We start from the raw sequence: 72089 nt of genomic DNA, 5'->3' as shown, positions 1-72089 counted from the left end.
TTCTTGAAATTCACAATCACATACTTACAGATACAATAACACAAGTCAAGAGTACATAACACCCGATACAAAAAAATAACTAACTTACGAGAACTGTCAAAGAAAAAACTAAATAAAAAAATTTCGGCGAAGGATTCCAAAGTCAAAGTAAAAAGCTACAAGGGTAAAAACCCATTGAAGCCCAATAATGGCTCCATACGTGTAATTATCTGATCGTAATAACGTCATCGCAAACGCTGTATGACATTGATGCACCATGATCTAGTAGCAATGTACAATTTGATTTGTTCCTAAATAGTTGGGCAGTCACAAAGACCTTGCAGAAAGTCAGTTTTAAATAGGACTCTGACTGAATTGCGCAAGGGTTGTTGGTGGATTATATACTATAGTATGAACTCCATACTTTGAAGCAGTATTAAAAAGAAGAAGAACAGTTGTCGTTTGAAACCAGTTTCAATGCATTCATATTATTAAGAGGATGATATCTACGTAAGCTTTCCGTTAAGCTCGAATTACATAATAACATAAATATAAATAACATCTGCATAGAGGTCATGTGATTTGACGAAGAAGCTGGGTAAATCAATCATTGACTCGCAATTTTAAATTGGTCATTTGAAACTTGACAAAAAACAGACAAAGCGACTTTCTTCGCTCTGCTGGTATAAAAGTTTAATTTGCTTGTGTTTTCTTCTCCAGTTTTTTTTTCTCTGTTTTGTCCTCTTTGTGTTACCAAGCTGCTCCTGGCCATCCGGAAGACCAAGTCCCACAACAAGTTGGTACCAACACCACAAGGCACCGAATACGCCAGCAAGATGCGATTCACCCCCGGATGAGCAGCAGTGAAACCTTTGGCCCAATCCTTACCCTGTCCATCCCTCAAAATGTGACCTTCTAACCTCGAGCTGCCACGAGTACCCTGGCTTCCACCCATTACTAACAGATATCATTAAAAAGTTATTACTCTGTATAATGTATACTATTAAGTACAAAGAAAGATCCTCGGCTCCGTAAAGCGTTATACGCGATTGAGCCCCAAATAAACGAACTAGATAAAAAAAAAGACAACAGGAAAAAAATCCCGGGAAATTCGGGAAACCTGGGATACAAAGTTTTGGTTCCCGGGATTCGGGATTCCCGGGAAATTTCATTTCCCGGGAAATCCATTCCGGGATTGGAAGCTCTAACAAAGACGAATAGCAGAGAATTTTGAAATTAGTCCAAGTCCATCATCATCATCCGAAAAAGGGGGACGGAATTTCTGCGGAACACGATCAAAACTCGATTCATCAAACTCAAAACGAAACCAACAACGGATCCACGTCCATCATCCATGCATGATAAACTGATTCAGTTTCATCACATAAAGGAGTTCTCCGGCGGCAGGTGAGTTTATTCCCTTCGCCACCCTCCATCGACCATCACACAACACAAAACGGATCGAAAAAAAAACTAAAACTGAACTCATTTCAGACAGTCTCCAATGAATGGTGCTGGGTATCATAAGCCATGATTCATATAACCATGATCAATCATCATCAGCTGCTGGTCGCCAAATTTCCATTGACCTGCTTTCGGACGAATGTGGTCCCGACTAGAAGATTCTAACAAAAATATAACATAATTATAACAAACCATGATAAGTATAACTCATTGTGATCAGTGTTGGTAAAATCACACTCAAAGCACACTCATGAACCGCTCCTGCGTGAGCAAACTCGCGCGCGATTCTGAATCATTTTCTCACGCGCGAGATTTTCATGCAAAATCTCGCTCTCACGAGTCAAGCGCCGAAATCTCGTTCGCTTGTAAAACGAATCCAAATCAGTTTGAATGACATGCAATGTTGTTGTACGATAGGTTTGCTTTTGTTCTATCATATAATCCTAAAAACATCGATGTAAGTAATAAGAATACCAAGAAATAAAGCAATGAGTGAAATCGCGAGTCAACTCATGCATGATTTTTTCGGCGGTGAGTTTGGCGAGTCTAAAATCGCGCGTGAAACAACTCAAGCATGAGATTTGAGAATTTGAGTTTTTACCAACACTGATTGTGATACAATCATGTTTAACATCATTGGTGTTCAAAAATATTATAACTCAATTGTATCATATTATGTTATAAATGTTGTTCAATAACTCATTGTGAAATAATTTAGTTCTGATTCTTTGACATTCAGAACATCATTTTACACAATTGTATCAAAATATGATAGAAACTAGTTTTCTTGAAGCTAAAATTTATATCATATTATGTTATAATTTTGTTCTGATTATAACAAAATAGGTTATTATTTTGATAAGACTGGTGTACTTTTTGTTACTGTTTTAGTTATTTTAACATCATCCTGCATCTAGTTTATAACAAAATAAGTTATAATAAAAATTCATATCATCATAACACAATGTGTTAGAAACTTGATATATTTTTCTGGTCGGGGTGCGAATAAAACACAAAAGAAGATAGGCAAACCCTGTGCGAATTGTTGGTGTTTTTTGTTTTTTGTTTCTTCCACCTCACTTCAAAGGTGCTGGAGTTTTGCGAGCCAGCCATATTTGTAATGACCACGCAGACAAGCCTCTCCAAAACGTGACCCGATTCTTGGGCAACGTTATTGTGATTCTGCATAACAAGATTATAACAAAATTATAACTGAAGTATGGTGTGATTTTGTTCTAAGGGCTATTTTAAAAGAAAATTTATTACAAAATTTCGATTAAATTTGTTGTGATTTTAATTAAAACATAACAAAATTATAACAAAAATGGTTTTGTTTATGCAAACATACGTATAACGAAAATGTTTAAAATTATATAAATAATTATTATAATATTAAAGTTTCGTTAAAATTATGCTGTGGTGCATCAAAATAACACAACTTGTTATAATTTTGATGTTTTCATCTCATCGGGAACGTATTCCATTTCGTAGAGAGCTACGCATAACGCCAGCCGATCACCGCCGGTCTGTTTTACGTGCGTACGCAACACAGTCGTAAATTAGCGCACCCAAGTATAGTAATCAATGTAATGTATCTGCTGTGCATATCTAGAGTTCCCTTTGAACCGGATCGGTTGGTATAGGCAGTGAAAGGTTTTCAACGTTTTTGGGAACGTTCCATTACAATTTAGCGTTTGTAATGACCCAGTTTTTGAATTGGAGCAGCTTTGGAACAGATTTACATTATTTTTTATTCAGTTTTTATTCTACGTCTGCTTTAACAAATAGTTAAAAAAAAAACAATTTTGATATGATTATGCCAAATTCTAATGAGAACCGATAAGAATAATAAAATTATAACAGGTTGTATTCCCGACTAAAAAGTTGTAACAAAAATATAACATAATTATAACCAATTATGATGTTTATAACTCATTGTGATACAATCATGTTCAACATCCATGGTGTTTTAAAAATTCTATAACTCAATTTTATCACATTTTTTGTTAATCGTTGTTTGATAATTCATTGTAATATAACTGAATTTGATTCTTCGACATTTGAGCAATAGTGTTACAAAATTGAATCAAATAAAATTGATATCACATTTTGTTGTAATTTTGATCTGATTATTACAAAATAAGTTATTATCTTGATTATACCAGTGTACTTTTTGTTACAATTTTAGTTCTTTCAACATTATCCTGCATCTACTTTATAACATAATGAGTTATAGAAAGTATTATACATCATAACACAATATGATATAAACTTGATGATATTTTCTTATCGGGTTGTTTTGTGTTTAAAACTTTTGCACCAAAAGATGCTATATAACAATTTTGTTTGACTTGCAAGAAGTTTTGTTAAATTGATTGTTTTTTAACCATCAAATCGTATATTTGAATTGCTACGCAACAGCTGTCAGATTGTTTGGAAAATATTCAGAAAAAAATCCTGTTAGAAATCTTTCAGGTAGTTAAGTTCATTTAACATTTATCACTACCAGTCTGAATTTGTTGTCATCCAGTACTCCAGTACATAGGTTTTCCGTCCAGTGCTTTTTAGACAATGCTGTCTGAAGCACCGTTCAAAAGTTTTGAAACCAAATAAATAGCGGCAATATCGACAGTAGCGACGGATAGATGCAAACTGCGAAAAAAAATGAAATCGAGAGTTGCCATCGACCCGACTAGAAAATTGTAACAAAAATATAACATTATTATAACAAACCATGATATTTATAACTCATTGTGATATAATCATGTTCGACATCCTTGGTGTTTTCAAAATACTATAACTAAATTATATCACATTCTGTTATAAATGTTATTTGCTAACTCATTGTATTATAATTTAGTTTAGAGTCTTCGACAAATGTTACAAAATTATATCAAATTTAGATAAAAACTAGTAATCCAGAGACTTAAATTCATATCACATTCTGTTATAACTTTGGTCTGATTATAACAGAATAGGTTATTATCTTGATTTTACCGGTGTACTTTTTGTTACAATTTTATTCCTACATATAGTTTATAACATAATAAGTTTTCAAAAAATATTATAACATCATAACACAATATGATATAAACTTGGTATAATGTTCTAGTCGGGGATTCTATATACCAACTAACCAATCAGCCGACGCGGAGAGGCTTGTTGAAATATGTCTCTATGCCACTTAATGTATGTGCTGTTGTGTCTGCACAAAAGAGCAAAAACGCACGGTTGATCACAATTTGTAGAGCAGCATAACATATAACACTCGTCGTGTGAAACCTTTCACTCTGTAGTCTGCACACTGTGTTCACCGATGCGCGAAAATTAGACGTGAAATATAAGTTGGAGATTGGTTTGCGAAGAGTCCTTTCAAAGCATATTTTTTCGGTTACCTACTTCACTTTCAGGTGTTGAGATAATAACAACTTTGGAAAACATTAAGATACATTCAATTATAAAGCAGACTCTCACACAGCATACGGAATCTTAAAATGCAGCGATAACCAAGTGGTAATTGAAAGATGGTGAACCGAATCCCTGAAGGAATTACTGCATAAATCTCGTTTAAAATTCTCAGTGGAATCCCTAAAGGATTCCTCAGGGGAATCCCTGGAGGAATAGCCAGGAGAATCCAGGAGGAATTCCCCGAGGAATCAGTGGAGAAATTCCTAGAGGAATCCGTAGAGGAATTCCTAGAGGAATCCATGAAGGAATTCCTGGAGGATTTCCCAGAGGAATTCCCAGAGGAATGCCTGGAGGAAACCCCAGAGGAATCAGTGGAGGAATTCCCAGAGGAATCCCTGGAGGAATTCCCAAAAGAATTGCCAGGGGAATCCCAGAGGAACTGCCAGGGGAAACCCTGGAGGAATTCCCAGAAAAATCCCTGGAGGAATTCTCAAAGGAATTCCTGGAGGAATTCCCGGAGGAGTTCCCAGAAGAATCCCCGGAGGAATTCTCAGAGGAATCCCCGAGAGAATTCCCAGAGGAATCCCCGAGGGAATTCCCAGAGGAATCCCCGAGGGAATTCCCAGAGGAATCCCCGAGGGAATTCCCAGAGGAATCCCCGAGGGAATTCCCAGAGGAATCCCCGAGGGAATTCCCAGAGGAATCCCCGAGGGAATTCCCAGAGGAATCCCCGAGGGAATTCCCAGAGGAATCCCCGAGGGAATTCCCAGAGGAATCCCCGAGGGAATTCCCAGAGGAATCCCCGAGGGAATTCCCAGAGGAATCCCCGAGGGAATTCCCAGAGTAATCCCCGGGGGAATTCCCGAGGGAATTCCCAGAGTAATCCCCGGGGGAATTCTCAGAGGAATCCCCGGAGGAATTTCCAGAGGAATCTCCGGAGGAATTCCCAGAGGAATCTCCGGAGGAATTCCCAGAGGAATCTCCGGAGGAATACCCAGAGGAATCCGTGGAGGAATTCCTAGGGGAATCCGTGGAGAAATTCCCAGATGAATCCCCGGAGAAATTCCCACAGGAATCCCCGGAGGAATTCCCAGAGGAATCCGTGGAGGAATTCCCAGGGGAATCTCTGGAAGAATTCCCAGGGGAATCTTTAGAGGAATTCCCAGAGGAATCTCTGGAGGAATTCAGAGGGGAATCCCTGGATGAATTCTCAGGGGAATCTCTGGAGGAATTCCCAGAGGAATTCATGGAAGAATTTCTAGAGGAAATCCTAGAGAAATTTCCAGAGGGATCCATGGAGGAATTATAAGAGGAATTCTGGGAGAATTTCCGAGAGGAATTGTCGGAGAAATTCCCATAGGAATGCCTGGAGGAATTCTCTAAGGAATTTCCAGAGGAATACCTGGAGAAATTTCAAGTGGAGACCCTGGAGAAATTTAAAGAGGAGTTCCTGGAGGAATTGCCAGAGGAATCCCTATAGAAATTTCAGAGGGATCCCTGGAGGAATTCCCAGAGGAATCCCTGAATGAATTCCCTGGAGGAATCCCCAGACGAATCACTGAATGAATTATCAGGGGAATTCCCAGACGAATCCCTGGAGGAATCCCCAGAGCAACATCTGGAAGGATTTCAGCAATCTCTGGAGGAATTCCCAGAGGATTCTCTGGAAGAACTGCCACAGGAATCCGCGGAGACAGCCCCAGAGAAATCCCTTGATGAATTGTCAGAGGAATCCCTGGAGGAATTCTCAGAGGATTCTCTGGAGGAATTTCCAGAGGAATCCATGGAAGAATTCCCAGAGGAATCCCTGGGAAAATTCTCAGAGGAATCCGTGGAGGAATACCCAGAGAAATCCGTGAAGGAATTTTCTGAATTAATTGAAACGCAACGAGCTTCTCCGAATAGGTACGTCTACTATATTTGGCGACTCGAGGTTGAATAACCTCACATTACATCGAATGGCCCTATTCTACAAATCATAGCATACTTCTATAATCTCTTACAACTGAACTCAGAGCAATCTCTGGAAGAATTTTCATTGCGGTCCCTGGAGGAATTTTCAGAGGATTCTCTGGAGGAGTTCCCAGAGGAAACTGTTTAAATTTTCCTATAGGATTCTCTGGAGAAATTGCCAGAGAAATCCGTAGAGACAGCCCCAGATAAATCCCTTGATAAATTCCCAGAGAAATCCCTGGAAGAATTCCAATAGGAATCCCCGGAGGAATTCCCTGAGGAATCCGCGGAGGAATTCCCGGAGGAATCCCTGCAAAAAATATCAGAGGAATCCATGAAGGAATTCTCAGAGCAATCTCTGGAAGAATTCCCATAGCAATCCCTGGAGGAACCCGACTAGAAGATTCTAACAAAAATATAACATAATTATAACATTAGAATAATTAGCCACAGAAGTTCAATGTCGCGACTGTTCGTGTGACTAACATCTAGTTTGCCACGCCCTTACAGCGTCAGTAGCGGTACTAGAAGTGTCAAATAAACTTAGTTTACCAAAACAAAAGGTCCACTACAAGATGAACACTTTAAAATAGTAAATTTTCACAATTAAAGATAATAAAATAATGAAGTGGGAAAAGTGACTACAGCGCCATTAGAGTTCTAGTGTATTTCTATTATTATAACAAACCGTGATATGTATAACTCATTGTGATATAATCATGTTCAACATCTTTGGCGTTTAAAAATATTATAACTCAATTGTATCATATTATGTTATTAAGTTCTACAAAAACTCATTGTGAAATAATTTAGTTTTGATTCTTTGATATTCAGAACATCATTTTACACAATTGTATCAAAATATGATAGAAACTAGTTTTCTTGAAGCTAAAATTTATAACATATTGTGTTATAATTTTGATCTGATTATAATAAAATAGGTTATGATTTTGATTATACCGGTGTACTTTTTGTTACAATTTTAATTATTTTAACATCATCCTGTATCTAGCTTATAACATAATAAGTTATAGAAAAAATTCATAACATCATAACATAATGTGTTATAAAGTTGATATATTTTTCTAGTCGGGAATTCTCAGAGGCGTCTCTGGAGGAATTCCCTGGAAAAAATCTCAGAGGAATTCGTGAAGGAATTCTCAAAGCAATCCCCGGAAGGATTCCCACAGCAGTCTCTGGAGGGCAGAGGAATCCCTGCAGGAACTGCCAGAAGAATGCGTGGAGAAATTCCCAGAGAAATCCGTAGATGAATTCCCAGAGCAATCCCTGAAAGAATTTCCATAGCAATCCCTGGAGGCACTATCAGAGGATTCTCTGGAGGAATTCCCAGAGGAATCCGAGGAAGAATTTCTAGAGGAATCCGTGAAGAAAATCGCACAAGAATCCCCGAGTAAATTCTCTCGAGGAATATCTAGACGAATCACTGAATGAATTCTCAGAGGAATGCCCAGACAAATCCCTGGAGGAGTCCTCAGAGCTATTCCTGGAAGGATTCCCACAGCAATCTCTGGAGGAATTCCCAGAGGATTCCCTGGAGGGATTGCCAGAGGAATCCGTGGAGAAATTCCCAGAGAAATTTGTAGATGAATTCCCAGAGGAATTCCTGGCGAAATTTCTGAAGGAATTTCCAGAGGAATTCCTGAAGACTTCCTCTGGGAACTCCTTTTGGGATTCCCCTAGGAATTCCTCCAGGTATTTTTCTGGGAATTTCTCCAGGGATTCTTCAGGAAAATCTTCCAGGGATTCCTCTGGGAATTCCTCCAGGTTTTCCTTTGGGAATTTCTCCAGGGATTTCTCTGGGAACTCCTCCAGGGATTCTTCTGGGAATGCCTCCAAAGGTTCCTCTTGGAATTCTTCCAGGGATTCCTCTGGGAATTCCTCCAGGAATTCTTGTGGGAATTCCTCCAGGGATTCCTCTGGGAATTCCTCCAATGATTCCTCTGGGAATTCCTCCAGGGATTTCCCTGGGAATTCCTCCAGAGATTCCCCTGGGAATTTCTCCTGGGATTCTTCATGGAATTCCTCCAGAGATTCTTCTGGGAATTTCTTCAAGGGTTCCTTTGAGAATTCCTCCAGGGATTCCTCTGGAAATTCCTCTAGAGGTTCTTCTGGAATTCCTCCAAGGATTCCTCTGGAAATTCCTCCAGGGATTTCTCTGGGCATTCCGCCAGGTATTCATCTGGGAATTCTACTAGGGATTCTTTTGGAAATTTTACCAGGGGTCCTCTGGTAATTCCTGTAATGATTCCGTCAGGGAAGCTTCTGGGATTATCTGAAGAGATTCTTGGGACAGTTTACATACAATATAACATACAATCAAGTTTATCGGATGCAGTAATGACCGCTATCATTTAGGAAGATTCATATATGCATTTCGAGAAATGCATAAACTTGCAATGAACCATGGCACGATTTTAATCAACAACCAATGTAATGATGTCTTCGGCACAAATCGAACATCAAAAAGTCAAACTTTCAACATTATTCATCGACCAAACCAGTCATCAATTCTACGTGCCACTTCTTGTATGGGGAGCAACCGAGCTCTTGAACCCAATTGAAGGTGCTACAACGTTTACTAGCGGCCACCGACGATCGCCCGATGCGACGATCCACAACAAAACGTGTCGACACTAGAGCTCGGCAGAACAACTCTTGGACTGGCTGGCACTCAATATATGTCAAAGTTGATCATCATGATGTTATTAAACGTTTCTCTCGTTCGAAGTGCGAGCATTCGATGAACGCGTCATTCGATGAAATGTGTATGATTATGTTCCGTTCGCAGTAATTTCATAAGTAGGTAGGTAGGCAGGTGGCTGCTGCTGCCTGGCATCAGTGCAATAATCATCAGCGAATCAGTGAACAACATCGTTCATTGCAAACGTTAACCAAAATTACCAAGGTGGGCTGTTGGAATGGGATTGGGAGTCTGATTGGTGATTGCACGAGCGTAGCCTGGTAAAACATAATAAAGTGGGTTGAAACAGTCATGATTTTTGTTTCTGTTTCGAGAATTCCATAATTCGGTTAATATCCGACAAAGTTATGACTTACTTACGTGATTATGTAGTTTGAATTGTTTCGAAAATGTACCTGAAACGAGAAAGAAACACAATTAAACAATTATACTTTGGTAAAGCATGTCAACTGATACTGTATCGTCACATTACAAAACACACCGCTGGCGCTGGTAGCCATATCTGCTGTTTTGTTTTGGTTCTGCGTCCCCAATCCATGAGCAGTATGACGTGTGTGGCATTTCTGCCTTGCACAACATCAACAAGTGTTCTGATTAGAAGCGGACAAACCAACCGGGGTAGACGGTATCGCCAGACCAGCAACACTCACACAAAACCTATGATTGGGATTTACAGGTATCTTCAGTGTGTGAGTGTTGGGGATCTTCTGATTGTAGACAAGAATGACGCCTGGTACGTCAGGTTGCAGGTAAATGTATGGAGAACGGGAGAAATTGAGCCAATTTGATGATTTTTTTTTTATTTTTAATAACAATACAAGGCCCACCTACGTAAAAAAGAAATAGCCCTTAACTTTCTATCCTCACGGTTCAATTCACATTACAAATGAACTGCAACTGACAGGTGGGTGAAATATCTCATTTGCTCTGCAAGTGTCAGCTCAGTCATTACAAGTGTATAGTTCGATAAACAGTTTTTTTTTTTCACTCCATCAAACGCGCAATTCCAACAAACGAAACGAAGCTGACACCAACTAATCCAACTTCCAGGAATATTGTCGTCGCTGGCCGTCATTCGATTGTTACCCGTTGTTTGTCAATATAAAATATTACCATACCGTACCCCTTGCAGCAGCAAACCAGCTCGTGAGGGACGATTCAATGCATCCGCTCGTGGTGGCCCATCAAATCTGGAACAAATAGTTGTCGTTGCCGTGTTCATACTACTCTCTATAGGTATACAAGACTAACGCCCAACGCGCCCCGTGTGGTAATGACCTTGCTCTAGCACTAGTGAGCGATGCATCGCCGTCGCTCCGGGATGTGGCGACGACGGCGATAGTGTTCGATAACAATCGCCTGCCGCGGCCGCCGCGTGACTATGTATAAGGTATCCAGTGGAAAATCGCACTCAGTCAGAGAAAGACCGTTATTTGCCCAAGCTCAACTAACAAAGCTGAAGCAAACACAACGGCAACGTGTAGGTTGGCACTGTGCGAATAAGTTGCGGTCGAGAAAGTTGATTCCAAAACTGAAATAGATCAATTTTCGCTCTGTTCTGTCCATGCCACGAGCTATCGTCTCGCGAGGCCACACTCTACGCGGGTTAGGGTGGCACTTCGGTATGCGAAAATATCGGAGGTCTAACAAATCTTGCCTAAAAATACCCTACCACTTGTGGTGCTACAATTCGCCGAAGTCCTTGCAGGTAACATTATTATCGCACATCACTAGAGTTCCACGGCATTCTAATTCTTACATTATTCACCACCCAACACCACTTGGTAACGAAGTGGTATCGGGTGGTTGAATAAAGAAAAAATTCAGGCTGTGAATCTCCAAGTCGTAGTCCCGGAAATTATTCAGGATTGGTCGTAGTAGTCATTGATTGGGATCACGAAAACCAGCTTGGCAGTCGTCAACAAAGGCATCAATTTGTTGAACAGATCCCATCCTGTCCACGAATAACGGTCTTGATCCGGCCTCCAATTTATCCGCTTCGTTTCCCATCTTCAGTGATTAGAACCAAATCGCCATCTTTGATATCCCTAGCAGCTTCACCGAACTGCTTCGGTTGCCATCGAATGACTGGTAGCTATTCGCGCAACCAGTGCGTCCAGAAGGTGTTCAGTTGTTCCAGAATATCGACAAATGTGCTCTTTTATTCCACTATAAAGCCTGTATCCGCAATAATCGGGACACAGAAGTACGACTGTAGCTCTGTAATGAATCGGTAAAATTGGCCAAATAATTTACTGAGAACTCTTTGGTGTATGTTTATTTTTTTTTTATCTGTATTACCGAGATTTTTAGCCCTTGGCTAGTTCATCTCGGGACCCACGCTTTACTTCCCTTCCGAAGGAAGAACTCACACTTTGTGAGTTTGTCGGGAGTGGGATTCGCTCCCAGGTCCTCGGCGTGATAGTCAAGTGTTTTAACCATCACACCAGGTCCGCTCCACATGTATGTTTTTAAATAATAAACATCGATGTATGTATGAGTATGATTGTATGTTTATATGTTTGTATGTTTGAGTATTTGTATGTTTATATGTATGTACGTATGTATATACTTATACCGGAACATAGGTATAACTCTGAAATGCGCCAAGAAATTTGAATCAAATTAGTTGAACAGATGGCGGTCAAAAATCCAGAATATATGCTTTTTAACGGCAATGCTGCTTCAGATACTATGCAATATGGGTATCTATCGATCGGGCTTCACAAGTAGAACTCAAAAATGAATATCCGACGCCATTTTGAAATCCAAGATGGCGGACCATATTCAAGATGGCGGCCATAGAATGGTAGTTTGATCTACAATACCAAGCAATATGGGTATCTATCAATCGAGCTTGATGAGTAGAAGTCAAAAATCGATATTTAACGCCATTTTGAATTGCACCCTATGTCGAATTCCAAGATGGGTATCTATCAATCGGGCTTCATTAGTAAAAGTCAAAAATCGATATTCAATTCAAATTTTGACCTTATTTCGAAATCAAAGATGGCGGATCATATCCAAGATGGCGGACCATATCCAAGATGGCGGACCATATCCAAGATGGCGGACCATATCCAAGATGGCGGACCATATCCAAGATGGCGGACCATATCCAAGATGGCGGACCATATCCAAGATGGCGGCTATGGGATGGTAGTTTGAGCTATGATACCATGCAATATGGGTATCTTTCGGTCGGGCATGATGAGTAGAAGTCAAAAATCGATATTTAACGCCATTATGAAATCCAAGATGGCGGCCACGGAATGGTAATTTGAGCTATGATACCATGCAATATGGGTATCTATCGATCGGGCTTCATGAGTAGAAGTCAAAAATAGATATTTGACTCTATTTAGAAATCCAAGATGGCGGACCACATCCAAGATGATGGCCACATAATGAGAGTTTGAGCTTAGATACCATGAAATATGGGTACCTATCGATCGGGCTTCATGTGTAGAACTCAAAAATGAATATCCAACGCAACTTTGAAACCCAAGATGGCGGACCATATCCAAGATGGGGGCCACGGAATGGCAGCTATAATACCATGCAATATGGGTATCTACCGATCGGGCTTTATGAGAAAAAGGGTAGAGGGTCATGATAGATGGTAGGGTAGCGGGTAGGATAAACGGTGAGCAGACGGTCGAGTAGAGGGTTTGGGTGAAGGATAGAGTAGAGAGAAGGCTTTTTTAATGTACACCAGGGCAAGTTGGAACGGGTGGGGTAAGATAAAACAGCGGGTTAACATGATGTTATCTAATGATGGTAAACAGTTTGAATGCATTAACATATAGTTTTTGATTCAAATAATCTTTTGGCGAAGGATAAATTTCCAAATTGTTTTGTAATCTATTTAAAAACTTTGCGTTTCATCTTGCGCCACCCGTTTCAACTTGCCCCGGTGTACCTTACGATTAATATTTGAAATTTTGAACTGAAGGTGTTAAAATTAAAAAAAATCTTTATAAAAATTTGTTGCTGCGCCGCGAAGATTTTGAAAATTTCAAAAGGTGCCGCGATAGCAAAAAGTTTGGGAACCTCTGATGTAGCCGAAAGACACATTACCTTTTCGATGTTACTTTGATAGTGCCCAGAATAACACCATAAAACCCACAAACATAAATGGATGTAGAGTATATCTGGTTGTAATTTTATATCCAAACATGGAATGATGATCGACCTGGGCGTGTTAATGGAATACCTGTAAGTACGAGACACCGGAGACGACCTTATAGTTGAAGTCGAAATACGTATCTGTCAAAGGATACAAACTAAAAGAAACAGTACTTAACACGATTTTCTTTTTAAAACATGCAAAATTTCTGAAAAGTTTACGTATGGTTGGTACGTAAAGAGAGTTTGTGAGGTGCTGAAGGAAAAACTCAATTACTCTATTAGAAATCATTATCTGTGTAAAATCTAACTTCTACAGTATTTTAACGTTCGGTTATACTACACATAGTGAGCTCTCTTTATTTGATTTGTTAAATAAATGAGAAATGTTGAACACTGCAGTCAAAATTACATGAAATTACAATAACCACACATTACATACTTTTAGGCGTTTATCGGGTTATATTTCAGCCCCAATTTATAAGTCTTTCTTCTATTCTTTTTGAGTTGTTATCATCTCCCTTACTTTTTGTATTGTATCTATACGGATCTGAATATAACGATAGCGTAAATTTTGTGCAGAAATTGAACTCGAGAAAATTATCAGATATTGAGGACCCACAATGAAGATTTTTTTTGGAGCTACACCATAGACTTTAATTTTTTTCGTCAAATCATGCTTATTTTATTGGAACTTGACCTTTGATAACTAATTTATTTGAAGATTTAAATTGTGAGACACCTTGGGCGTTAACGGGTTAACTGTGGATGAAAAACAAACAGACGTGGTTTTAAGCATTTTGTACAATCAAGACCAATTTTCATTCGCATAACGTAGAAGAGCCATCTATCTTCTACGCTACAGTTTAAAGTTTTGTGATGATAAATAAGGAAATTGCGTTAGCAGTTATGATACTTATAGAGACACTTGCTTGCAAAATTTCATCTACTATGATCAATTTGTTTGAAAGCTACTGGTGTTGATGTGGGTGAGTGTTAGTGAAAATTTTTCGTGTTTTTCATATGCGATGTTTGCCTATTCATAACTTTTGAATTTCTCTGCCAATTTTCATGAAATTTTTACAAAGGTTGTTGATTGTGTGTATATTATGCCTGGAAAATTTGATGATTATTGGTATAGTACTTTCAATAGTTTAATCGAAACAATAAAGGGTGCTGACTAACTGCTGTCTGAGGGGCTAAAATCACGTTCAGTCCCAATACATATTTCGACTATAAAATTGTTGATAGTGCACTGTTTTTTTTTTTTTAATTTTGCCTATGCAACAAATAATCGGCGTTAAGTCAGACCGGACCGTCTGTTTTTCAATGTTTTTGAGAAAATGTCCTACAAGCGCTTGAAATTTCAAATCTCTGGCATTATCTTCAGAAATAACATTATTCATTTATGTAATGACACATCTGCATCAAAACAACGTCGAAAATTTCAGGTTTAATGAATTCCTCAGCTTATCTTTACCTGCCCAAAAAATCGCGTAGTCCACTTTGACTGAACGTCGACCAAATGTGGATTGAGAAGTTTGAGTTAAAAATTTTAGCCATTTCCTTTGCCAAATTCAAAAGTTACAGCGCTGACAAGCAGGGTCTCCAGTTAGTCTAATGGTCAAGGCTTTGGATCGTCAATCCGGAGACGGTGGGATCGATTCCCGTTCCGGTCGGGAAAATTTTCTCGACTCCCTAGGCATAGTGTATCATTGTACTTGCCTCACAGTATACAAATTCATGCATGGTAGGCAAAGAAAACCCTTCAATTAATAACTGTGGAAGTGCTCAAAAGAACACAAAGTTGAAGTAAGGCAGACCATGTCCCAGTGGGAACGTAGAGCCATGAAGAAGAAGAAGAAGAAGAAGAAGAAGAAGAAAGCGCTGACAAGCAAAACTAGGGGCTGTACAAAATTAGATGGCGCACATTTTACTCTTTCATTGTTACAACAAAAAGTATGGCACTGATTCACTTGAAATTTTGTAGGTAAAGTGAACACCCCTTAAGATGATGCCGAATTTGAGCAGTTTTAATGCATCTGTTGCAGAGTTACAGCTGTATTTATGTGTCCTGATTATTGCGGATACAGGCTTTATGTTACCTTACCGAGGTCACGCTGGATGCCGCTATTTGGATCATACGTCTATAGTGAGCAGATGCTTAAAGTCAACAAGTCCATTGATGTACACTGAATTATCCAACCTATCCCTCAAAATTTGATTGTTTTGAGTGAAATGAAAGCCTGTCAATAGAACTAGGTATTGTTCTACGCGGAGGGCAAAAACATAAAAACTATTACTTTTAACCGTTGAGTGGACCACCCTATGCGACGATAAAATATTTGCCTCGAGCTGTTGCGGGAGACGATACAACTGAATGACGCGATGTACAGGCCGATCAGCCAGTAGTGGATTTTATCTCAGTATACTGGGCAAATAAATGCAAACCATTTAGTGGACTGACGTCAAAGCAACGACGAATCGTTTGCGATTAGAATGTTTTTCGTTTTTAAACAATTAGGTCGGAATTCCTCCGGGCGTGGATTCCAGGCAATTATGTTATTATGGGAAGCTGACTCAAATTGGAATCGGCTCTCTTAGAAGCGGTTCTCTCGAGTGCGAGGCAAAGTTTCCGACCGGAGAATCGTTCCCACAATGTGCTAGATACGCATCTTGCAAAATTACCCCTTCGGCAGAAACTTTACGCCATCGGAGCGAGCAAAATCAATCATCTCCAACCTACATTGAAAGGTGAGTCTCGTGAATAAACGTGATCATTTTTCTCGAATTCAATTTTCTTACCATACGACTATAACGCACATTTTCTGTTCAACGGTCGTACTAGTATCGATCGATGTTCACCAGATTGCTGTGGCACGTACGATTTCGATTAGTCTGTCCGTATACTTGTGGCTCCTCTAAGTGGACAATCATATTCGATCAAACACAACGAAACATACTCGATCACCATGTGAAGTTGCGCTCCAATATAATAATTGCGGATCTGTATGAAGAGGTTGCAAAACTTTGAGCGGACCTCATGCCTCACATAGATGGCAAAGCATGCAAAGTATTATTCGTCTGATCTATTTACATTTTTCAGAGATTCCGTACATCAACGTTGCTTCTTAGTCCCTAACTACTTGCTAAGCATTCGCTCTTCAGCTTTGACCACGCTACATAAAATGAGGCCAAACTGCTTAATCCTAGATCAATTAGTCAACGGTCCGAATTAAGGTAAATCGGCAATCAACAGCCAAATGTGGCAATGTGTGACACAACTAGCAATGCATGCTTACGTTCGTTCAGTAGAACCTAGTGTATGCACAGACCCTGATCCAGTCGCCACCAATCATTTATGATGCAAATTGTGCTCCAGCTTTGCCTCAGACCGACGACGACTGACAATGAATCGGATCGAAGTCAAACGACACATGACCTGAAAGATGTCCACCCACCACCTCTTGTTCTCCACAAGATGTGGCGCGACAACAAACGTACCTAGGAAAACATCGATTCGATTCTGGTGGGTACGACAAGTACGATCAAATTGGTTTCAGGTACAAGTAGGAACATACGACATATACCAAGTGACTACTGAAATTAATGCGCCAGAGGCGCTACTTTTCCTTGTTCTCCTGTTATGCACCCACAGTATGATATTGTGTCTATAAGTGAACAAAATCTTTGTTAGTTCGGAAAAAGGACACACGTTGTTACAGTACCCTTTTTTTAGTTGTTCTCTACATTATTATATTGTATCGGCTTCGTCATGCTTCACGACATTTGAGCCACTTGATTATTTTTTTTAAGTTATAGTGTTTAGGTTTAGTTTAAGTGCTCAAAACGCCACATTTAACCCACCATCAGTCGCTTGCGTGTACTGAGTACACGCATCTCAGAAAAATGCAAAAAAATAATCGAAATTCGCACCAAATTGAACCGGGTGTTGGTCCTATTCCAAGATCCACTCTTCTTCTTGTTAGTAAGGCAGAAAAAAATAAAAAAAATGCACGGAAAGTACTCGAAAAATACGTAATTCTAACCTCACATTTTAAATGTGTACTCAGTACACCGGCGCGACCGCTGGTGTAACTTTTTTATGAACCAGACCGTTACACGAGCGGTCGCGTCGTGTACTCAGTACACGGCAAACGCTTTCAATTATGGTTTATATGCTTTACTAGATACAATGTTGATGTCTTCGGCAAAAATGTCCAACTGGGTAATGCACGTCTGATAGTGGACATGTGGAACCGGTCAATACGATCTGGTCCTGCCCCGGGTGTCGGAATGGCCCTCGCGGGAACCTGTTTCGTGGACATTTCAGTTATGGCATCAAAACTAGGCATGCGACGGCTCTATCTTCATGATTTTTCATGTACATCATCTTAGTAACCATGAAAAGGACCAGTGACCTCCTTGGCCAACCCGTGGCCACCGGAATGTGCCCTGGAGGAACCTGTTTCGAGGACATGTTGACCATGACACCAAAACTAGGCTTGCAACGGCTCTATCTTCATGATTTTCCAAATCAATTATTTTAGTAACCATGAAAAGGACCAGTGACTTCCCTGGCCAACCCGTGGCCACCGGAATGTGCCCTGGAGGAACCTGTTTCGAGGACATTTTGACCATGACACCAAAACAAGGCATGCGACGGCTCTATCTTCATGATTTTCCATATCCATTATTTTAGTAACCATGAAAATGACCAGTGACCTCCCTGGCCAACCCGTGGCCACCGGAATGTGCCCTGGAGGAACCTGTTACGAGGACATTTTGACCATGACACCAAAACTAGGCTTGCGACGGCTCTATCTTCATGATTTTTCAAATCAATTATTTTAGTAACCATGAAAATGACCAGTGACCTCGCTAGCCAACCCGTGGCCACCGGAATGTGCCCTGGAGGAACCTGTTTCGAGGACATCTTGACCATGACACCAAAACAAGGCATGCGACGGCTCTATCTTCATGATTTTCCATATCCATTAGTTTAGTAACCATGAAAATGACCAGTGACCTCCCTGGCCAACCCGTGGCCACCGGAATGTGCCCTGGAGGAACCTGTTTCGAGGACATTTTAACCATGACACCAAAACAAGGCATGCGACTGCTCTATCTTCATGTTTTTTCATATCCATTATTTTAGTAACCATGAAAATTACCAGTGACTTCCCTGGCCAACTCGTGGCCATCGGAATGTGCCCTGGAGGAACCTGTTTCGAGGACGTTTTGACCATGACACCAAAACTAGGCATGCGACGGCTCTGTTTTCATGATTTTCCATATCCATCATCTTTGTTACCAAAAAAACTGCGAGTGACCTCTCTAGCCAACCTGTGGCCACCGGAATGTGCCCTGGAGGAACCTGTTTCGAGGACATTTTGACCATGACACCAAAACAAGGCATGCGACGGCTCTATCTTCATGATTTTTCATATCCATTATTTTAGTAACCATGAAAATTACCAGTGACTTCCCTGGCCAACCCGTGGCCACCGGAATGTGCCCTGGAGGAAAATGTTTCGAGGACATTTTGACCATGACACCAAAACTAGGCATGCGACGGCTCTGTTTTCATGATTTTCCATATCCATCATCTTTGTAACCGAAAAAAACTGCGAGTGACCTCTCTGGCCAACCCGTGGCCACCGGAATGTGCCCTGGAGGAACCTGTTTCGAAAACATTTTGACCATGACACCAAAACTAGGCTTGCGACGGCTCTATCTTCATGATTTTCCATATCAATTATTTTAGTAACCATGAAAATAACCAGTGACCTCCCTGGCCAACCCGTGGCCACCGGAATGTGCCCTGGAGGAACCTGTTTCGAGGATATTTTGACCATGACACCAAAACTAGGCATGCGACGGCTCTATCTTCATAATTTTTCATATCCATCATCTTAGTAATCATGAAAATGATCAGTGACCTCCCTGGCCAAACCGTGGCCACCGGAATGTGCCCTGGAGGAACCAATTTCGTGGACATTTTGACCAAGGCGCCAAAAATAGGCATGCAACTGCTCTATCTTTTTGATGTTATATATCCATCATCTAGGGTAAATCGCGAATTTTTACACACCTTAAAAACTCGCCAATTGTTGCACATCTCATAAGCAAAGCATGGAGTGTGCAACAATTAGAAAGTTTTCAAGGTGTGCAATAATTGACGAATCACCATAAATAATCGTGAAAAAGACCAGCGCTCACGGTTCCTACTCAATATGAGGGCGGTCATGCATATAATTTTCGCTTATAGCATGGTGAATCCGTTAATTTGATACCTATTTGCCACCCAAAAGCGTTTATTGTATTGTATAAAAATATGTTCAATCTTGTTTTGTTATTTTCGAATAGAAAGAAATAAAAAATATTTTTTTTGCTTCACGGAGCCGAAGTTTTTTTGTATTGTGGTTTTGGTTACCAACTGATTTGTATACAATCATACCTCGCTATAACGTAGCCTCGATATAACGTAACTTTTACCTCGATATAACGTAACTTTTTTATGGTTCCAATGTTTTGCTATTTGAATAATAAGCGTGATTCACGGAATAGTCTTTATGATATTACGCTCCTCCTGGAACCAAGTCTTCTAGCCAGTTTAGCGTTATACGAACAATTTCGCAGTTATATGATAGTTTTCGGTGTCATCAATTTTGTTTAGCTGCTAACTGCAACATGTTTACGTTTCACTTAACGAATGAAGTTGAGTAACTGCAACGCCTGACAGATGTCATCAAGCCATCAATGAACGTAAAATGAATGTGAACTTCATGTGACTGTTCATAGACCAGAGGAACTTATTCATCTAGCGTGAATGAGGATAAAGCATCAGTTACTTCTGCATTTTGTTATATGAAGATTCTGCTTTTTCTCTTCGTTTAATTCATCCACATTCATTCAATTCCTCCATTCTATTAGGGCAAACATGGCACATCATTTTGACGTTTGGCGGTGCGATAACTTCAAATTTGTTGAACTTACCGGACTTACAGGTAAAAGCATTACACGGAGACAAAACAGTACAGTTTGAAAAAACAAACGCGTTTGTTGAATCTCAATCTAATAAAATAGTAGTTTTAAATCGCAAATTTGTTAATTCAAAACCACGAGATCGGTTTGATACAACCGGCAAATTTGTTGTTTCTACTACCAGCAATGTTGTCATAATAATAACCGACGTCAGTTACTTCAAACCAATGTTTTGTCATTTTTACCGAAATGCAGTCGGCTGTTTTTACTAAATCTTAGGTTGATTAAACTGCCTTAAACAAACCAAAATATGAGTTTGATTTTACCATTCCGGTGGTTAAATCAAACCAATATTCCGATCAACGCAAAAATAACAAACAAATTAGTTTGAATCAAACCAAATTACTGGATCATATTTTCCAATATCATATTTGTTTTTTTTTTTTATTTTTCCTATGTCATAACCGCATTTTGCAAAGTCTGAGCAGTTCAGTTAAACAAAAACTCAGCGATATTTCGTTATTTAGGAACTTACGAGAGTTGCAGGTAAGTTTATTTTCTTAATTATTAGATGTGTGAAACGATAATCTTGATTATGATTGAATTCACAGAAGAAAAAAAAAAAAACATTACGAGAACTAACGTGCCGATTAGATGGATATCTTGCCTGCGAATTTGTTGGACCTCGTTTTATCACCATGTTAGACGATTGCCGAGGTTGAGGTGGAACAACTCCGAGAAGATCGCACAGCTATAGCAAAGAGGACGACAAAACCGTACTGCCAGAGATGGTTGCCGTCGGGTACATCCACTCGAAAAAGAGGCGCGACAGCATTCGAGAGCTGCCCAAGATTGTACAAACGATTGGATTCAATTTTGAGGATGCGTTGGATCTGGACAAGGATGCATTGGATCTGGAATGGCGACGAGCCTGATTCCCTGTGAAGCTCTTGAGACCGGGACAGGTTCAGCTAGCTTTCGTTGCGATTGTGAAGCAGTTTGTGAAACAAATTTATAAAACTTTTAAGTACCACGAACTAGAGATGCTGTCGAGGATTCTCCACATAAACAACAGAGAAGAACAGAAGAAAAAATATTTCTAGCGAATTTATATATTACATTTAGGTAAATAAATATGTGTAGTTTATAATTTATTTTAAATGATTTTCCTTGTCATAAAAGCAATAATGAGAAGAAGAGCAATCCAATAAAAACAACAAATTTGTTGGTAAATTCAACCGATCACGATGTTTGAAATAAATCATATCACGGTTGTTCTAAACTGTTGCATTTGGTTTGAAACAACTAATTTTGTTTGTTGATTTTGCAGCCGTCATATGAAACAACCATCCGGGTAGTAATTTCAAACTGACTTTGGTTAAATTTATCGACAAATCAAAAAAAAAATAACAACTACATATTTAAGTTTGGTTTAACTAACGTCGTTTGTTGAATTTAACCAAAATGTCGTTTGTGCCAAATTCAACATTGAAATCCGGTTGAAATAAACCAAAATGCATTTGAATTTACGAACGTTTTTTCTCCGTGTTGCAGTTTAACCTTTTCACCGACCGAACGTCTACTGTACTTATTCTTGACATATCATTCCTACTGAAACATAGCCTTCAAACTCCAAAAGACATGACAGTAGACAGCAGTGGAAGCAAATTCGGATTCATGCGATACTGCGAGTTATAACGCCGGGGCAAGTCCGCCTTGTCTTAGAAGAACCCTGCAGAAAATCGCTTAAGAAATTCTTTGATAAATCTCTAGAGAAATTTCTTGATAAATTTCTGGCAAAATTTCGTGGTATATCCCCCGGATGATTTTCCACCGAAATATGCAAAGGTATTCTTGGTATAATTCCTAAAGGAATTCATGGAGTAATCACATGAAGAATTTATGTAGAAATGCCACGTGAAGTACCAGCGGGAATTTCTGGAGGGATTCAAAGCAAACTTCTAGAGGAATCACAGCGAGAATTTATGGAAAATGCAAAATTCCTAAAGGAATCATTAAAAGAAGTGCTTTGAAAGAAAATGAGGCATCGCTGGAGTAATTCAGCAGGGTTTCCTGGAACCAACAATCTTTGATTGAATCTCTGAAGAAATTCCTGGTGGTTTTTGCCGAAATCCTAGAAACAGGTTCCTCCAGGGCACATTCTGGTGGCCACGGGTTGGCCAGGGAAGTCACTGGTAATTTTCATGGTTACTAAAATAATGGATATGAAAAATCATGAAGAAAGAGCCGTCGCATGCCTTGTTTTAGTGTCATGGTCAAAATGTCCTCGAAACAGGTTCTTCCAGGGCACATTCCGGTGGCCACGGGTTGGCCAGGGAGGTCACTGGTCATTTTCATGGTTACTAAACTAATTGATTTGAAAAATCATGAAGATAGAGCCGTCGCATGCCTAGTTTTGGTGTCATAGTCAAAATGTCCTCGGAACAGGTTCCTCCAGGGCACATTCCGGTGGCCACGGGTTGGCCAGGGAGGTCACTGGTCATTTTCATGGTTACTAAAATAATAGTTTTGGAAAATCATGAAGATAGAGCCGTCGCAAGCCTAGTTTTGGTGTCATGGTCAAAATGTCCTCGAAACAGGTTCCTCCAGGGCACATTCCGGTGGCCACGGGTTGGCCAGGGAGGTCACTGGTCCTTTTCATGGTTACTAAAATAATTGATTTGGAAAATCATGAAGATAGAGCCGTCGCAAGCCTAGTTTTGGTGTCATGGTCAAAATGTCCTCGAAACAGGTTCCTCCAGGGCACATTCCGGTGGCCACGGGTTGGCCAAGGAGGTCACTGGTCCTTTTCATGGTTACTAAGATGATGTACACGAAAAATCATGAAGATAGAGCCGTCGCATGCCTAGTTTTGATGCCATAACTGAAATGTCCACGAAACAGGTTCCCGCGAGGGCCATTCCGACACCCGGGGCAGGACCAGATCGTATTGACCGGTTCCACATGTCCACTATCAGACGTGCATTACCCAGTTGGACATTTTTGCCGAAGACACCAACATTGTATCTATTAAAGCATATAAACCATAATTGAAAGCGTTTGCCGTGTACTGAGTACACGACGCGACCGCTCGTGTAACTTTTTTTGATGCGACTGATGGAGGGTTAACATAGTAACATGTACTTTTATTATATTGAAACTGCTAGTTGTAAAGAACATTAAACTGTTTTTTTTTTAATTTCTTTGTATTTGTGAATTTTAACATTAAACTGGTGTTAATTCACCAAAAAATGCAGAATGCATCGATTTTGAATAGAAATTTAAAAGTGGGACTGTTATCCATAGAAATTCAACAGTATGACAATTTGACTTGACCTGCTTACCATTGATCAGTCTTTGAACAAAGCATGTTATTGTTTTTTATTACGTGTCATGAAAATACAGCTACAAACTCTATTTGTTTTACTGAACGTTGATGAACCAGTTGTATATCAATGGTCAAAATTTGGGAAAGATCGGTTACTCTACATGAAGTTAAAAAGATTCTAGTAAAAAGCATAATTATCCGATACCCAACTTTGAACTGTTTTATCGTCGGATTCAATGAACCGAATACAATGAAATTTTGACCATTTATGACTCAATAAACTTTGAAAAACTTTTGACAGCTACAAACGTTCGTCCCATTTCTAAACGGTCCAAGCTTCTCATGTCGGATAGATGCTGGTTGCATCACACACACATGAGACTGAAAGCAACGAATGACATTAATCCAGATTTCGAAACAATTGAGCAATTAATCAAAATGGGCCTGTAATTTATGAACGATGATGGCGTGTGATTTGTATCTTTGCTGTTGCACACTTTGTTCGAACTAGTTATATGAAGTGTGTCACCAGAAACACTGTCGTAGGAAGAAATTCTAATATGAAACGGAATTTGAAGAACGACATTACATCAAAAGTGAGTCCCACGAGTTCTTCATTTCAGATTGACCATACATTTTAAGAACCATTTGTCATTACAAATCATATTGATTTATTTTAAATAGCATAAACATATCGTCACATTCCAAATTTGTTACACTTCTCATGCAATCAACAATATCAAAGATAATCTTCATATCGAGCTACGCTTCTGCTCCTCAATTTCGTGCGCTCCATTATATTCCCAAAAAACCTTGACATTAATGTCAAAGCAACGGAGTGTAGTCACCCATCATTTTTCCGATCCCTCACCCCAAGTTTTCCTTGAACCGAATGCCAGGCCAATATGCTCAACAGTTTCAAATTAGGATTTACTCCTTCCATTCATTGGTATGCAACATAGCATATAGCTACTGCTGGTGCTGACGACGACTACGATGAGAAGAGGTGGTGTTTTTCATTGAGGTACGGTTCCAAAAACAGAGAATCCTTCTTTTCACCTAGACAGGTACATACAGCTCCAACAACCATCCGTGGCGTAATCGTGAAGTTCTTGTGCTACCAGCAGAAGAGTTCAGCAATCCGAACAGAGGGGGGATCCAACCAAAGCCATCCGTATAGCTTCGAGTCATATTACGACGATACGAACGACGTCGTCGCCGTACCCAAGCGCATAACCACGGGTTTAGATGGCATTTTCGCTACTACTGTTACAAGTACATAACTATGGGGTGCTGCAGTGCAAATTCATCGGAGGAAGTTTACTCGCACCACCGAACCAAGTATTTGCAGAATGTTGAATTTTCCCATTTTTTTTTCCTGTTGTGAAAAAGGAAAACAACGCAAAACGAGGATGCCCCTTGTTCGTTCAGTCTGGAATGGGTTGAGAAACCACTCCTTGCAGTTGTTTGCAGTTCACTGTTTTCTGCAATAGTGTGACCAATCGATTTTCAATACTGGCGAGTTACACAACAAGAATCAGATTATCAAAAATTGTTCCCGTCGAGTATTTTTCTAAGGAGCCCTCCATGAATTTCTCCCTGGATTCATTCGAGGGTTCCTCCTGGTACTGCTAAAGGAATTCCTCTCGCGATTCTTTCAGGGATTCCTTCAGAATTCTTTTAACCTTCGTTGTGCATTAGCTGACGCTCGATGTTGTGAACGCTTACACGCTAAAACCGCTTAGCACTAAAGTGCATAATTTCCAGACCACACCAAAAATGTGTAACACTTACACATCCACAAAATCAGCTCCTGCGTTCGCAAAATCGTGAAATTCGCAAAAAAAATTGTACGGCAATCTAGCTAGGTTTACTAGTGGCCTAGAAAAACAAAAAATAAATCGACTTTTCGCATCTAGAAGAGTGTACGAGCTGTTTTTGTGAATGTGTAACACATTTTTGGTGTGGTCTGAAAATTATGCACTTAGGGCTTACACATTTTAGGTGCTGAGCGGTTTTAGCGTGTAGTAGGGTATCGGGATGCTTCGTTGGCATAGCCCCCTCGTTCGGCCTTTCTCAATGTAAACCAAAAACTCAAACAAACACGCATAACTGGATATCGGAAAAGCTATGCGCTAAACAACTGTAACATTTCGTTTCAATTTTAGCACTTTGGAGCATTAAAATTGAATGAAAATGTCACTTTGTTTAACTTTTGTAGATGCCATGATTCTTCGGCTTAGTGGGTAGTCTATACACATGACCTTAAATGGCATGATTCTGGAACATTTCGAATTGACTTTTTAATAACTGAACATTTGATGCGACGTTTAAAGACGCTATTTTGAACTTGTGTATTTGTTTTCAACGAATAATAAGGTACACCGGGGCAAGTTGAAACGGGTGGGGCAAGATGAAACAGCGGGTTAACATGATGTTATCCAATGATTATGAACAGTTTGAATGCCATAACACATAGTTTTTGATTCAAACAATCTTTTGACGAAAGAAAAATTTCAAAAATATATTGAAAACTATTTCAAAATTTCGCGTTTCATCTTGCCCCACCCGTTTCAACTTGCCCCGGGGTACCTTAACTATTTTACAAATTGAATGTGGGCCGAATATTGAGGACATTTTTTTTCACTATGTACCCAAATCTTGGCCCATCAGTAAAGTGACGTCAAAACAACGATAAAAAGGCGTCAACAACATTTCATGCGTAAGAACCAGAAAGAACGAACAGGAAGAAAGATTTTGTGAACGGTGACTGTAAAAATATAACACAATAATAGGGTTGCGTTGTTTTCGTTACTAGATTAAGAAAGAACTTTAGTTAAAGTGATTTATTTATAGTTTTTTGAAAATTAGGCTCCGAAAGTGTAATTTAAAAGTAAGATTGGTGAACAAACAGAGATAATACTTCAGCAGAAATATTGAAAAAATAAAATAATAAATGGTTCTAGTGCATAGAAAGCAATAGGCCAACGTTGTATCCATTAATAGGCCAATTTTTGTACCATAGACCAACGTTGCATACCATCGCATCGAATCTTTTCAGCTTAATTAAGTAAATTCTTCAATATTTACGTAAGTTTACTTCCAATTGGCGAAACATGCATTGCCTAGAGTGTGTAATAGGGTCAACATATTATTTCTAGTGCTATTAATTCATGAGTTATGGTCAAAATTGTCAAGGTGGCTTGCAAATTAGGCCAAGGAATGGTACACATACCCTATGTCTGTCTGGGTCATAACCCAAGTAACAATTCCATTGCTGATTGGTTTTGTTTGATTTTTATTAGGGTTTTATTGCAACAATAAGTAAAACTCACAGTTGTATAACTACTTTTATGAAAACCATTGATGATTTTTTTTTATAGTATACTTGAAGATATCCATAAAACGAGATTTTAAGAGTAAACAAAACTCTCCGATATGTAAACCTTCTGGCATTCATTATTACCACAATAACACTGTTCAAAATCTCAACAGATGGCGATCCGTTCGATTAGAAACGACATCTGTTGGTGAAAAAGCAAAAACACTACGACACTGCTAGGTTTCTTGTGGTCATCATGAAAGTAAACTTGCTTTCGTTTTTTTTCGCTAATTATAGTGGACGCCATATTGAAGAATTAGCTGACGTGAATGGAAAATAGTTAATTTTGCTCAAAAAATCTGATAACATAACATGCTCACATAAATAAACTCTCTCAGCTGAGTTTTCTTGTGATTCGAGATTTATTTCATTCCAGAAGATTCATTTCATTTATTTAGTTAACATCAAATTCATGATAATACTTAGGGACAATGGAAATTTCTTAAATTTCGCGGACTACTACTGTGAATTTCGCGGCAATTTCGCGGTCTCATATTTTGGACCGTTTTGTTGAAAAAAAAACTCCAATTTTGCATGTCATATGAATGATTTACTTTGTTTTGTGAGGCGTAATCATGTATTCCCCCAAATAAGCAACAAATTTGATAAAAAGTATAACCAAGCATAAGTACTGTCTAATATGTCATAAATTCGTAACTAACTTTACACTGTCCACAGTTATCAGTTAATTTATGCTAAAATATTTATAATTGATCGAAATTTTCAGGGTATTTTTACAATTTTACCAAATTTCGCGGCAATTCGCGCAATTTCTCAAATTTCGTGGCCATAGTCCAATTTCGCGTATTTCGCGGCATCCGCGAAATCGTGGATTTCCATTGTCCCTAAAATACTGAATTAACAATTTGCCGCCATAAAACTCGATTTGCAGCTGCAGCTCTCCAACGTCGGTCACGCCCAACGCTCGCTAGTTCACGCTCCACCTGGTCCGCCCATCGTGCTCTTTGCACTCCACGCCTTCTTGTACCAACCGGATGGTTAGCAACCATCAACTTTGCAGGGTTGTTGTCCGACATTCTTGCAACATGCCGTGCCCAACGTATCCGTTAAACTTTAGCCACTTTCAGGATGTTGGGTTCACCGTAGAGTGCAGTGAGCTCGTGGTTCATCCTTCTCCGCCACACACCGTTCTCCTGCACGCCGCCGAAGATCGTCATTAGCACGCGTCGCTCAAAAACTCCTAGTGTTTGCAGGTCCATCTCGAGCATGGTCCATGTCTCGTGCCCGTAGAGGACCACCGGTCTTATTAGCGTTTTGCACATGGTGCATTTGGTGCGTGAATGAATCTTTTTAGACCGCAGCTACTTCTGGAGCTCGCAGTAGGCCTAACTTTCGCTGATGATGCGCCTTCGATTTTCACGACTTACGTTGTTGTCAGCCGTCAGTAAGGGTCCAAGGTAGACGAATTCCTCCACCACCTCGAAGGTATCCCCGTCTGTCGTAACATTACTATTCAGACTGATCCGGTCGTGTTCGGTTCCCCCTACCAGCATGTACTTTGTTTTTGAGGCATTCACCATCAGTCCGACCTTTGCTGCTTCGCGTTTCAGACGGGTGTACAGCTCTGCCACCGTTCCAAATGTTCGGGCGGTAATGTCTATGTCGTCCGCAAAGCACACAAATTGACTGGATTTGATGAAAATCGTTAAGCCAGGCTCGTCGCATCACACCTTTCAGAGCGATGTTGAAGAGTAGGCATGAGAGGCCGTCACCTTGTCGCAGTCCCCGACGAGATTCGAATGACCTGGAAAGTTCACCCGAAACCCTTACGCAGTTTTGCACACCGTCCATCGTTACTTTAATCAGTCTAGTCAGCTTCCCAGGAAAGCCGTTTTCGTCCATGATTTTCCATAGCTCTACGCGGTCGATACTGTCGTATGCCGCTTTGAAGTCGACGAACAGGTGATGCGTTGGGACCTGGTATTCACGGCATTTCTGGAGGATTTACCGTATGGTGAAGATCTGGTTCGTTGTCGACCGGCCGTCGATGAAGCCAGCTTGATAACTTCCCACGAACTCATTTGTTTTGGGTGGCAGATGACGGAAGATGATCTGGGATAGCACTTTGTAGGCAGCATTCAAAATGGTGATAGCTCTGAAAATCTCACATTCCAAATGATCGCCTTTCTTGTGAAAGGGGCAGATTACCCCTTCCTTCCACTCCTCTGGTAGCTGTTCGGTTCCCCATATCCTGACTATCAGCCGGTGCAGACAGGTGACCAACTTTTCTGGGCCCATCTTGATGAGTTCAGCTGCGATATCATCCTTACCAGCTGCTTTGTTAATTTTGAGCTGATGAATGGCATCCTTAACTTCCCTCAGCGTGGGAGTTGGTTCATTTCCGTCCTCCGCTGCACTGCACAGTGGCCGGAAGCCGGACAAAACCTCAAAAATCGACTTCAATATTTTATTTTTCTAATATTTTTCTTCCATTGTAGATACTTTAACTAAGAAATCCCCAAATTTTCAAGTCATTTGGTAGAAAATTGAGTCTTGTAGATTTTTTCGAAGTTGAAGTTTTGTGTGCTATAATACTAGTATTTATTGTCTTTATTTTATGAGCTTCCTTCATGAGTTCGTTGTAAAAGTTAGGAGGACTTGAATAATGTGACAATATTTTTTGTATTTTTGGGTATGAATAACCATTACATTTCAGGGATTGTTTGGAATTCAATCACAAAATTATTATGTTTTTACAATATGCAAACATATTGACTTTTATGAAATATTGAAGAAAAACTTCATATTAAAGAGATCCAGTACTTGTTTAGGAAACATCAGAAAACGACGTCGTATCCCGGATCTGACGTGTAATTTTGTCTAGTTTTTGGCTATATAGGTCACTGTTTGCGCATTTTTGCGCTAAGCGCCAAAAAAACTTTTTTTCTTCTATCAGGTCACAATGGAGCCGCATGGTTGTGGAGGAAGTGATATTGATTGAAGTTTAAATTTTATCTTAACATTGAACTATGACTTCAGAATACTAACATTTTAGTGTAATTATCATTCTGTAAGAGACTTTCACCAAGTCAGATGGTCATTGTGGGAAGGAGGGGGGGGGGTCTGATAATGTAATGGCCACAGCTTTAACAATTTTTATTATTTTTTTTTTTAAATATTAGGGTAAAAATACTAGACTTCGCCCCCCTAAAATTTTGCTCTAATCTCTAATGGGATTTGTATGAAGGGGGCGAAGACTTGAGCAGTGGCGAAAACTAGTGCTTTTACCCTATATTATTTTTAGACATAAAAACGCAAGAAGATGGATACTCCAGTTAAAAACAGTAAGCTGGAGAGGAAAGGAGTGATGACTAAGTATGAATAAGCCTTTATTTACTTAGACACTACCTACATGTTGCTTCACCAGATACAACTAACTCTTTTAACCTTCAAAATAAAAGAAAGACAAAACCAACTTTGAAAAACATGTAAAAATAACTACAAATCATTGCTCATTGATTTTCTTAAACTGGTCGTTCCTTCGATTCATCTTAATCGTTAGAATTGCTCAACAACCATGGAAGCAATCTTCTCACGAACTTCTATCGAAGTTTCAATATATAGTGATACAAATTCGTCGACATCTACGCGTTTCTTTTTTACATGCACATCGCTACAGTTCAAAGCAGCAATTATCTATAAAATATAAAAGGAATTCACTAAACGGCGTGAAACGCTACGTTAAATATTTTTTCTGCGTAAACGTCGCGATCACCAAGGCAATCTTTGAATATTTTAATCGCAATTTTATGAATCGAACATTTTACGCTCTTTAGTGAAACCCCTTATATTGGTTTTGTAAACTTGAAGTTTTATTGTATGTTATTCATGCGGTTTCGTTAGACACATTTCTACTGAACGAGACACAGAGTGATAAAGATTTTGAAAATATTTGCTGGAACTCTACTGTTCATCAATATGATTACTGATCTCTGATGATCGTTTATCAAAAACTCCCTTCAATATTGCGAATATAAATTGCCAATAGGAAGCAATCAGTGAAGTACTAGATTGAAAGTAGTGAGCTGGATTTTTGTATGGTGAGATGATCAATTCTCCGTTTCTGCAATGAAATGGTGTAAACAGCGTGGGTTATATGATTTCTTGCCTAATTTGATGCTGTTTGAGCAAAACTTTGGGTAACTGTGTTGTTGAAGTTGCATGAAATAAATAATACAATAACACAGCTACCCAAAGTTTTGCTCAAACAGCATCAAATTAAGCAAGAAATCATGTAACTCACGCTGTTTACACCATTTCATTGCAGAAACGGAGAACTGATCATCTCACCATACAAAAATCCAGCTCACTACTTTCAATCTAGTACTTCACTGATTGCTTCCTATTCTTTATAGATAGGGTTGTTTCGGTTGCTTCGACAAGTGATAGCAGAGATCGATGTACCTTACAACCCAAACTCGGAGAGCATATATGAAATTGTTGAAACGATATTGATAAAAAGCTGTTCAAATTTTACGCAGTTCACTATATTAGACTATCTGACTCCTCCGTGTACCGTAAAATGGCACGTGGTCTATGGGCAGTCCCTGAGAATAGACCACGTCTTGTCAGCCAACATTGGTGTGTATATGAATTGATCCATTGAAAGAAAACGTAGGTAAACGATTTTTTCTAATGATTTATGTACTTTTGAAGATTTTGGACCACCCTAACAGCAACAAATACACAATTACAGTTTATTTCAATACCAATACACGATTCAAGAACCCCCAAATTAATAGGTTAATCAAAATCTACGTTCAGAAAGCACATCGTGATAGCTTATTATCGATTATTTTTACATGCTTTCCATAATCAGCAGATTTCAAAATTTTGAACCACCCCAATAAAGTAAAATCAAAATATATGAAAAGTTCCATATCAGAAATAGATTTAGGGAACTAAAATCATCATAACCTGTGAATTTGAGAAATTTCGGTTAACATTTGAGGTTTTGTCCGACTTTTGTATGGAGGCCCGCCACTGTGCACTGGTGTCGTCGTTTCCTCCGTTGCCGTGGTCTCCCGTGCCTACGTTCTCCACGCCATTCAGGTGCTGATCGAAGTGCTGCTTCCAACTTTCGATCACCTCACGTCCATCCGTCAAGAGGCCTCCGTCCTTATCCCTGCACATTTCGGCTCGCGGCACGAAGCCATTGCGGGATGCGTTGAGCTTCTGGTAGAACTTCCGTGTTTCTTCAGAACGACACAGCAGTTCCATTTCTTCGCACTCCGCTTCTTCCAGGCAGCGCTTTTTCTCCCGAAAGAGGCGGGTCTATTGTTTCCACGTTCTGTCAGGTCCCTTGCTGCAGCATTACCGCCCGCGCTGCGTTCTTCTCCCCCAAAACCGTTCTGCACTCTTTGTCGAACCATTCGTTCCGTTCATTCTGTTCCACGTACCCGATGATGCTCTCGGCTGCGTCGTTTATGGCTGCTTTCATTGTACTCCAGCAGTCCTCTAGAGGGGCCTCATCGAGCTCGCCTTCGTCTGGCAACGCGGCCACGAGATTCTGCGCGTATGCTGAGGCGACATCCGGTTGCTTAAGTCGCTCTAGGTTGTACCGTGGCGGTCGCCGGTATCGTACATTGTTGATGACGGAGAGTTTTGGGTGCAGTTTGACCATCACCAGATAGTGGTCGGAGTCGATGTTGGCGCCACGATAGGTCCTGACGTCGATAATGTCGGAGAAGTGCCGTCCGTCAATCAGAACGTGGTCGATTTGAGATTCCGTCTGCTGTGGTGATCTCCTGGTGTAACGATAAGGGAGGCTGTGTTGGAAAATGTGCTACGTATGGCCATGTTTTTGGAGGCGCGATCGTACTCGCGTTCGAGCTGCGCATAAAATGCGTCCTTGTCATCATTAGTGGGAGTGTGGGCTGTGCACCTTTATTATGCTGAAGTTGAAGAATCGCACCCCTGATCCTCAACCAGCACATTCTTTCGTCGATCGACCACCAACCGATTACGCGCCTCTGCATATCACCCATTACGCACCATGGATACTGGCCAACACACCTCCTGCAGCGCTATGCCGAACCCGCGGTCCTTCAGTAGATCGGCGAGTATGCGGGTGCTGCCAATGAAGTTAAGAGATCGGCAGTTCCACGTACCGAGTTTCCAATCGCAAGTTCTTTTTTGTTCGCTGGGGTCGTTGCCGTTGGTTTCGGTTCGTATTATTCAGTTACTGATTTTTCGTTACAATGGTTTTTACGGCTGGCTCGTAGGGCCTGACACCAACCCCCATACTTTCCGGAGGACCATATCGGACGTTGATCAGCCGCCCCTAACATGGGGATCAGACGCTGTTGTGAGCTGCTCCTCCTGGAGAACAGACTCTCAAGTTTGCAGAAGCAAACCCCATCTTCCCTGTCAGCCTACCACCAAAGTTCCCACCGGGGTTGGTTATCCGATCTTCCCTAAGGTTGCTCGTAGTTTCCGGCCAGTACCACGAGGAGGTATGGGATCTGTATTTCGCAGCATACCCAGCCTTTACCGTGCCACTTGTAGTATGAACCTTTACTATTATACTAAAAAAGTACTTCCAGTATGTGACTTGATTTCAATTAGTTGGTAATGCATCCAACCACCACAAGACATTTCTGGTAATTCTGGATCCTGGCGCTACCCACTGTGCTCTACCTTTTTATCAGGATTAGAGAAAATTGGATAAAGTTTCCTCTCAAATTTGGGTAAATTTGAGTGATATTACCGAAACTAGATTTTCTAAAAAAGTTCGATTTTCTTTTTTTTTAAGTGATTACGGCGGTAGCAACACTGTGCTTATGTTCTACACCGCACCCTTTCCCTACAATTAGAGTATCTGTACGCACAAATCTCAATACGAGATTGAGAAAAGTTGGCCGTGAGCACATGAAAATTCCCTGAGCTTGAGACTCGCGATGTTAGTGCACATCACATTAGCATTGCGAGTCTCAATGAGACGTCTCAATGAGACAAGCTCCAGGTACAGCTTGTGATAGCGCAACACCGCCCGCCCGGTTCGATTTACTCCCGAATCGTTCAATAGGATGACATTTCTAGATGATTTTCTGCTGGGACTGTGTTGACGTAATCCGGGAGCGGAGGACGTTCTGGTCATAGGTGTGTTGGGGCAGATGGAATACAGCCGGAGATAGTTTAACTAGGGGAAAGGTGGTAAAAGAATCAATTGTGGCGTATCATCAAATGACGTATGTCCACAATTGATTGGAAGACCTTCTGATTGATGATTTTCTAGGCGTGTTCTATTTGATGGAGAGAGATGCAGGATCATTTGAGTGGAAGAAAAATGGCACAACCGATTATGTTCGGATTGATTATAATCGCAAAAACTAAAGTTTCAACAAAGGTTATTTTTCCACCTTACAAATAGTGAAGCGACTAGGAACGAAAATTATTTTTAGGTTATCATGTTGAAAAATAAGATTTTTTTATGAAAAGGAGTTCTAAATAATTATTGGGGTCACTATGACCCAGACAGGCACGTTAAACGTGTAGTTGGAAGCATAAGAGATATGATGTGGGCAACATCTTTGGCTAGGGATATTGCATTCTCAATCGATAAAAACAAACCCAATATTTATTTGACCCCCAATTTGCCCCATTTTATCCACTTATCCGCGAGCCGTTAGGACCGCGCTGGGTACAAGCAAGCGGTCGGTTACGGTTTTGACGTTTTGTGCGGATATCAACTGGTTGATTTCACCGAATAGTTGACGATGGCAGATAACCAAACCGCTACGATTTCCGCCTAAAAAAACGTCAAAATCCGAATCGCTTGTACCCATCGCCACCATTATCGCTTGCGGACAAACTGATTCAATCCCTGGATAACTATCGATCTCGGTATTTCTGCATTAATGAGATGGGATGGAATCAGGTTCACAAGGTCTAATCTGGGCCGTCGCTGCAATTCTTTTTCACTGACGAACATCTCAATGTGACGAGTCTCACGAGACGTCTCATTGAGGCACGTACACTAGATTTTTCATGAGCATGCTATGATCTCAAATCTCACAAATTTTCCTGAAACGCATTTCAAACCAGCGCATGGCACACTGTCTCATTCATGTATACATGAGCTTTCAGATACTCCTACATTTGCTTCTAGGAGCCTCTATTTTTGTTTCAACACACAGAAGTACGTAGGCGTGTTGTTACCAGTTTTATTTTTCTGTTACATGTTCGATTTTAGCTTGTGGATAATCTACTAATTTTAATGTGCATTTGTAGGGTTCTTCCATCACTCAGGAGAAATATAGCCCTAGCAACCGGAGTGGTTGCATACATTAAGGTCATTTCTGGCGACAAATTACTGCAAGACAGGCAAACTGCTCCCTAGCAGGGACATCAACATGCAGCCGTCTTGCATTAAAACCCGATTCGGGATGGCCAATTAGGATTAGTTTTCCTAGACACAAATAAGCTATGAAGACAGAATAAATACTGTTAACAAAAATGGAATCAGCCAAACAAAACACTGTTCCAGGATTGACTGATGGACCAAAACCAATAAAGGAAACCTCGTCATCCTGTGATCATAAATTGTTATTCCTTTGAGGATAACTGGCCACTTTTGGGTTTTGTGTTGTAAATGTTAATTCGTGTAGGTCTGATTTAATGTGCATTTGATATGCTCTTTTTTTTTCGTAATGAAAAATAAAATAGAGCATTTATAGGGTTCCATCATTGTTTGTCCGAAATTTGACACCCAACGCGGGCTATTATTATATTTTTTTTTATTTGTAACAATGGCGCCCAACGTGGGGCTTTTATTACATTTTATTTGTAATAATGGCGCCCAACGTGGGGCCCGAACCCACGACCCTGAGATTAAGAGTCTCATGCTCTACCGACTGAGCTAGCCGGGCGACCAACCCAACGCGGGCTATTATTATATTTTTTTTTATTTGTAACAGTGTGTGGCCCAAGTCGACACTGTTTTGGCCTGCGTTGAACAAAAATAGTTTTAATAAAAGTTTCCCTTTTTTTCTTTTTGTCAATTGGTTTTTTGTAGTATGGTCCATGTATTTAGTTAGGTTCTTGTCTTTTTTGTCAGTTATTCGAAGTAGATCTCCAAGGCAGCTTTAGTCTTTGCTTTATTGAAGTGTAGTTTTATTGGAAATATGCTGAATGTCGTTATTAAAAAGAGACGTCTGGAACTGTGTCCTGCTAGTTGTTCTGTCATGCACATACATCATGTCTTAGGATCTTGCCTAGGAGATTTACAAAAACACGTGTGTTTGGTCAGATGTTCATTGCGTAGAAAGTCGAGGAAAATAGGTTTCGTTATTGTCAGTTGTTATGTAAGCCTCGCTTGAAGCACTTCCCGTGAGAACCCTGTCATCTGTACACCAACTAATCCGTACCTTCGTACACAGCTAAATACTGTACTGTCAACCGGCGAAAAGCCTACGGGTGAATATTAAAAATGAATAATAATTCTGTCTAGCGCAATGTTTCCTATCGGCCACTATTTTAGTCTAGTCCCAACTGCAAGCTTCTTTCCAATCTTAGCGTCAATTGTCGATTCTGTGTCGAATAGTTTTCTACTTCTCTGTGTTCATCTCTTGTGTCCTTAAATTATCATCGATCCAAAACCCACAGAAACATGTAACTGAACTTCTGATATTTTTCTGTTGGTGTCATAACACCATCTAAGAGATAAACAAAAATACGCCAGGTTGGTCGGTTGATTTGCTTGTCAACTATTATGTATTCATCCCCCTACAAAATTTTATGAAAAATATTCAAATTCGTTCAATTGTCCTATTGGTCCTACCTCGGTAAACCATGTCATTTTCTCATGCGTGGCCTAGAAATGTTAACCTAGTCATACAAACGTAACGTTGTTCAGTTAATAAAAAGCAGTCAGTTTTTCGTCCAAAATGTCACGTCAAACGCATTGACATCAACAATGCGTTTAAGTGTTCGACTGAAATGTTAGAGATTGAGGAGGAGGTTGGCCGGTTGAAAAACAACAAAGCCGCTGGAGCAAATCAACTATCAAGCGAGCTTCTAAAATACGGTGGAGAAGCACTGGTGAGAGCACTACACTGGGTCATTACCAAGATTTGGGAGGAGGAAGTATTACCGGAGGAATGGATGGAAGGTATCGTGTGTCCCATCTAAAAAAAGGGCGACAAGTTGGATTGCGGGAACTACTGCGCGATCACACTACTGAGCGCTGCCTACAAGATACTCTCTCCAATTTCATGCCACCGACTATCACCGATTGCAAGAGAGTTTGTTGGGCAATATCAGGCTGGATTTATGGGTGAACGCGCTACAACGGACCAGATGGTCGCCATCCGCCAGGTGTTGCAGAAATTCCGCGAATACAACGTGCCCACACATCACTTGTTCATCGATTTCAAATCGGCGTATGATACAATCGATCGAGAACAGCTATGGCAGATTATGTACGAATACGAATTCCCGGATAAACTGACACGGTTGATCAAGGCGACGATGGATCGAGTGATGTGCGAAGTTCGAGTATCAGGGACACTCTCGAGTCCCTTCGAATCTCGCAGAGGGTTACGGCAAGATGATGGTCTTTCGTTCTTGCTGTTCAACATTGCTTTAGAGGGTGTAATAAGGAGAGCGGGGATAAACACGAGTGACGATTTTCACGAAGTCCGTTCAGCTGCTTGGTTTCGCCGATGATATTGATATTATTGCTCGTAAATTTGAGACGATGGCGGAAACGTACATCCGACTAAAGAGTGAAGCCAAGCGAATCGGAATAGTCATTAATGTGTCGAAGACAAAGTACATGATGGCAAAGGGCTCCAGGGAGGAATCACCGCGCCCGCCACCCCGAATTCATATCGACGGTGATGAAATCGAGGCGGTTGAAGAATTCGTGTACGCAGAACTTCACGATCAAATAAAGTTCGCCGTAACACGAAGTTAACTATCTAAAAAACGCTGATTAGACCGGTCGTCCTCTATGGGCACGAAACATGGACCCTACGTGCAGAGGACCAACTCGCTCTTGAGTTTTCGAACGGAAGGTGTTGCGTACCATCTACGGCGGAGTGCAGATGGAAGACGGGACTTGGAGAAGGCGAATGAACCACGAGCTGCATCAGCTGCTGAGAGAACCAACCATCGTCCATACCGCGAAAATCAGGAGGCTACGGTGGGCGGGTCACGTCATCAGGATTTCGGATAGCAACCCAACTAAAATGGTTCTCCAGAGCCATCCGACCGGTACAAGAAGACGTGGAGCGCAGCGAGCTAGGTGGGTCGACCAAGTGGAGGACGATCTACGGACTCTACGCAGAGTGCGGAACTGGAGACAAACAGCCACGGCTACTATGTACAGCAGAGGACACCCCGGCCTTAGCCTGATCGGTAAGGTAACTAAGACCTTTTTGTGTATAACATTTGCAAGAGAAGTGCATAAAACCGTACTTTTTGTCTATAGATTTGTTCGCTCTTCACCACGTTATTACAATTTGGAATATCATAAAATTGTGAAATTTTCACAGGAGATTCTAGGATACATACTTAAAGAATAATTGCACATGAGAAAAGTGTGATATTCAATCTCATATTCGAGAAATTACGCAGAATACGCCAAAAAGATATGAAATGAGCAATGCTACTCAGAGTATTATATAAGCTGTTCTACGTAACCAGCGGAACGTAACAAGAGTTTGGAATTCAGAACTTGCAATGGTTCATTCAACACAATTGATTGACTGATAAAACTTTGAAAGCAACCATATCATTTTGAAAACTCGTAACAAGGAGGAACTGGTTCTACAAGCGTTTGAGGGATCTCTATTGTGCTGGAACAAAGAAAGTCCGTACCCCCGCGCAACCATATTTGGCAGTGTTTCCAGCACTACACGTCGGGGTTGATTTTCCAGCCCCGAAGAGAAAAAAAAGCGACCAGTAAAAATCCACGCCAAACAAAGGAAAGAAAGTTTCCGGCTCCTGTGGCTTTCGCAATCCTTATGTATTCTGGGGTAAGCAGGGGGAAAACTGAGTTTTCCACTCCACAAATGTCTGTGGACGACTGGTATACGTAATGATACTCTGCTCCAGCAGGATGATGATGATTCTAGTACTCAATGACGATGATGATGACTATGACTACGATGATAGAGAGAAGGACTGTATCCGCCATGCTCTTTTTTCGACCAAGAGAAAAGGACCGGCTGTTCGAGTCCGTATGAAGTTGATCATCAATATTAACTTCTTTTCTCGATCAGCCTAGATAGCTGTGTAGTGTCGGTAGCGATTGTCTCAATTGGCTAAGAATAACACTACGGACCGCCTGTTCCGGTGGTAAGAATCCACCAACAGGTGACCCCTAATTCATGGTGTGATGCGGCTTTATGCTTACCGTGCCTAGGAATGAATGGCTAGGGGGGTCTAATAAAAACCTAACCGCTAACGGAGCCTGTGGAGTACCAGGGCGCCCTCCACAGCATGTAGCCCTTACTGCGCTAACCGGAGCAATGGTGCAGTGGACCTTGTGTTTCTCCGAGACAATCAGCTGCCCTTCTTTAGTCTCACTTGAGGCTAAATAAGGGCGGGATTATGAAGATGTTGTTAATTAGTTTAAATTTTCACCTATATGGTTTCGCATTATGCGATTTACACAGTGTATTCTGTGTATCCTCGCCTTTGGCGTTTTCCAATCGATACCGATTTGGTTTTATTGTTGCTGTTCTTTGTTGTGCTGTTGTTGCGAAAAGTTTAATCTTACCTAGTTTGGGTAGTGGCTACGGTTAAGATAGCTCAGATCAATCTTCAGCATAAAAGAACAGCAACGATCAATCTTTGCAGACTTATGCAAAATGGTACAGCCCAAGTGGCCTTGGTACAAGAACCTTACTTTCGTAAGGGAAATTTCTATCTTGGAAACCTTGTGAATCCGGTGTTTGCCACTTTCAGTAAACATGAAATGGCAAACTCGCGTGTCATGCCTCGAGCCTGTGTGCTTGTCAACAACGCAATAGTTGCTACACTCATCTCTGAACTAACCACCAGAGATGTATGTGCTATCACAATTGATGTATCTGTTGGAAACCTCAACAGGAAATACGTCTATTGTTCTGTGTATTTACCGCATGATGAACCATCCCCTACGGATGCTTTCAAACAAGTCATCGCATACTGCACTTCAAAAGGCCTTCCGCTAATTGTTGGCAGTGATGCTAATGCTCACCATATCATCTGGGGCAGCTCAGACATTAACTTGAGAGGCTCCAGTTTGATGGAGTACTTAAGTAGTACAGATCTTGCATTACTTAACATAGGCAACCGCCCAACCTTCATGGTATCTGCTAGAGAGGAAGTGTTAGATATAACGCTTTGCTCTAGCAGAATTAGTCACGAGCTGACCAATTGGCATGTGTCAGATGAAGAATCTTTATCTGACCATCGCTACATCTTTTTTGAACATTTAAATGTTACTTCGCAAACATTGCGTTTCAGGAATCCTCGGTCAACAAACTGGGATCTTATACTCTTTATACTAATTTGGTTGCAGCCAAATTTCATGGATATTCACCATCCATTGACACTCCAAGTGATTTAGATGATGCCGTTGATACTACAACGACCTTCATCATGGAAGCTTTTGAAGAAGCATGCCCTCTACGGTCTGTGAAGATCATAAGAGGAACCCCTTGGTGGAACTCTGATCTGGCGAAACTCAGGAAACAATGTAGAAAGTGTTGGAACAGACGACGTTCGGCTGGTTCGGAGGCTTTTAGGTCGGCTCGCAAGGCCTACAGGAAAGCTCTCCGGTCTGCTGAACGATCCGGCTGGAAAAACCTTTGTACAAATGTTTCCAGCTTGAATGAAGTCAGTAGGTTAAACAAAATCCTTGCGAAATCTAAGGATTTCCGGGTGAACGAACTTCGTTTGCCAAATGGCGATCTGACTTCCTCTGATGAGGAAGTTCTGGAATGCTTATTCAGCACACACTTCCCTGGATGTGTGGATATTACATCTTCGGATGATCCTGATGTCTTTTCTTGTAGTTATGATTCTTTAGCTTCGGCTCGGAGTATTGTAACTATAGAATCGATTGAGTGGGCTCTTTATAGCTTTGCTCCTTTCAAATCTCCTGGGGCAGATGGGATTTATCCTATTTTGCTTCAGAAGGGATTTGATTATTTCAAACATGTTTTGAAAAAACTACTTGTTTGCAGTTTTGCTACAGGGTATATTCCCAAATCCTGGAGGGATATTACTGTAAAGTTTATTCCGAAAGTGGGTCGTGCGTCGTATGAAGAAGCAAAGAGTTTCAGACCTATCAGTTTGACCTCTTTTCTTCTGAAATGCTTAGAACGCATTGTGGATCATCACATCCGTGATGTTCATCTGGCCAACGTGCCTCTTCATGTGAACCAACATGCCTACCAATCTGGTAAGTCCACTGTGACTCTTTTACACAAGGTTGTTTACGATATCGAGAAAGCATTCGCTCAAAAGCAATCTTGTTTGGGTGTTTTCTTAGATATCGAGGGTGCCTTTGACAACGTGCCTTTCGATGCTATATTGGAAGCCGCACGGAGTCATGGTATATCTCCAATGATTTCCAATTGGATTCACCAAATGCTCAAAAACCGATATCTCTTCTCGACATTGCGTCTAGCAGGGATTAGGAAATTGAGTGTTTGTGGATGCCCTCAAGGGGGAGTCTTATCACCGCTTTTGTGGAATCTCGTAGCAGATACGCTATTGAGGCAACTCAATAATAGCGGTTTTCCTACTTATGGTTTTGCCGACGACTACCTAACATTGTTAGTTGGTATGTGCATCAGCACCCTTTTCGACCTGATGCAAAACGCCCTTCAGGTAGTTGAGGGTTGGTGTCGCCAATATGGCCTTTCGGTTAATCCGAGTAAAACATCTATTGTTCTTTTCACGGAAAGGCGAAACCGTAATGGCGTTCGACCTTTGCGTCTCTTTGATTCTGAAATCGATGTGACTGAACAGGTAAAGTACGTTGGAGTCATTCTTGATTCCAAGCTTTCCTGGACACCTCACATTGAGTTCAGAATCAAGAAAGCTTGTATGGCCTTCGGGCAATGCCGGCGTACTTTTGGTACAACTTGGGGTCTAAAACCCAAGTATATCAAATGGATTTACACAACTGTGGTTCGGCCAATATTGGCTTATGGATGTCTTGTGTGGTGGCAAAAGGGTGAAGTGAGAACGGTCCAATCAAAATTAGGCCATCTCCAAAGGATGTGCTTAATGGCGATGTCTGGAGCGTTCTCTTCAACTCCTACGGCAGCGCTAGAAGTTCTCTTTGACGTTGCCCCACTACACATTCATCTCAAACAAGAAGCCCTTTCTTGCACTTACCGGTTACGGGTACTCGGTCTACTAGAGGAAACTCCTGTGAACCGCAGTTCAACACACACCTCGTTGTTTCCACTTTTAGTGAATTGGGACAAAATTGTCCTTGCTCCAAGTGATCTTACAATTGCTTGTAATTTTCCATATAGGACATTTTTCACGAAATTCCCTTCCCGGGAAGAGTGGACATCTGGTTATCTGGAAAGAAGTATTTCAGACGGCATCGTATGTTACACTGATGGCTCCCTTCTCGAAGGTCGAGCAGGTGCTGGTGTTTATTCTCGTGAGCTAAGGCTGTATCAGTCTTACTCACTTGGTGGACACTGCACCGTTTTTCAGGCCGAAATCTTTGCTCTTATGTGCGGAGTGCAATCAGCACTTCAGCAGCACGTAATGGGCAAAGTAATATACTTCTGTTCAGATAGCCAGGCTGCTATTAAAGCACTTGCTTCGGCCAACTCCAGGTCGAAGATAGTTATCGCTTGTCGAAATCAAATCGAGGAGCTGAATTCAGCAAACGCTGTTCACCTTCTATGGGTACCTGGTCATTCTTCCATCGCTGGAAATGAATTGGCTGATGAGTTAGCTCGCTCTGGAGCATCACATGACTTCATTGGCCCTGAGCCAGCTATTCCGATATCGAAGTGTTGGATTAAGCTTCAGATTCACACCTGGGCTGTCACTCAACACAGACAATATTGGAATAGTTTGGAGTCATGTCGTCAAACCAAATTGTATAGTGCTGAGCCATCTCTACGGGTGGCGAAGTATCTAACTAATCTGTCTAAGCAGAATTGCAGCATGCTGGTCAAAGCATTGACTGGCCACTGCCGACTCAGCTATCACATGGCGAATATTCAGCAAGCTGATTCATTTGCCTGTGATAGCTGTGAATCCGATTATGGAACTTCGTATCATTTGATATGTAACTGTCCAGTTTTCGCGCAACTGCGTTTCCGAGTATTCGGTAAACACTTATTAAGTGAAACTGACTTCAGAAACCTGAATCTTCAGGATATTCTGTTGTTCTTAACCCGCTGTGGTAAAGAGCTATAGGCTCTCTTTCACTTTATGCGTTATTACAGTGCCCTTTTCAGGGCGCTGTTTGAACCCATTGTGGTACGCTTGTGCGTTAGTACCCTCTTCCAGGGTATTTTTCCTATTTCCCTACCTGTCCCTATCCCCATCCAAATCCTTTTCCCTTCCTTTTCCCTCAGGTAGATGATGAAATAGGCTGTTATTTTGGCGATGGCACAAATGTCCCAAATGGAGGATAACGTGCCTCTGGAGCCGGCCTTCTGATACCTGATATCATTTTGAAAACTCGTAACAAGGAGGAACTGGTTCTACAAGCGTTTGAGGGATCTCTATTGTGCTGGAACAAAGAAAGTCCGTACCCCCGCGCAACCATATTTGGCAGTGTTTCCAGTGCTACATGTCGGGGTTGATTTTCCAGCCCCGAAGAGAAAAAAAAGCGACCAGTAAAAATCTACGCCAAACAAAGGAAAGAAAGTTTCCGGCTCCTGTGGCTTTCGCAATCCTTATGTATTCTGGGGTAAGCAGGGGGAAAACTGAGTTTTCCACTCCACAAATGTCTGTGGACGACTGGTATACGTAATGATACTCTGCTCCAGCAGGATGATGATGATTCTAGTACTCAATGACGATGATGATGACTATGACTACGATGATAGAGAGAAGGACTATATCCGCCATGCTCTTTTCTCGACCAAGAGAAATAGAGAGCGTTGGTGTCGCTGTTCAAGGGTTTTCACAAACAACAATGTTTCGCAAGAACACCGGAGCAGTGGCTCTAGCGTTCAGGTCGAGGCCACCTGATGTGGGATGTGGGAAGTACCTATATCACCCAACACAGCAGCGCAGGACATTTTGACGGGAGGGCGCGGTAGCCGGTAAGTCCCTGTCCTTATGGGTTACGTTCGAAGGTTGAGATATCACGTTACATCATGACACGTGCCCAAGGTGCAACAGAGTAGTATGGGGGAGCATGTAAAATTTATTAGCTTCCACTCGAAGAGCAATACAGAAACGCAGAGACACTCGGTCAATATACGAGAACAATCTGTGTGGATAGCGAATGACAAATAAATCAGAAAATAAACAAATACCTAGCATCTGTCGTAAACCGGAGTACATCCGATCAATTGGGTGTTATTGTCAAAGGATAACTTACATAATGTGAACCTTCGTAAATTTTAAACGTATTAGGATCGCATTAAAAAGTCTCAAAATATGATTAGAGTAAAAAAAATGTTTCAATCACCCTTGGTCGTCTTGTTCAGTCAGAAGTATCGCATTGAGCGAAGTCGAATACCAAGACGTGGAATGGGGTCAATCAAATATGCAACCGTAAGTTTGCACTCCAGCAAGACGAATAGCCGGAGGAGACTTAAACTATCAACGGCAGATGATTCATGGTGACTTATTCAAATGCCACGATACGATACGATGGAGCTCAACTTCTTAAAACTTCTTAAACTGATTAACTAGCGGAAGAGAATTTGCCGGACCTGCCAGCAACTAAAGTGTGACTAACTATGTCCGGGGCGAAAATTGTGCCGCTTGGACGGCCGTGAAGGTTGGTCTGGCTTTGCACCACCTCAGGAATTTGCCCCCATAACTACAGAGCTCGGGAGCAATCATAAAATAGAACGTGTCACACTGGTTTTCGCCGTTTATCATACAACGGCTCAGAGGTTCGCGCCTGTTGGCACAACTACTTGCACTACTCTATATTTCTAATGACTGACTGCCAGCCAGGTCAACAAGCAGAAAGCATAAATCATAATCAAATCCTGTGCTCGGCGCACGGATGCCAGAGTGCCAGACTGCTGGGTCATTCGTTTGGTACTTTAGTACTTGTAACTAATCAGTTACATGAATATTTAGCATTCGAGTGAGCAATCTACAGGGCGTGCTTCTGTCAGCAAAAAGTATAATGGGTCGTATTTTATCTGCTGGGCGTTGGTGAAATCCTGATTATGGCTAGCTACCGGATTTCAACGTTGATGTTAGTTAGGGATCCAAAAATAAGAGTCCAGGAGAATCACTATGGACTATTGAGCATTTCCAGCTCAACGCACGAATCGTGTAAACGCGACCTTTTCCAGTTCAAATTAAATTTTGCTCTTGTAAGAGCTGCTATCTGAAATATTTGCGCGAAACCAAATCTTAGCCTTTTTTTTATCTGTATTAACACTCAAACGCCGATGCCTCAAAAAAAGTTGGAACGCTAATTTCAACCTTCTATATCGCGGCCGTTACAAGTCCGATTTCAAAAATTTTTTTAGCAATGTATTTTTTAGGATCTCTGGATGAGTATACATGTTTTGAAAATTTTCTCTGATCAAAATTCTAATTTCTAGTACTAAAAAACCCGGAGCAAGTCGTTATAAATTTCGTAAGATTTTTATGTTCGAGCAGAACTTTAAATTTATCGCGATGACCACACGATTTTTTGATGGTGAATAGCCCACACGAGTGTAATAAAGCTATCAATGTGATTATAGTGATTATTTATCACTCAAAGCACTGCAATATATTCACAAAACTACGTATAATACAGAGAAAACCATATTATCTTTTGTAACTTTAAATTTGTCGCGATGTCCAATGTATTTTTTATTTTAAAATGTGCGCATATACTTGAGGAAGAAATTCTCAGAACATTGTTGATATTTTTCTCTTCAAAGAACTACAAAAAATTCAGAAAACTACGAATTTTTCAGGAAAAATATACAATTTCGTTATAACTTCAAACTAATCTCAAATTCCCATACATTTTATGATTTTAAAATATTTGCGTATTTATCCAGAACAAGTTTGCAGAACATTATTGATGTAAATCTGGCAAAAGAACTACAAAAAATTCAGAAATTTACGATTTTTTCAGGAAAAATATACAATTTTGTTATAACTTCAAACTAATCTTGAATCCCATACATTTTATGATTTTAAAATATTTGCGTATTTATCCAGAAAAAGTTTGCAGAACATTATTGATGTAAATCTTGCAAAAGAACTACAAAAATTCAGAAATTTGCGATTTTTTCAAGAAAAATATACAATTTTGTTATAATTTCAAACTAATCTTGAATTCCCATACATTTTATGATTTTAAAATATTTGCGTATTTATCCAGAACAAGTTTGCAGAACACTATTGATGTAAATCTAGCAGAAGAACTACAAAAATTCAGAAAACTACGATTTTTTCAGCAAAAATATACAATTTCGTTATAACTTCAAACTAATCTCGAATTCCCATACATTTTATGATTTTAAAATATTTGTGTATTTATCCAGAACAAGTTTGCAGAACATTATTGATATAAATTTGGCCAAAGAACTACAAAAAATTCAGAAATTTACGATTTTTTCAGGAAAAATATACAATTTTGTCATAACTTCAAACTAATCTTGAATTCCCATACATTTTATGGTTTAAAATATTTGCTTATTTATCCAGAACAAGTTTGCAGAACATAATTGATGAAAATCAGGCAGAAGAACTACAAAAATACAGAAAACTACGAATTTTTCAGGAAAAATATACAATTTTGTTATAACTTCAAACTAATCTTGAATGCCCATACATTTTATGATTTTAAAATATTTGCGTATTTATCCAGAACAAGTTTTCAGAACATTAATGATGTAAATCTGGCAAAAAAAAAACTACAAAAAATCAGAAATTTGCGATTTTTTCAGGAAAAATATACAATTTTGTTAAACCTTCAAACTAATCTTGAATTCTCATACATTTTATGGTTTAAAATATTTGCTTATTTATCCAGAACAAGTTTGCAGAACATAATTGATAAAAATCAGGCAGAAGAACTACAAAAATTCAGAAAACTACGAATTTTTCAGGAAAAATATACAATTTTGTTATAATTTCAAACTAATCTCGAATTTCCATACATTTTATGATTTTAAAATATTTGCGTATTTATCCAGAAAAAGTTTTCAAGGCATTATCGATGTAAATCTAGCAAAAGAACTACAAAAATTCAGAAAACTACGAATTTTTCAGGAAAAATATACAATTTTGTTATAACTTCAAACTAATCTCGAATTTCCATTCATTTTATGATTTTAAAATATTTGCGTATTCATCCAGAACCATGCTGATATAAATCTGGCCAAAGAACTGCACAAAAATCAGAAAACTACGATTTTTTTTCACGAAAAATGTACAATTTTGTTATAATTTCAAATTAATCTCGAAATCCCATAAATTTTATGATATTACAATTTTTGCGTATTTATCCAGAACAAGTTTGCAGAACATTATTGATGTAAATCTGACAGAAGAATTTTAAAAATTCAGAAAACTACGATTTTTTTCCAGGAAAAATATACAATTTTGTTATAACTTCAAACTAATCTCGAATTCCCATACATTTTATAATTTTAAAATTTTGTGTTTTTATCCAGAATAAGTTTGCAGAACATTATTGATGTAAATCTGGCAGAAGAACTACAAATATTAAGAAAACTACGAATTTTTCAGGAAAAATATACAATTTCGTGATAAATTCAGAAAACTACTATTTTTATTAGCATTTATAACCTCAAATTGATTTCAATTTCTCATATATTTTATGATTGCGAAATATTTTCGTATTTATCCAAAACAAGTTTGAAGAACATAACTGATGTAAATCTGTCAGAAAAACTACAGAAAATTCAGAAAACTACGAATTTTTCAGGAAAAATATACATTTTTGTTATAACTTCAAACCAATCTCGAAATCCAATACATATTATGATTTTAAAATATTTGAGTATTTATCCAGAACATGCTTGGTATGGATCTGGTCAAAGAACTACAAAAAAATCAGAAACCTACGATTTTTTTAGCAGATATGTACAATTTCGATATAACCTCAAATTGAGTTCAATTTCTCATACATTTTATGATTCTAAAATATTTGCGTATTTATCCATAACAAGTTTGCAGAACATTGTCGATAGTTTTCTCTTTAAAAAATAACAAAATATTCTGAAAATTACTATTATCCAGGAAAAATAAACAATTTTCATATGACTTCAAATTGATCTCCAAAACGCCTACATTATATGATTTTAAATATATGCGTATTTATCCAAAACAAGTTGGCGTTAGACTGTTGATAGTTTTCTCTCCAAAGAACTAAAAAAAAATCAGAAAACTACGAATTTTTAAAATACTTGTTCTGTATAAATATGCAACTTTTTTCAAATCATTATATGTATGGAATGTTGAAATCTTAAAATTGATTATAATTGGTTATAATTAAAATGTACGTCATCAGAAAAAAATGTATTTTTCTGAATTTTTGTAGTGCTTTTGCCAGCATAATATCAACAGAGGTTTGCTTCGGAAAATGGGCATTTTTTTAATCATAAATTTTGGATGCATCAAATGAATTAAGAATTGAGATCAACTTGAAGTTATAATAAAATTGTTTTTTTTTTTTTTTGAAAAATTCATACTTTCTGATTTTTTTGTAGCTCTTTGACCAGAATTATATCAATCTTATGTTATAACAAAATTATAAATTATCCGGAAATATTCATAGTTTCCTGATTTTTTGTAGTGTTTTTGTCCGAATAATATCAACAATGTTCTGCATATATATTTTAGATAAATACGCAAATATATGAAATATTGAAAACAATTTGAAAGTATAACGAAACTGTATATTTTTCCTGAAAAAATCGTAGTGTTCTGTATTTTTTGCAGTTTGTTGGGCAGAATTATATCAGCAATGTTGTGCAACTTGTTTTGCCTAAATACGCAATTACTTAAAAATCATAAAACGTATGGGATTTTGACAACAATTTGAAGTAATAACAAAATTGAATATTTTTGAAAGCTATGATCGATGTTCTACAAACTTGTTTTGGATGAATACGCAAATATTTTAAAATCGAAAAATATACAGTAAATCGAGATCAATTTTAAGTTATAACAAAATTGAATACTTTTCCTGAAAAATTCGTAGATTTTTGAATTTTTCGTAATTCTTAGCAGCTTAACTATCAACAATGTTCTGCAAACTTGTTTTGAATAAATACGCAAAAAATCTTAAATCATAAAATGTATAATAACTTACTTGATACTTGATGGGTTACAACTCGTAGCGGAGATTCTACTCCGAATGAAGTATCCGCCTCCACTGGCCTCGGTCCTGGGCCAATCGCTTCCAGTCGCCCTGAACGTTTAGAGTCCTTAGGTCCTCCTCAACTGCAAAAATCCAACGTGTGCGCGGCCTCCCATGAAGCCGACGACCCCTTCCTGGTTGTATAATAATTCGAGATCAATTTGAAGTCACAATAAAATTATATATTTTTCCCGAAAAACTCGACGTTTTCTGATTTTTGTTGAAGTTTTTTAGTCATATTTATATCAACAATGTTCTGCAAACTTGTTCTGGATAAATACGCAAATATTTTAAAATCATAAAATGTATGGGAATTCGAGATTACTTTGAAATTACAACAAAATTGTAAATTTTTCCTGAAAAAAATCGTAAATTTCTGAATTTTTTGTAGTTCATTTGCCAGATTTATATCAATAATGTCTGCAAACTTGTTCTTGATAAATTCGCAAACATTTTAAAATAATAAAATGTATGAGAATTTGATATTGATTTGAAGTTATATCAAAATTGTATATTTTTTCTGAAAAAACACAGTTTTCTGAATTTTCTGTAGTTTTTTGGCCACATTCATATCAATAATATTCTGCAAACTTGTTCTGAATACAAACAAAAATATTTTAAAATCATAAAATGTCTAAGATTTTAAGACCAATAAGATGTTGTAACAAAATTGTATATATTTCCTGATAAAATCGTAAATTTCTGAATTTTTTGTAGTTCCTTGGCCAAATTTATATCAATAATGTTCTGGAAATTTGTTCTGGATAAATACACAAATATTTTAAAATCATAAAATCTATGGGAATTTGAGATTAGTTTGAAGTTATAACAAAATTGTATATTTTTCCTGAAAAAAATCGTAAATTTCTGAATTTTTTGTAGTTCATTTGCCAGATTTATATCAATAATGTCTGCAAACTTGTTCTTGATAATTCGCGAACATTTTAAAATAATAAAATGTATGAGAATTTGATATTGATTTGAAGTTATATCAAAATTGTATATTTTTTCTGAAAAAAACATAGTTTTCTGAATTTTCTGTAGTTTTTTGGCCACATTCATATCAATAATATTCTGCAAACTTGTTCTGAATACAAACAAAAATATTTTAAAATCATAAAATGTCTAAGATTTTGAGACCAATAAGATGTTGTAACAAAATTGTATATATTTCCTGATAAAATCGTAAATTTCTGAATTTTTTGTAGTTCCTTGGCCAAATTTATAACAGTAATGTTCTGGAAATTTGTTCTGGATAAATACACAAATATTTTAAAATCATAAAATCTATGGGAATTTGAGATTAGTTTGAAGTTATAACAAAATTGTATATTTTTCCTGAAAAATTCGTAGTTTTCTGATTTTTTGTAGCTCTTTTGCCAGATTTACATCAATAATATTCTGCAAACTTGTTCTGGATAAATACGCAAATATTTTAAAATCATAAAATGTATTAGAGATTAGTTTAAAATTGTAACAAAATTGCATATTTTTCCTGATAAAATAGTAAATTTCTGAATTTTTGTAGTTCTTTGGCCAAATTCATATCAATAATGTTCTGCAAATTTGTTCTGGATAAATACACAAACATATTTTAAAATCATAAAATGTATGAGAATTCAAGATTAGATTGAAGTTATTACCAAATTAAATATTTTTCCTGAAAAAAATCGTAGTTTTCTGAATTTTTGTAGCTCTTCTGCAGATTTACATCAATAATGTTATGCAAACTTGTTCTGGGTAAATACGCAAATATTTTAAAATCATAAAATGTATGGGAATTCGAGATTAGTTTGAAGTTATAACAAAATTGTATATTTTTCCTGAAAAATTCGTAGTTTTCTGAATTTTTGTAGTTCTTTTGCCAGATTTACATCAATAATGTTCTGCAAACTTGTTCTGGATAAATACGCAAATATTTTAAAATCATAAAATGTATAAGAATTCGAGATTAGTTTGAAGTTATAACAAAATTGTATATTTTTCCTGAAAAAATCGTAGTTTTCTGAATTTTTTGTAGTTGTTTGGCCAGATTTGTATCAATAATGTTCTGCAAACTTGTTCTGGATTAATACGCAAATATTTTAAAATCATAAAATGTATGGGAATTCCAGATTAGTTTGAAATTATAACGAAATTGTATATTTTTCCTGAAAAATTCGTAGTTTTCTGAATTTTTTGTAGTTCTTTGAAGAGAAAAATATCAACAATGTTCTGAGAATTTCTTCCTCAAGTATATGCGCACATTTTAAAATAAAAAAATACATTGGTCATCGCGACAAATTTAAAGTTACAAAAGATAATATGGTTTTCTCTGTATTATACGTAGTTTTGTGAATATATTGCAGTGCTTTGAGTGATAAATAATCACTATAATCACATTGATAGCTTTATAACACTCGTGTGGGCTATTCACCATCAAAAAATCATGTGGTCATCGCGATAAATTTAAAGTTCTGCTCGAACATAAAAATCTTACGAAATTTATAACGACTTGCTCCGGGTTTTTTAGTACTAGAAATTAGAATTTTGATCAGAGAAAATTTTCAAAACATGTATACTCATCCAGAGATCCTAAAAAAATCATTGCTAAAAAAATTTTTGAAATCGAACTTCTAACGGCCGAGATATAGAAGGTTGAAATTAGCGTTCCAACTTTTTTCGAGGCATAGACGTTCGTGTAAGTGAAAAATAGCATCGACGCAGGAGTGTTAACGAGACTTTTAGCCCTAGGCTAGTTCATCTCGGGACCCACGCTTTACTTCCCTTACGAAGGAAGAACCCACATTTCGTGAGTTTGTCGGGAGTGGGATTCGATCCCAGGTCCTCGGCGTGATAGTCAAGTGTTCTAACCATTACACCAGGTCCGCTCCACAACCGAATCTTAGCGGTAAATCCACATGAAAGAGTATTTTCTTTCTCTCTTTGTTACACTGAGGATATGGACACTTTCTGCCCGTGACAAACCTGGAGAAGCAGAGGTGATCTCGGTCTCAAGTAAGCAACACACGTCACATTAACATTCTTTCCCTTCCTCGAAAACCGTATGTTCGGTTTAAAGCATCTCCTCATCTAATGACCGATAAATATCCAACGCCAAACGCAACTCCAATACAATCATTCACACCCGAGAGAAAACAGATGATATCAAATAGACAATACGATTCCCCAGTACAGACCGACATACAGTTGCAATCAGACGTCGAACCAATTTTATCTACACGAAAAATTACGTTATTGTGCATTGAATTCGTCATACTCGTATCTGTGTTAAATTTTAAGACAAATTAAAATAAGTGTTTGTAAGAAAGAAGTGAAGTCTGCTAATTAACTGTGCTTATCGAACATGGTCCTTCGAGCCGGATAGAGCGTCGAAAGGAATCCGCTCTGACCAATTAAAACCCCACGAATCATTATTCCATTCCACCTGCCAATGCATACTCAAGACTGTGCGGCGAACGTGCCATATCATATGTAAAACAATACCAGGCATTTTCATGCCTCACATAGGTGAGTGCAATTTCAATATATCTATTCTGTTGTGAGTTGTTCTACCGTGATCTTTTTTTGTATATCCATCGGATGCTGCGATGTGTGAGCAACTTTATCGGAACCGACTGATAAATAAATGATCGTCTCTGGATCCCGATTATCAATGCAGCGCAACTGAATTTAACTGCAATTCGCCTACCTACACATCACCTTCAAAGATCATCTGACTGGAGAAGCGTCTGCTGATATTTTAGTTTAAGGCAATACCTTGCCTGTAATCAGGTAATTGTAACTCCAATCAATATATTCAATTTTGTATGGTCTACGCGGTCTGTCGATTTTAGACTGCTCCATCTATCATCATGTCTGCTGCTGATCGTAAGATGCGTGGATTAAGGAACCGCAAACGGAGCATCATAACATCCTTCGCGTCGATACGGAGTTTCGTGGACAATTATCAAGCCGAAAAGGATAACTGTGAGGTTCCCGTACGGTTAGAAAATTTAATTGATCTATGGAACGAGTTCAATGTAGTGCAAACCGAATTGGAGACACTGGAAGAAAACAACGAAGTTTTGGAAGCATATATTACAGAGCGCTCTGAGTTCGAACAAGCGTATTATCGCGCAAAAGGAACACTTCTCCTGTTGCATGCTCCAGCCCAACCAATGGCTCCCCAAATGATCGGCAGCTCTAATCAAACTCATGTGAAACTACCGGATATAAAATTACCGACTTTTTGTGGGGAACCCGAGAACTGGATGAATTTCCACGATCTCTTCACTTCACTCGTGCATGCGTCAACTAGCTTATCTACAATAGAAAAGTTTTATTACTTGCGCTCGTCCTTGGGCGGCGAGGCGCTTCAGTTGATTCAAACCATCCCTGTCAGCAACGAACAATACTCCATTGCTTGGAACCTATTGATAAGCCACTTCCAAAACTCACGTCGTTTGAAGCGCATGTACGTTCAATCACTGTTCAACTTTGCGGTAATGAAGCGCGAGACAGCCACAGAGCTCCAACTGCTTGTCGACAAATTTCAGACGAATGTGAAAGTTCTGAAGCAGTTAGGTGAACCAACCGAACAATGGGACGTCCTTCTTGTGCACCTCTTGAGCACTCGCTTGGATTCTAAGACAAGACGTAGCTGGGAGGAATACGCGGAAAACCATAGTTCAACAAAGTTTCAGCAGCTGGTAGACTTTCTTCAGCATCAGATCAACGTTCTCGAAACTATTGAGGGTCGCCCAACAGACCGTTCATCCAACTCGAACAAACCGAACCTCACACGAACTGCTTCCCATAGTGCTAACACACTCTATCTGCAACCTTGTCCAGCTTGCTCTGAAAGTCATCTACTATATCAATGTGAAACGTTCTCGCAACTATCTGTGAACGAAAAGGAAGACATAGTTCGTCGTCATCAGCTATGCCGGAATTGTTTTCGAAGAGGGCACGATGCGAATGATTGTCGATCCGAAAGCTATTGTCGAAAATGCCACGATCGTCATCACACCCAATTGTGTACCAACCTTCGAAGGGAAACGAGCGATGATGAGTCTGGTACAGCAATGCCGGCAGCGTACACTGGAATAACAAGCTGCATATCACGGAATGGATCGAGGAGCAAGGTATTGTTAGCAACAGCATCCATCATCTTGGCCGATGACTCAGGAAAAGAGCATCATGTTAGAGCTTTGCTGGATTCGGGAAGTGAATGCTGCTTTGTGTCAGAGCAATTGGTGCAGCAGATGCACATTCGTCGCCACAAAATGAGCCTTCCAATTGCAGGAATCGGTCAATCGTCAACCGAAGTACGAGACAGGATTCGAACAACGGTCAAATCTCGTATTACCCGGTATTCAAAAAAGGTGGATTTGTTAGTCCTTCCGAAGGTTACCGTAGATCTGCCAACGATTCCAATTAATGTGTCAAACTGGCCTCTTCCAACGGGCATACATCTAGCAGATCCAGTATTTTATGATCCCGCGCCAATCGACGTAGTACTAGGAGCAGAAGTTTTCTTTGACCTTTTTTCGGTTGATGGTCGTATTTCGCTTGGAGATTGCCTACCGAGCTTAATCAACTCCGTATTTGGTTGGGTAGTTAGTGGAAAACTATTCGATCAAGCATCAAATATGCCTGCTGTTTGCAACACAGCCGCTGTCAACCACAGCATTGCTGAATGCACTTCGAGACATCCTCCACTACATTACAAATCGAGAGTATTTCGACGACGAAAATGATCAATCACCACGTCACGCATTGATTTGATCAATGAAGAAGCAATCTACAATCAGAATATCCTCATGTGACAACAGTTAGTGATACGATTACTAGAATACAAGGCCTTCTATCAGAAGGGCCCAGTTCATCGGAAGAAATCTGGAGTTCAGAAATAGTTATTTCAGTGGGGGCCGGTATGTTCGGTTTAAAGCATCTCCTCATCTAATGACCGATAAATATCCAACGCCAAACGCAACTCCAATACAATCATTCACACCCGAGAGAAAACAGATGATATCAAATAGACAATACGATTCCCCAGTACAGACCGACATACAGTTGCAATCAGACGTCGAACCAATTTTATCTACACGAAAAATTACGTTATTGTGCATTGAATTCGTCATACTCGTATCTGTGTTAAATTTTAAGACAAATTAAAATAAGTGTTTGTAAGAAAGAAGTGAAGTCTGCTAATTAACTGTGCTTATCGAACACCGTAATACAAATTGAAATTCTCGAAGGTGTACATTGAGAACGATAAGCTATTCCTAAGCTCAGTTTGTAGGTTGCTTGTGCAATTTCGATGGTTCAGGTCAATCACTGATTAGCAACGACGAATTGTACGATCATCTATACTCCAATGCACTGTGTCATCACGAACAAATCGTTCTCTTTCGCTGCTTAAGAAATTTAGAAAACAAAAGAGGGATCAATTCCTGGCCTGGAGGAATCCCAGGAAAAACCTGTGAAGGAGATCCTGAAGGAATCCCTGAAGGAGTTCCTGAAGGAATCCCTGAAGGAGTTCCTGGAGGAATCCCTGAAGGAGTTCCTGGAGGAATCCCTGAAGGAGTTCCTGGAGGAATCCCTGAAGGAGTTCCTGGAGGAATCCCTGAAGGAGTTCCTGGAGGAATCCCTGAAGGAGTTCCTGGAGGAATCCCTGAAGGAGTTCCTGGAGGAATCCCTGAAGGAGTTCCTGGAGGAATCCCTGAAGGAGTTCCTGGAGGAATCCCTGAAGGAGTTCCTGGAGGAATCCCTGAAGGAGTTCCTGGAGGAATCCCTGAAGGAGTTCCTGGAGGAATCCCTGAAGGAGTTCCTGGAGGAATCCCTGAAGGAGTTCCTGGAGGAATCCCTGAAGGAGTTCCTGGAGGAATCCCTGAAGGAGTTCCTGGAGGAATCCCTGAAGGAGTTCCTGGAGGAATCCCTGAAGGAGTTCCTGGAGCTGAATTTTTGGAGGAGTCCCTGGGAAAATCTATGGTAGAAATCATTGTGAGAATGTCGGTAGGACATCCAGAAGGGAACCCGGAAGGATCCTGTGGCAAGAATCCCGGGAGAAATTTCCTGGGGAATCCGAGGACTAATTCCGGCAATAATTTCTAGAAGAATTGTTATAAGAATTCATAGTTGCAGTGCTGGTGGAATTCCTGGGAATTCCAGGGGGAATTCTTCTGAAATTCATAACAACAGAATCTCATAACATGTTTTTGTATCATAATTCGTTATTATTGACTTATCAAAGAATTACTTTTCAATATAATGTTTTGTTGAGCAATCTTATTTTGTTATGATCAAGTTATTAAGATTCATCCACTTAATAACATTTCCATAATATACTTTGTTGTAGATCAAGTTCTGTTATTATTCTACTATTGAAATTTGTACATTTATGTAATGAACTATAACACAACAATAACAAGTTTTCAAATTCACTGCAAGATTCATTGTTATTAAGTTATTATTGAATCCAACAAAACATGTTATTAAATTGGTTTTCCAGGAACATTTTTTTGTTTTGATTTTTGTTATTTTGCCGCTTATGACAGACAAGTTTATAACATAATAAGATATGCTAATAACATAAAAAATACAGATTCTATTATGCAGTTATTATGCCAAAATAACATATTTTATTATGCTACTGATATTCTCTTCTGCTCGGGAATGTACAAATTTCAATAGTAGAATAATAGCAGAACTTGATCTACAACAAAGTATATTATGTGTTGGCAGACCCCTGCTGCCAGCGCGCACCTACTTCGTATCAACCTTGGATCTACGCACACCAGCAGAAGGATCGATAGTAACTCATAGGCGTCAGGTATCATAGCTGTCAAACCGTAAGTAAACAGAGAACATAAGAAGTACCGCATGCTTCGCTAAGAATTCTTGCCGTGATTTAAGCAAACATTTACAGTTAATTTGTAGTTTTATTGATTATAATATTGCCTGATATATATTGAACTACTTACAAAATTAGGTAATATAAGTGAACTAAATGATTTGACAATATTCCATAATAATTATTACTTTGCTCGTGCGATAGGTGATCTGATGTAAATATCCGGTATAACCTGAAAAACTTAATATCTACAGATTGTTCTAAAACGGTAAGAAAAATAATTGAATTCCTCCTAAATTAGGAAAAATAAAAAAAAAAAACAATTTACCTAATCTAGTTAAGCTAACGACCACAACGAGGCTACACTAGGCGAACATTCAAGGGACTAAAACGTAAGTTCAAAGTTATTATAAGCTGTATGTACCTATATTACGATGAATTACTCAGATGTAAAATTGAACTATCAAGTGAATTTGCTGTGTATCATGAAGCATTAACTTCTATTACATAAAATTACTGTTTCCCATTAGGAAAATTATAACTATCCGCTCCAACAACACTCAGCTATTGTGTTTTATTACGGTGGTTATATTTACGGAATCCTGCTCCCTCGAACTCGTTGGTGGAAGATCCAACATCTTATAATTTTCGTTTTATGGTCAACTAGCCTCTATCATGTCGAACCGTGGTGAATCAGATACAGGTGCAAAGAAGAAAAAGGCTCCAAAATCTAAAGGAAGCCGCGTATCAAGTGAGCAGAATGAAAATAATAACCCAGCAGTAGTGGTCACCAGCGAACCAGATCCTAATCAGTCAGCAGCGAATAAAACTGTACCTGGGCGTTCATGCAAGTCGTGCAAAGGACCGGATTCAGGAGGAATGGTACAGTGTGACGATTGTGATAAATGGCATCATTTTACTTGCGTTGGGGTTTCCGAAGAGGTGGAAAATCAAAACTGGAGTTGTCCGAAATGCGTGTCCGCAAAATGGATCCATCGAGAACGATCCACCTCACCCAACCACCTTCAAATAAAAGATGCAAGAGATCGTCCGAGTAAATCCGACAAGCCAGCAGATTCGGTTAACGAACCAAACCTGATCATAGATGCTGCATCAGGAAAGCCGTCGCTGAAAGGTTCTAGTATTGGGAGTACTACATCATCTAGAAGATCTTCAAGAACGCTGTTAAAGCTACAAATGGAGAAACTGGAGGCAGAACGTAGAATCGAGCGTGAATTCCTGGACAAAAAGTTCGCCCTTCTGGAGGAAATGGCCAGTGAGGGTTCTTCGTATTCTTCAAGTGTCTCTTCAAGCATGAACCGCGTACGGGACTGGGTAAAAAGTAACGAAGCGAAAGAAGATTGTCCTGGTGGCTTGGTTTCGTTCGAACCCCAACGCAATTCCACCCACTACCAACAGTCGTTACCCCCACCTAATCCGAACTGTCTATCTGCACATCTGGATCAGCTAACAATTGGTCGTACGTTTTCGGTTAGAGGGAATAGTCTCCGTCGCGATGTAGAATTGCCAGCTAAATCGACCATGCCAAACGACTACCGTCAGTCTTCAGCCGCTGTACCACCCGGACTGACTGGAAATTGCAATTTCCCGAGAGAGGCAGCTGGTATACACTGCTCTGGAAATCGTTCCCATCAGATGGACGATGACCTATGCCCGCTTAGCTCGAAACAAATAGCGGCACGTCAAGCTATATCGAAAGATCTTCCTGCTTTTTCTGGGAAATCCGAAGATGTGTGGATTCACAGACGCAGAGAATGCGATCAGACTACAAAAGTGCCTCACGGGAAGAGCGTACGATGCTGTTAAAAGTCTGTTGATGTATCCGTCGAACGTGAGAAGAGTAATAGCAACCCTCCAGATGCGCTTCGGGCAGCCGGAAGCTGTTATCCATTCGCTAATTGGGAAAATCAATGAACTGCCGATGCTCAGAGAAGACAAATTGGAGACAATCATGGACTTCGCGGTTGAGGTGCAGAATTTCTGTTCGATTTTGGATGTCTGTGGTTTAGAAGAACACATGTATAACGTGTCTTTGCTTCATCAGCTCGTTAGTCGACTCCCGCCATCAATTAAACTCGATTGGGCCAGGTATAGACAAACATGTCCTAAAGTCAATTTAGCCACATTTGGCAACTGGATGTACTCCCTGGCGGAAGCAGCAAGTACGGTGACCATTCCAGGAATACAAGAACCTAAAGCAGTGCGCAATGACTCCCGTTCATCAAAGAAAGGACCCGGTTTCCTCAATGCTCACCTAGAATCAGGAACGTCAGACTCCTACTCCCAAACGGATAACTGTGGAAAAAACAGCGACAAATGCCCCGTGTGTAATGCTAACTGCACAAGCGTGGACAAGTGTAGACAGTTCTTGGAAATGCCACGTGAGTCACGATGGATCGTAGTGAGAAACTGCAGTTTGTGTCGACGATGCCTCCGCAAACACTATGGTGATTGTCAAACGAAGGTTTGCGGTAAGGATGGGTGCTCTTTTAAGCACCACGAGCTTCTCCACAAAGAACAAAAACTCAAAGGAGAAAAGGTGTTTGACCATAGTGAATCGAATCCAGAACAAACTTCTGCACGTCATGGGTGTAACACGCACGGTTCCAATTCCAGTGCTGTCTTATTTCGCTATCTACCAGTGGTCATCTACGGCGACAGAGGTTCAATTTGCACATTTGCCTTCCTCGACGATGGATCGGAGTTGACTCTTCTAGATCAAGACTTAGCCGACGAACTTGGGCTTGAGGGAGTGGAACACCCTTTAAGTCTTCGCTGGACGGGGGGAACCGAGCGCTTCGAAAAACATTCACGTGTCACCAATGTGTCAATTGCGGGTCAACATGACGGAGCGAGGAAGTTCAATCTGGATGCGGTACGAACGGTGAAGGAGCTACAACTTCCGTATCAAACACTGGACATGGATGAAATGAGACGACAATATCCGCATCTTCGAAGCGTGCCTATTGAATCATATGAACGAGTACGACCGAGAATTCTCATAGGCATGAAACACATTCATGTGAGCTTGGTCTTAAAAGGCCTAGAAGGAAAACTGGACGAACCTATCGCAACAAAAACGAGGCTCGGTTGGACCGTATGCGGTGTGAGTTGCGAAAATACTGCGTCAAGCTTGGTGCACTTCTCCTACCATGTAAAATCAAACGAAACGAGCGATGAAGATTTGCACCAGACAATGAAGGAGTATTTTGCTCTTGACAGTCTTGGAGTAATAAAACCGAGTCAAGCACTTCTGTCATCCGACGATCAGAGAGCCTGTAAACTATTGGAGTCCTCTACAGTCTATAACGGAAACAGGTATGAAACTGGACTTCTGTGGCGGAACGACAACATTCGACTTCCCGATAGCCGACCAATGGCTATTCGTCGACATCATCATCTGCAGAAACGAATGCAAAGTGAGCCTACGCTAGCAAAAGCCCTTAACGAAAAGATACACGATTATCTTCAGAAAGGTTATATACGGAGGTTACAACCACACGAAGAAAACCTGCATGTGAAGCGCTCCTGGTACTTACCCATCTTTCCAGTCGTGAATCCCAACAAACCCGGCAAAATACGAATTGTGTGGGACGCAGCAGCTACAACCCATGGAGTGTCTTTAAATTCTGCACTTCTGAGTTCTGAAAGGGCCTGATCAAACTTGCTCACTTTTAGCTATCCTGCTCCAGTTCAGAATGCATAGGATTGGGCTAACTGGAGATATACGCGAGATGTATCATCAGGTACAAATTCGCAGAGAAGATAGACCATGCCAGCGATTCTTTTGGACCGACGAATCTGGATCGACAATTGTGTACGAGATGTGCGTAATGACGTTTGGTGCTTCTTGCTCCCCGTGTAGTGCCCAATACGTAAAAAACATTAACGCTGAGCGGTACGCTAGTGAATATCCACAAGCAGCAGAAGTTATCATAAAGAAGCATTATGTGGATGATATGCTAGTAAGCGTAGAATCCGAAGAGACAGCGATCCAGCTTGCACAGGAAGTAAAACACGTGCACGCTCAAGGTGGCTTTGAAATCCGCAACTGGATTTCCAATTCCCGAGCGGTAATTGAAGGCATAGGACAACCTGAAACAACAACAAAAAATCTAGATCTGTGCTCCGCAATTTCGACAGAGAAAGTATTGGGCTTGTGGTGGTGTACAGAATCGGATACGTTTACGTACAAGGTCGGATGGACAAGATATGACGATGATCTTCTGAAAGGACAACGCCCCCCGACAAAACGAGAAGTGTTGCGGGTATTAATGACAATCTTTGACCCCCTTGGTCTCATCGCTCATTTCCTCGTATATCTCAAGATTCTGCTGCAAGAGATTTGGCGCTCAGGTGTACAATGGGATGACAAGATTAGCAACGATTTGTACGTTAAATGGAAAGTATGGCTTCGAGTGCTACCAGACGTCGAGCATGTTCAAATCCCTCGGTGTTACCATATTAGTTCCGCTACTGTCTATGATGTGGAACTTCATACGTTCGTCGACGCAAGTGAAAATGCATTTGCCGCAGTATCCTACGTTCGTTTTTCATCTGGCGATCAAATAGAGTGCTCCCTAGTCGCAGCTAAAACACGTGTTGCCCCACTGAAGTTCCAGTCTATTCCCAGACTAGAACTACAAGCTGCCATTTTGGGTGTCCGTCTAGCTCAAACCGTCGTTGACTCCTTGTCAACACGGTTTAAAAGACGAATCTACTGGACTGACTCAAGAGACGTCCTATGTTGGATCAATTCTGATCACCGCCGTTTCACTCAATTTGTAGCACATCGTGTTAGTGAAATTCTCGACGCTACAGAAGCAAGCAGTTGGCGATGGGTCCCGACGAAAATGAATGTTGCAGACGATGCTACAAAATGGGAGTCGCAAGCAGACCTGTCAAACGAGAGTAGATGGTTTAACGGACCATCGTTTCTGTGGGAAGATGAAGTTGAATGGCCAACACAACCGACAAGCAGCACGTCCACTAAGGAAGAACTTCGCTCCAGTATGGTATGTCACCTATCAGCATCAACACCGTTACTAACGTGCGAGAACTTTTCATCGTGGAACAGGCTAGTGCGCGTGGTCGGCTTCGTCTACCGTTTCGCCAACAACTGTCGTAGCTGCAATCCAAGTTTTCCAAAACGGAAAGGACCTCTCTGTTTGGAAGAAATACGTAAGGCTGAGCAGTTCTGGTTCCGGCAAATACAGCGTGAAGCGTTCACCGAAGAAGTAGATGCCCTATCTAATCAAAAAGAAGTATCAAGGAGTAGCTCAATTTTCAAGCTGAGCCCGTGGCTAGATAGTCACGGAGTGCTTCGAATGCGAGGAAGGACATCTCATTGTGCATTTATCACAGAAGAAGCAAAAAATCCGATCCTTCTGCCTCGTGATCACCACGTAACTATGTTGATTATCTCCTACGTTCATAACAAATTTCATCACCATAATCACGAAACAGTTGTGAACGAGCTACGTCAGAGGTATTGGATACCAAGTATCCGTGTTTGCTACGCCAAAGTTCGGCGAAATTGTCAACGCTGCAAAAACGAACATGCTGCTCCGTCTGCCCCAATAATGGCAGATCTCCCTCCAGCTAGGCTGGCTGCATATGCAAGGCCTTTTACACACGTAGGAATAGACTACTTCGGGCCTATGGAGGTAGCAATCGGAAGAAGAGTCGAAAAACGTTGGACGATGCTGGCAACATGTATGACCACACGCGCTGTACACATTGAGATTGTGCATTCCCTTAGTACAAATTCATGTGTCATGGCTATCCGTAACATGATTGCTCGGCGTGGAATACCTCGCCGGATATATTGTGACCGAGGAACTAATTTCATTGGTACTTGTAGAGAACTGGGACGAGTAGCAGAGTTGCAAAATCTCGAAGCCATCATGAGCGAGTTTGGCAGTGCCGAAATAGAATGGTCCTTCAACCCGCCATCATCACCTCACATGGGTGGGAGCTGGGAGCGGTTGATTCGCAGTGTGAAGGTTGCCCATCGAGGATCACGCTGCCCCCGCTCTCACTCCCAACCATATACTCCTAGGAAGTTCCAACGGCATCAAACCACTTTCTACCATCGACGATAGTAATGCAGCTGTGCGCCAGTGCTGGCGGACATCGCAAGTAATAGCCAATCAATTCTGGAAACGTTGGCTGTCGGATTATTTACCGGAAATAACACAAAGAGCTAAATGGCATACGAGTTGCGGACCGCCAATAAGGATTGGCGATGTAGTTATTATAGTCGACCCGAAGCTGCCACGAAACTGCTGGCCAAAAGGGAAAGTGATTGATACGCGTAACAGCAAAGATGGAGTAATCAGATCTGCCACCGTCCGGACGACCCATGGTGTATACGAACGACCTGTGGTTAAACTAGCGGTGTTGGATGTTCTGCGCGACGAAGAGTAAGTTGGCCTAGTGGCCAACGTACCCGGGGGGAGTGTTGGCAGACCCCTGCTGCCAGCGCGCACCTACTTCGTATCAACCTTGGATCTACGCACACCAGCAGAAGGATCGATAGTAACTCATAGGCGTCAGGTATCATAGCTGTCAAACCGTAAGTAAACAGAGAACATAAGAAGTACCGCATGCTTCGCTAAGAATTCTTGCCGTGATTTAAGCAAACATTTACAGTTAATTTGTAGTTTTATTGATTATAATATTGCCTGATATATATTGAACTACTTACAAAATTAGGTAATATAAGTGAACTAAATGATTTGACAATATTCCATAATAATTATTACTTTGCTCGTGCGATAGGTGATCTGATGTAAATATCCGGTATAACCTGAAAAACTTAATATCTACAGATTGTTCTAAAACGGTAAGAAAAATAATTGAATTCCTCCTAAATTAGGAAAAATTAAAAAAAAAAAACAATTTACCTAATCTAGTTAAGCTAACGACCACAACGAGGCTACACTAGGCGAACATTCAAGGGACTAAAACGTAAGTTCAAAGTTATTATAAGCTGTATGTACCTATATTACGATGAATTACTCAGATGTAAAATTGAACTATCAAGTGAATTTGCTGTGTATCATGAAGCATTAACTTCTATTACATAAAATTACTGTTTCCCATTAGGAAAATTATAACTATCCGCTCCAACAACACTCAGCTATTGTGTTTTATTACGGTGGTTATATTTACGGAATCCTGCTCCCTCGAACTCGTTGGTGGAAGATCCAACATTATGGAAATGTTATTAAGTGGATGAATCTTAATAACTTGATCATAACAAAATAAGATTGCTCAACAAAACATGATATTGAAAAGTAATTCTTTGATAAGTCAATAATAACAAATTATGATACAAAAACATGTTATGAGATTCTGTTGCTATGAATTTGATATTCTCCTCTGCTCGGGTAAGTGTAGCTTCTGGAAGTACAAAAAAATAATTCGGGGAATAAGACTGTGCATTTTTCGACTTTTATGTTTTTTTATAAGTGTGGGCCACTGTGTTACGAAAATAAATCAAAACGAAAAACTGTACAAGTACTGAATGAGCTGGACGTGGAAAGGACACGATCACAATGAAACTGATCTAGATTATGTTGCTAAAAGTGGACCAACTGTTTTCAAGATCAAAATGGCGATACAACGTTTGCGGGGACAACTAGCTAAACATAACATATAGCATTTGTAGGGTTTTAGTGTATTTGTTAGCCGTATAATCATCATCATCATCATCATTTGTTAGCCGTATAATAAAAAGCAATTAAATTTGTTTACTAACACAAATAAAGTTCTATTCAAATAATATTTAAAATATTTCTATCTTTTTTAGAAATCTGCGACATGAAATATAAACAGTTCCTATTCAATGCCATCCATGTTCAAAATTACCCTCAATTATGTGACCATTGTCCAAAGCGACGACCACACCGGTCAAACCTTCACCGTAGTACCCAACGCAACGCATTGATCGTGTCCACGACCGACTGACATTACCTTTTCGGTTTCTCATGGATTATCAGTTATTTCCATCCCACGATCACGGAACATCCCACCAATCGCTCTCCACGTGCCTGGAAATCATACCGACCAACAGTGCAAGAGAGAAAGAGCACATTGAGGATAAGTACAGCCCGTTCAGGGTACGTCCAAACTGTTTAAAAAATGCCTAAAGTCAGGGTACCCTTTGCGACTCATCGGTTCCGATCCGCTCGCGTCACGGTCAACTTCACGACTCTTGCCAGTCGACCTCTAGAGACACAACAACAGGGCAGCTAGCTACCTGCCACCGACGAACGGATGACACGATCGCGCTTCAAGAACGTACTACTTTCGGAGCGAGAAGCCTAAACGAATGCCGCCACAAATTGGTCGTCGCTGTCGGTTGGTTCTGCTGCCATTGATTCCGATTCGTTCATTGGCACAGTCAGTGTCAGTTGCTTCCACCGATATGGTTTAGGCAGTTCAGTTATTATGCTAATTGCAGAAAAAAAAATCAAGGTACTAGTATTTTACCTTGTTCGTGATTTATCCATTTTATATCATGGAATTATTAAGCTACAGATCAGGCCTCCTCAAAACTATTACTGCGGACCAAGTTTAAGAATCCACAACAGCACACGGTGTGTCTGCTGGTAGAACAAAGTTAATTTAAAAAAATCAATATCATTAACACATTCACCAAACCTCCAGGAATTCCTCCAGGAATTCGTCCTGTCACTTCCTCCAGAAATTCGTCCTGGGATTCCTCCAGGAGTTCCTCCTGTAATTCATCTAGAAGTTCCTTCTGAGATTCCTCCAGGAATTCCACCTGAAATTCCTCCTGGGATTTCTCCAAGAATTCCTCCGGGGATTCCTCCAGGAATTCCTCCGGGGATTCCTCCAGGAATTCCTCCGGGGATTCCTCCAGGAATTCCTCCGGGGATTCCCCCAGGAATTCCTCCGGGGATTCCTCCAGGAATTCCTCCGGGGATTCCTCCAGGAATTCCTCCGGGGATTCCTCCAGGAATTCCTCCGGGGATTCCTCCAGGAATTCCTCCGGGGATTCCTCCAGGAATTCCTCCGGGGATTCCTCCAGGAATTCCTCCGGGGATTCCTCCAGGAATTCCTCCGGGGATTCCTCCAGGAATTCCTCCGGGGATTCCTCCAGGAATTCCTCCGGGGATTCCTCCAGGAATTCCTCCGGGGATTCCTCCAGGAATTCCTCCGGGGATTCCTCCAGGAATTCCTCCGGGGATTCCTCCAGGAATTCCTCCGGGGATTCCTCCAGGAATTCCTCCGGGGATTCCTCCAGGAATTCCTCCGGGGATTCCTCCAGGAATTCCTCCGGGGATTCCTCCAGGAATTCCTCCAGGAATTCCTCCGGGAATTCCTCCAGGAATTCCTCCAGGGATTCCTCCGGGGATCCCTCCAGGAATTCCTCCGGGGATTCCTCCAGGGATTTTAGCTGGAATTCCTTCAGGAAATCCTCCAGGGATTCCTCCCCGGATTTGTATCTACCCGTCCACGGAACTGCGATTTACCCAATTATTTTAATGCATCTCGTCAGCTTGTTTAGATGTTCCGTTTATGTGTTGACTTAAGGGAATTTAAAATGCTTTCTAGTGCCACCCAACGGAAACATTCTAACATCTTACACCCTTTTCAAAAGTAAGGATCACGGGATACGCACGAATATATGTTGGGATCCAATGGACCCCAGGTTCGAAAAACGTAAAAAATCATATCCTTTTGATCTAATAATCTTATACTGCACTCGAATCGAACGAAACCGTTTCAAAACAACAAAGACCTTCGATCATGTACCGACTATGCCATTACAGTAGCTACCTACCAATAATTCAATCGAATAAATAACAGTTGAACTGTCGACTTCAAAGGCCTCAGAAACTATTTTTCCCTTTATTGGAACCAGTTCCTGCATTGCACAGATAAGGCGTAGGCGTGCGCTTTCAGATAAATTCCAACCAAAGTCTCAGAATTAACATTGGCCAAATAAATGTGCCTTGCGGGTATCTTGCATTACGGCAGCTTAGATCTCAATCAAGCTCAACGACCAGATCAAAAGAACCACCACGCTTACCTTCGATCTGGCTTTGAGTGTTGCACAGTGCAACGCTCATTGTCTCGATTCGAAGCCCCTCTCTTGAGGTGTATTTAGTAGAAACCACATTTTAGAGCGACTTCCTATGTCGCTCGAAGACTGAATAGAATGCTTTTAGGTCAAGTTTTTGATTAGCCGGAAAATCGTTCCGATTTGTAAGCAAATCACATCAAAGTAATTCACTCAGTTCACTGGTGCTCAGGTAAGGAAGTTAGCCCGAGCGAGAAAGAATTACACAAGAAGATCAAGTTTTGGCGATAAAATATAATAATTTAATTTAACCCTCTAATACCCAATCCCGCCTTTAGACGGGGTATAGTTTGAGCATTTTCGTAATTTTTGTTTTGTGGAAAATCATTTTTTTTATATTTTTGGCTGATATTTAGGACTGTTTTGTATATGTCAAAATGGTTTTTGGTGTATTTTAAAGCGTATTTACATTTTTTTAAAATCATTGAAAAATCGATGTTTTAGTCACCTTTCAGAAGTCATTGTTTAATTTGTATTGAATCGCTACAATTAACATATTTTATTTTTTTCTCAAATCATTCTATCCTTGTTTTACAGTTTTAGGGAATAGAATACACTCTAAAGTTATTTTCCTTAAAATTACACGGAAAATAAAATTTTCTGTGAAAAAAACTTAAAATAATAATATTTCAACAATAATCATAAAATCTCAAAATGTTTTCATCTCAAAAAATCCGTTCCCCAAATTGGCTTCCAGGAAAAATATAAAAGTGTGGGGATGGCCAAAAATAAAAATTAGAAAAATCAAAAACTGAAATTCACGAAATCGAGAATTAAAAAGAATTTTCTTCCAAAACATGTTTAAATCGATTTTAGATGACGAAAAATGATATTTAGATCAAAATCAAAAATTTGGGTATTAGAGGGTTAAACAAGATATGATCAAAACACCTTTTGGTTTCGACCACCTGTTCTTGATTAACAATTCACTTCAACTCGGGAGCTCTCCGCATCGGCATTCTTCTGCGACTCGCGTTCACTTGACCTCTACTGGCCAGCACCTCGCTGCACAAGTTTGACAATCTCATGCGTTCTGGTCTTGGGCTTGGGCGCCGGCATCAGCAGCACTTCCTTCCAACAACATTGTTTCGGAATTCATTATGCTACCTCAGCAGCAACATTCAAAAACTAGCGCAAGGTCGACGCAAGAAGCATTCAAACCGACCAGAAACAGGCAGGCTGGCTGGCATGGCGGTTGGGTTGTTACTTTCGTTCTTGAGCTACCCTCAAGGACTTAAGGTCCTACACTACTTAAGGATGATGCTTTCGACGTGAAGCCAAACGAGCTACTCGACGAGCAAGCAGCACACAGAGCACCTCTCCCGGAGAACATTGTTGGAAGTATGTCAAGTGGTTGATGGAGGAGAAATATTTACTTGCTTGCCTGGTGCACTTCACAGGGTAGTAGGGCATGGTTGCCCTGATTCGCGCATAATGACGACGGAAAGTAGGTGGATGGTTTTGCAACTTTCCGCGGCGTTCCTGTTTTTGTTCACAATTTGTGACATACCTAGAAAAAAAAAGAATAAAAGTGAATGTTAGAAGAATATAGGGTAAATCGCCAATTGTTGAACGGTTAGTACTGGAATTTTTCCGTGCATAATTACACGGGAGTAGCAAAACATCCAGTGCCAGTAAATATCTAGATCCAGTCATTACTTATAATTCCCATTGAATTTTATTTCTTTTGAATTATATTTTCCAAGAGAAAATAGACCCTAGAGTTGGCTCATCCTAATTGTTGATGCTGGACTAAAGAACGACTGACTTTTGATAGCGTTTATTTCTATCGTATGCTTCAAAGCTGAAATACGGAATAGTTACGATGAAACCAAACAAAGAACATATATGTTATACATACAATTCAGTCCTCTTCTCTTCGATATGCTGTCCACGTACAACTGTTCTTACGGCTTCGTAATTCAGGTGCTGCAAGCTAATCAGTTAGTTACATAATTTAAAGAATTCATAAGGCCATACTTGCAACTTTAGGTGCTAAATTCTTCACGGTTGCACGTAAACACTGGTCGTCTGACTAGGTCAACCTATCATGATATCGTATTTTAGTATACTTAAATTATTTAATGTAATGAGTACCTACTTGTCTATAAATTTACGGTAATCAGATCCAATTATAATCCAAGAAATAATCCCAATTCACCAATAATATATCAAAACTCCACAAAACCTAAACTTTGCTATCTATAGGATATATCGCACATTTGTGCTCAGTCACTGTGTTGACAGGAGCGGTAAACCCTCTACGCTATAGACTCTCGCACTCATGACGCATTGTATCCATCGAGCTGGTTGCCAGTCGGCTTGTTGCGCCGCAACATCCTCCCTCCGATGAAACCCTCGGTCCCTGAGGTTTCATTTTCTCCAGCTATCTCCAATACGGCAAGCTTCGATACTGGCCGCCGTAGTATTCCATTGATAGTTTGCACTAACGCTTGACGAACTACACCATCTGCTGCAGGGATGACTTCCAAGATGCGTCCTCTAGTCCATCCGTTCCGTTTCCTATCTTCTACTATCAGAACTAGTTCCCCGGGTTGTATATTCCTCGATTTGGAAAACCATTTAGTACGTTTGGTGAGTGTGAGCAAGTACTCACGCACCCATCTTCTCCAGAATCCGTCTAGCTGATTTTGTAGTCTTCCCCAGGATAGTCCAAGTTCTCGAGGTCCACTAACTTGCTGAACTGATGGCGCGACGACTCCCGATGAACTACCGAGCAAAAAGTGATTTGGTGTCAGTGCTTCTTGCTCGGCTGACACCAGCGGTAGGTATGTCAACGGTCTACTGTTCACGATTGCTTCAGCTTCTACGAGTAGCGTCTGATATTCCTCGTCATTTAATTTTTCGTCGTTATTTGCTGTTGAGAGTGCAGATTTCATTGACCGCACCATTCGCTCCCAGGACCCGCCCATGTGCGGGGCCCCAGGAGGGATAAACTTCCATGTAGTGCACGTGTTGGTAAATGTAGAGGCCAACCCTGCGTTGATCTGTTGCCGAAGAACTGTTTCTGCACCGTGAAAGTTAGTAGCGTTATCACTGTAAATCTCAACCGGTGCTCCTCGACGCCCCACGAATCTGCGGACACTCATAATAAACGCCTCTGTAGTTAAGCTGCAAACCAGCTCTACGTGAATTGCTCGTATAGTCAAGCAGGTATAAAGCGCTACCCATCGTTTGACAGTACTCCGGCCTCTTTTCAAAAATACTGGGCCAAAATAGTCCACTCCAACATAAGTGAACGGACGAACGAAGGGCGATAAACGAGCTTCCGGAAGCGGAGCCATTTGTGGAACTACCGGAAGAGCTTTCCGAATCCTACACAGTAAGCAGCGACTCGCTATGTTCCTCACCATCCTGCGCAAGTGAGGGATATAGAATTTTTGACGAACTTCATTTACAACTGTCTCATTATTTCCATGCTTGAATCTTCGGTGGAAATCTTCCAGTATTAGATTTGTCACGTGATGTTTCTTGAGAAGAATTACAGGAAACTTTACGTCACGAGTCACTCCTTTAGTAGCTCCGATACGACCATCGACTCGTAATACTCCGTGCGTATCGATGCGTGGAGTAAGTGAATAGAGTACGCTGCTTTTTTCTATAAAGTTTTCTTCAGCATGATTCGGCTCGTTTGGGTTTGCCATCGCAATCATTTCTTCTGGATAGCATTCCCATTGTACCATCCTGAACAGCGTTACTTCTGCCTTCTGCAACTCTCTTCTAGCCAAAGGCCCACCGCTGCGGTTATTTACCGGTGTCCGAGCGTTGGAAACGAATCGATGAACGTACGCGGTCATACGAAGCAGTTTATTCCAGTTGGAGAATCGTGTAACATCCACTATCCTTTCTGGAGCGCGTACTTCATGATGTAGAAAACACGAACGCATCTCCTTCTCCTCTGGATTTTCTGGTTCTGCACAAGGCCAATTTTCTTCTGAAGACTGCAAGAACTTCGGCCCGCTGTACCAAATGCTCTGGTCGTTGAAATGAGGACCCACACCCCATTTTGTCGCTTCGTCTGCCGAGTTCATTTTGGATCTTAGCCATCTCCATTCTTCGCGTGTTGTTGTGTCCAAGATTTCACTGACCCGATGTGCAACAAAGGGACGATATTTGTATGGATCTCCGTTGATCCAAGTGTGGGCAGTACTGGAATCGGTCCACAGAAAACGAGCTTTTATCGGGAAGGTGTGACCGTCTATAACGAGCTT

The 72089-nt window shown here is 40.2% G+C and overlaps 1 protein-coding gene and 1 non-coding gene across 2 annotated transcripts in view; both read right to left on the bottom strand.

Annotated features, from left to right (window-relative positions):
- Positions 1 to 36169: 36169 nt before the first annotated feature.
- Positions 36170 to 36242, bottom strand: Trnak-cuu (transfer RNA lysine (anticodon CUU)). Its single transcript has one exon. It is a non-coding gene; the product is annotated as a tRNA-Lys (tRNA).
- A 25460-nt stretch (positions 36243 to 61702) lies between these two features.
- The window catches only part of LOC134291044 (uncharacterized), a 14341-nt gene continuing 3954 nt past the window's right edge, over positions 61703 to 72089 (bottom strand). Inside the window, exons 2-3 of the mRNA XM_062858308.1 lie at positions 71845 to 72089; positions 61703 to 61835 (exon numbers count right to left, since the gene is read on the bottom strand). The exon at positions 71845 to 72089 is cut by the window's right edge and continues 2086 nt beyond it. Coding sequence (XP_062714292.1) covers positions 61703 to 61835; positions 71845 to 72089 — 378 coding nt within the window. The remainder of the gene's footprint in view (positions 61836 to 71844) is intronic.

This window comes from Aedes albopictus, chromosome 1 (genome assembly GCF_035046485.1).
Source record: "Aedes albopictus strain Foshan chromosome 1, AalbF5, whole genome shotgun sequence".
NCBI lineage: Eukaryota > Metazoa > Arthropoda > Insecta > Diptera > Culicidae > Aedes > Aedes albopictus.
The sequence above is the reverse complement of the archived record's forward strand: the minus strand, read 5'-3'. Positions and strand labels throughout refer to the sequence as shown.